Source organism: Hordeum vulgare, chromosome 6H, assembly GCF_904849725.1.
Source record: "Hordeum vulgare subsp. vulgare chromosome 6H, MorexV3_pseudomolecules_assembly, whole genome shotgun sequence".
Lineage (NCBI taxonomy): Eukaryota > Viridiplantae > Streptophyta > Magnoliopsida > Poales > Poaceae > Hordeum > Hordeum vulgare.
This window is the reverse complement of record NC_058523.1, coordinates 506,850,382-506,922,470: the sequence shown is the minus strand read 5'-3', so window position 1 is coordinate 506,922,470 and position 72,089 is coordinate 506,850,382. Positions and strand designations below refer to the sequence as shown.

Below are 72,089 nucleotides of genomic sequence, written 5' to 3'. Positions count from 1 at the left end.
CAGGTGTGGTTGAATCTGACACATTCAGCTGCTAATACTTGAGAGTATCCTTTCACTTCCTCATAGGTGAACCAACAAATTTGGGTTGAATACTCTACCCTCGAAAATTGTCGCGAACCCACTCGCTGGTGGGCCATTGCAAGACAATTGCTAATTGTTGAGCAACTGGGAGCAGTTTTGGCTCCGTTGCCGGGTAGGCATCAAGTCAGGAACAGGTCAACAACATTTGTCTAGTGCCTTTGCCGGGGACTGCTAGCAACCCTTTTCATCACCACCTGCATCAGCTCCAATATCTCCATCAGCACATCCAGTGTCTACACCACCACCTCAGAGGACATCAGCTGAAGCTTTTGTCGATGCTCTCTTATCGTCTCCTTCCATGACTACCGGTGCAGCTTCATTGCCCCATGGAGGAGACCATGCCTAGAGCGACGCTTACCTCTATACCTATGAATTTTTTTGGTAACTTGTTGCCAAAGGTGGAGAAGTGTATAGATCATAGGGCTTCGAGAGAGTGTGTTTCATTTTGGTTGCTCTCTTTGGTTTCTAAAACATTTGGCTTATCATGTGAATGTTCTTAAATTTGTGATGCTTGATCATGCTCTTTGTGATTGTTGGTATTATATCTATGTGATGATCATTCACATATGTTTGGTTTTATTTGCTTTCTGATCCATTCATATCATTTATGCGCACCACCAAGATGTACGTGACATGGAAGAGTACCCCATGATCCTAATCGATTGCGCATTTGCATTCAAATGTAAATTTAAAATATTGCACAAATTTAGGGCAGATACTACTTATCACATACTTCTCAAAACAACGATGCTATTCATTGTTTTTATCCCTATGGAAGCTTTGATCTATATGTTGTCATCAATTACCAAAAAGGGGGAGATTGAAAGCACAACTTCTCCCTAGGTGGTTTTGGTAATTAACAACAACATATATTTCATCCGACTAATGATTCTACTAAGTATATTTCAGGAAAAGTTCAATGGATGGATTGCAAAGGATTGTAAGGAGATCCCCTAAATACAAGGAACATCTATTGTCAACAAGCTTCAAGGCTCTACCTTTTGCTTTTATTTGAGAAATCACAATTGAGTCCATAGGAAAGTCAATACTATTAAAAGGGTATGAGTTGTCTATGATGATCTGGTTGCTCAAGTGCTTACGGTTAGCCACCAAATAGCCTCATGAAATTCTCCCACAAATATTATGTCCAAAGCCTAAACACTCAAATGCGGTGCAACCAATATTTCCAAATAGGCCCTATCGAATTTTACCATAGACAGAATCCAAAGCCAACCCAACAATCTCGGTACCACCAAGGCTTGATCTCAGTGCAACCGAAAACCAATGACCAACTCCCTCGTTACCATTTTCTGAAAATTGGAATTTTCGAGTTTTGCAAATTAGTGCCATCGAGTTTGGATAACTGCCTAGGTCACCTGAATCGGACTCGTCGAGATTTATATGTCGGTCGCATCGAAACGCCAAAAATTGCCACATTTTGCACTAATTGGTGCAACCGAGTTTTCACTTTGGTTTCACCGAGTTAGACAATAATTTTGCAATGGTTGGATTTTTGCAGATGTCTATATATATCCCTCGACCTACCTCATATTTGAAGAGGAAGCACTCAGAACAAACCAACACTTGCCACATCCATTTTCTCAGAGAGAACCACCTACTCATGTGTTGAGATCAAGATATTCCACTCCAACCATATGGATCTTGATTTCTAGCCTCCCTAAGTTGCTTTCCATCCAATCAATCTCTTCTACCTAAACCAAATCTATGAGAGAGTGGTTGAGTGTTCACGAGACTATCTTTTGAAGCACAAGAGCAAGGAGTTCATCATACTTACCACATATACTACCTTTTCGAGAGTGGTGTCTTCTAGATTTATCAGGTGTCGGTTGGGAGCCTTCGACTTCGTGTGGAGTTGAACAAAGAAGTTTGTAAGGGCAAGGAGATCGCCTACTTCATGAAGATCTACCCGAGTGAGGCTAGTCCTTCATGGACGTAAGCCATGATGGAATAGACAAGGTTGCTTCTCTGTGGACCCTTCGTGGGTGGAGCCCTCCAAGGATTCTCGCAATCGTTACTGTTGGAAATATGCCCTATTGGCAATAATAAAATAGTTATTATTATATTTCCTGTTTCAAGATAATCGTTTATTATCCATGCTATAATTGTATTGAATGGAAACATAAATGCATGTGTGGATATATAGACAAAACTATGTCCCTAGTAAGCCTCTAGTTTACTAGCCAGATGATCAAGGATGGTTAAGGTTTCCTGACCATAGACAAGTGTTGTCACTTGATAATGGGATCACATCATTGGTAGAATGATGTGATGGACTAGACCCAAACTATAAACGTAGCATGTGATCACGTCATTTTGTTGCTATTGTTTTCTACATGTCAAGTATTCATTCCTATGACCATGAGATCATGTAACTCACTCACACTGGAGGAATGCCTTGTGTGTATCAAACGTCGCAACGTTGCTGGGTGACTATAAAGGTGCTCTACAGGTATCTCTGAAGGTGTCTGTTGAGTTAGCATGGATCAAAACTGGGATTTGTCACTCCGTGTGACGGAGAGGTATCTCGGGGCCCACTCGGTAATACAACATCACATACAAGCCTTGCAAGCAATGTGACTAAAGAATTAGTCACGGAATCTTGTATTACAGAATGAGTAAAGAGACTTGCCGGTAACGAGATTGAAATAGGTATAGGGATACCAACGATCAAATCTCGGGCAAGTAACATACCGAAGGACAAAGGGAATGATATACGGGATTATATGAATCCTTGGCATTGAGGTTCAACCGATAAGATCTTCATAGAATATGTAGGATCCAATATGTACATCCAGATCCCGCTATTGGATATTGACTGGGGAGTGTCTCAGGTCATGTCTACATAGTTCTCGAACACGCATGGTCTGCACACTTAAGGTTCGGTGACGTTTCTGTATAGTTGAGTTATAAGTGTTGGTGACCGAAGTTTTGTTCGGAGTCCCGGATGAGATCACGGACGTCATGAGGGTTTCCAGAATGGTCCGGAAACGAAGATTGATACATAGGATTGTTGCATTTGGCTTTGGGAAATATTTTGGGCATTGCCGGCAGTGTACCGGGAGTGACGAATTGGTTTCGGGGTTTTACCAGGAGGGGCCACCACCCGGGAGAGAATCTAAAAGGCCCATGGGTGGTATACCAGCCCTTAGTGGGCTGGTGTAGCCATCCCAATAGGGCTACTTCGGCCAAGGAGAAAAAAACAATGCAAAAGGAAAAAAGAGGAGGTGGGAAGGAACGAAGGGACTCCTCCCTCCAAACCGAATTGGAGGAGGATCCCTCCTCCTCCACACTTCGGCCGACGCCTCGGGGGCTCCTTTGAGCCTCAAGGCTAGCCCCTCTCCTCCTCTTATATATACTAGAGGTTGTAGGGTTTTTGAGACACAACTTTTCCACGTGCAACCCTAAACCTCTACTTCGTACTTCTTCCTCTAGATCGGATTTCTGCGGAGCTCGGGTGGAGCCCTACAGGAATAAGATCATCACCATCACCGGCGCGCTGTCACGCTGCTGGAGAACTCATCTACTTCCCAGTCTCTCTTGCTGGATCAAGAAGGCGGAGATCATCATAGAGTTGTACGTGTGCTGAACGCGGAGGTGTCGTCCGTTCGGTGCTAGATCGGGACGGATCATGGGACATCGGTGATTTGAATCACAAAGAAATTCCACTACTTCAACCGCGCTTCTTAACGCTTCCCGCTTAGCTATCTACAAGGGTATGTGGATCCGATCTCTCTCTCGTAGATGAACATCACCATGATAGGTCTTCATGTGCATAGGAAATTTTTTGTTTCCCATGCAACGTTCCCCAACAGTGGCATCATGAGCTAGGTTCATGAGTATATGTAATCTCGAGTAAAACACAAAAGTTTTTGTGGGCGTTGATGTTCGGTTTGCCGCCCTCCTTAGTCTTTTCTCGATTCGGCGGTATTGTTGGATTGAAGCGGCCCGGACCAACCTTACTCGTACGGTTACGAGAGATCGGTTTCATCGACTAACATGCAACTTGTTGCATAAAGATGGCTGGCGGGTGTCTGTTTCTTCAACTTTAGTTGAATCGGATTTGACCGAGGCGGTCCTTGGAGAAAGATTAAATAGCAATTTGCATATCACCGTTGTGGCTTTGTGTAAGTAAGATGTGATCATACTAGATACCCATAGCAGCCATGTAAAACATGCAACAAATAATTAGAGGACGTCTAACTTTTTTTTGTAGGGTATGCATGTGATGTGATATGGCCTAAGACATGATGAGATATATTGGATGTATGAGATGATCATGTTGTAATAGTTCAATATCGACTTGCACGTCGATGGTACGGCAACCGGTAGGAGCCATAGGGTTGTCTTTAAACTAACGTTTGTGCTTGCAGATGCGTTTACTATATTGCTAGGTTGTAGCTTTAGTAGTAATAGCATAGATAGCACGACAACCTTGATGGTGGCACGATGATGAAGATGTTGATGGAGATCATGGTGCGGCTGTTGGAAATATGCCCTAGAGGCAATGATAAAATAGCAATTATTATATTTCCTGTTTCAAGATAATCGTTTATTATCCATGCTATAATTGTATTGAACGAAAGCATAGATACATGTGTGGATATATAGACAAAACAATGTCCCTAGTAATCCTCTAGTTGACTAGCTAGTTGATCAAGGATGGTTAAGGTTTTTTCACCATATGCAAGTGTTATCACTTGACAGCTGGATCACATCATTAGGAGAATGATGTGATGGGCGAGACCCAAACTATGAACGTAGCATGTGATCGCGTCATTTTGTTGCTATGTTTTCTGCGTGTCAAGTATTCATTCCTATAACCATGAGATCATGTAACTCACTGACACCATAGGAATACCTTGTGTGTATCAAACGTCACAACGTTACTGGGTGACTATAAATATGTTCTACAGGTATCTCCGAAGGTGTCCGTTGAGTTAGCTTGGATCAAGACTGGGATTTGTCACTCCGTATGACGGAGAGGTATCTCGAGGCCCACTCGGTAATACAACATCACATATAAGCCTTGCAAGCAATGTGACTCATGTCTTAGTCACGGGATCTTGTGTTACGGAACGAGTAAATAGTCTTGCCGGTAACGAGATTGAAATAGGTATAGAGATACCGACTATCAAATCTCGGGCAAGTAACATACTGAAGGACACAGGGATTTTATCATGTTCCATGTGTGGTCACTGTCAACACTTCCATCCCTAAGTGTAACCTCTTCCGTTTTGAAAACTACTGGGTTGAAATGGAGGGCTTCATGGACTGTGTCCAACAGTCCTGGGTCATTCCTTCTAAGAAGGCCCATATTACTGCTGTCATTATGGATGAGATGAAACATCTCAGGCATGCTCTAAAGAGATGGCAGACAAACTTATCCCAGCTGAAGATTTTCATCTCTAGATGCAATCAAGCTGTGTTATGTTTGGATGAACTTGAGGAAATAAGGCCCCTTTTCAGACCTGAAGCTAACTTCAGGAGCATTATTAAGTTGCACCTGGAGCACCTATTGCATCTTCAGTTCCTGTGCTGGAAAAAAAGAGCCACTATCAAATTTGTCAAAGTTGGTGAGGAAAACACCAAATTTTTCCATGCTATGGCAACTGAGAGATATAGGAGGAACTCCATTGCCTCTCACAAGTTAAATGATGGATCCATCATATCTGACCATGATAAAATTGCTGCATGCTTTTGGGCATCCTTTAAGGATAGAATGGGAACTTCCCTTGGAATTAACATGGCCTTTGACTTACAATCTCTGATTCAGAAGGTGGATGGTCTTGATGTTCTCACACAACCTTTTTCTAAGTCTGAAATGGACAAAACTGTTCAGGAAATGCCCATTGACAAAGCTCCTGGACCTGATGGTTTCAATGGCCTTTTCTTTAAGAAATGTTGGTCTATTATTTGTCCTGAGTTTTATCAACATGCTGCTGCCTTTCATGCTGGTACTGCTAAACTCGAGAACATGAATTCATCTTATATTACTCTGATTCCCAAAAAGAGATCAACTGAGCAAGTGGGAGACTACAGATCCATCTCCCTCACTGGGATGGGCCTCAAGTTTCTGTCTAAAATGATAGACAACAGGTTGCAGTTGCAGATCATGAAGTGTATTCACAAGAATCAGTATGGCTTTATCAAGTCTAGAACCATTCAAGATTGTTGTGGCTGGACTCTGGAATACCTGCATCAATGTCATCAATCCAAGAAACCTATAGTTATTGTCAAGATGGATTTTGAAAAGGCATTTGATTCTGTGGAACATGAGTTCATCTTTCAGATTCTCAAACACAAAGGATTCAATGATTAATGGATATTTTGGGTACAGCAGCTCCTAACTTCTGGCTCTTCTTCTGTCCTGGTCAATGGTGTGCCTGGAAAGAAATTTATGTGCAAGAAAGGGGTCAGGCAGGGAGATCCCATGTCCCCACTGCTTTTTGCAATTGCTGCTGATTTTTTACACACCTTGGTTAACAAGCTGCTGGTGGAGGGACTGATTCAGCTGCCCATCCCTTGCCATGATAAGGATTTCCCTATAGTCCAATATGCTGATGATACCCTTATCATCCTCCCTGCTGATGAAACTCAACTGTTGCAGTTCAGGAAAATGCTCTTGCTCTTCTCCCAATCCACTGGACTACAAGTGAATTATCACAAATCTGCCCTTCTGCCTGTCAACATTTCTCCACAGCATCTCCAAGACCTAGCTGACTCCATTGGACGTAAAGTAGGATCTTTGCCCTTCACATACCTTGGCCTTCCAGTTGGGACAACTAAACCAAGAATCATTGATCTCATGCCACTGGTAGACAACATGGAAAGAAGACTAAGTGCTAGTTCATCTTTCTTGGCCCAGGGGGGAAGGTTACAATATTTAAACTCAGCACTGTCATCTGTTCCTGTTTTCTTTCTATGCAGTTTGGATACCCCACCAGGCATACTGAAACAGCTTGAAAGAATTTGGAGGCAATGCCTCTGGAGGGAAAATGGGCAAGATCATGCACCCTCTCTTGCTGCCTGGAATCTGGTGTGCACACCCAAACATAAAGGGGGTTTATGCATTATGAATCTGGCAATCCAGAATGAAGCCTTGCTGCTCAAGAATGTTGATAAACTCCTGAATCAAGCTGATATCCCATGGGTTCACTTAATCTGGAACACTTACTACCATAACACAGTCCCTCAGGGAACTGCTCTTTGTGGTTCATTTTGGTGGAAGGATATCTGCAAAAGGCTTGACAAGTTCAGATCAGTTCCATATGTTCAGCCTAACAAGGGTGACACTTTCTTGTTTTGGTCTGACTCCTGGTTGGTTGGAAACTCTACTAGGCCTCTGGCTGCTAGATTCCAAAGGCTATTCTCCTTTGTTGCTGACCCTTTCTGCACAGCTGAGGAGGTTTTTAAAGCTTTTCCTGATGAAGGTATGCTCTGCATGTTCCACTTGCCCCTCTCTGATCAAGCTTACCAGGAGCTACTTTCGGTCAACTCCCTGCTTCAAGACCTGGAAATCAATCCCCAGGCCTCTGATAGATGGGTATGGGGTAAGGATGCTAAGGCCTACACAACCAAGAGATATTATACTCATATTCACAGCACTATTACCCCAAACCCCTTGCTGAACTGGATCTGGAAGAGCTGTTGTACAATGAAGATCAAGATGTTTGCCTGGATGCTCATCATGGATAGGCTTAACACCCAAGACATGCTTGAACGGCGCCACTGGAATGTTTCAGACTCTAATCTCTGTGTTCTATGCCATGCCAGAGTTAAAGAAGACAGAGATCACTTATTTTTCAACTGTCTTTTCAGCACCAGGGTTTGGAACTACCTGCAGATCACATGGCAGGGTCAATCCATGTGGAGCTCTCCTTTAGCTGCTAAGGGAGACTTCCACAACCCCTTTTTGCTGAGGTGGTCTTCACTTCATGTTGGAACATCTGGACTGTCAGAAATGCCAAGGTGTTCCACAAGGAGCAGCCAAGGTTCAGAAAATGGAGATCTAGCTTCATCCATGACATTTCCCTGTTAGCTCATAGGATTAAGGCTAGTTTCAGGGATAATCTCCTTAAATGGATTTCCTTTTTGCCTCCTTGAGGTTTGTATCCATAGCTACCCAACCCCTTTGTACATTCTAACCTCTTCTTGTACATATAGCTCTTGCATATGGGAATAAAAGTAAAAAGGCTGTGGGGGGTTTTCCCTACAGTAGCCGGTCAAAAAAAAGGACAAAGGGAATGTTATACGGGATTATATGAATCCTTGACATAGAGGTTCAACCGATAAGATCTTCGTAGAATATGTAGGATCCAATATGGACATCCAGGTCCCGCAATTGGATATTGACCGAGGAGTGTGTCGGGTCATGTCTGCATACTTCTGGAACCCGCAGGCTCTGCACACTTAAGGTTCGATGACGTCTTAGTATAGTTGAGTTATACGTGTTGGTGACCAAAGGTTGTTCGGAGTCCCAGATAAGATCACAGACATCACGAGGGTTTCCGGAATGGTCCGAAAACGAAGATTGATATATATGATTGTTTCATTTGGTCACCGGAAGGATTCGGGCATTACCGGAAGTGTACCGGGAGTGACGAATGGGTTCCGAGTATTCATCGGGAGGGGCCCACCCACCCGGGAGTGAGCCCAATAGTCCTACAGTGGCGCACCAGCCCTTAGTGGCCTGGTGAGGCTAGCCCAAACGGGCTATGGCACCACAAGAAGAAGAAACCAAAAGAAAAGAAAGAGAGGGGGTGGGAAGGAAGGAGTGGACTCCTCCTCCTCCAAACCGAATTGGAGTGGGAGTCCATCTCCTCCTTCGGCCGGCGCCCTTGGGGCTCTCTTGATCCCCAAGGCTAGCCCCTCCCCTCCACTTATATATACTAGTGGTTTTAGGGTTTTTGAGACACAACTTCGCCACGTGCAACTCAAACCTATACCTCGTAGTTCTACCTCTAGATCAGATTTCTGCAGAGCTCGGGCGGAGCCCTGCAGGAATAGATCATCACCATCACCGGCGCGCCGTCACGCTGCCGGAGAACTCATCTACTTCCCTGTCTCTCTTGCTGGATCAAGAAGGCGGAGATCGTCATCGAGATGTACGTGAGCTGAACGCGGAGGTGTCGTCTGTTCAGTGCTAGATCGGAATGGATCGTGGGACGAATCATGGGACGATGGTGATTTGAATCACGAAGCTATACCACTACATCAACCATGTTTCTTAACGCATCCCGCTTAGCGATCTACAAGGGTATGTGGATCTGATCTCCCTCTCATAGATGAACGTCACCACGATAGGTCTTCGTGTGCGTAGGAAATTTTTTGTTTCCCATGCAACGTTCCCCAATAGTGGCATCATGAGCTAGGTTCATGCATAGATGTAATCTCGAGTAGAACACAAAAGTTTTTGTGGCCGTTGATGTTCGATTTGCTGCCCTCCTTAGTCTTTTCTCGATTCGGCGGTATTGTTGGATTGAAGCGGCACGGACCACCATTACTCGTACGCTTACGAGAGACCGGTTTCATCGACCAACATGCAACTCGTTGCATAAGGATGACTGGCGGGTGTCGGTTTCTTCAACTTTAGTTGAATTGGATTTGACCGAGGCGGTCCATGGAGAGAGGTTAAATAGCAATTTGCACATCTCCGTTGTGGTTTTTGCATAAGTAAGATGCGGTCATACTAGATACCCATAGCAGCCACGTAAAACATGCAACAACAAATTAGAGGACGTCTAACTTGTTTTTGTAGGGTATGCTTGTGATGTGATATGGCCAAAGACATGATGTGATATATTGGATGTATGAGATGATCATGTTGTAATAGTTAATATCGACTTGCATGTCGATGCTACGGCAACCGGTTGGAGCCATAAGGTTGTCTTTAAACTAACATTTGTGTTTGCAGATGCGTTTACTATATTGCTAGGTTGTAGCTTTAGTAGTAATAGCATAGATAGCTCGACAACCTATCATGGAGATCATGGTGTGGAGCCGGTGACAAGAAGATCATGTCGGCTCTTTGGTGATGGAGATCAAGAAGCACAAGATCATGGCCATATCATGTCACTTATGAATTGCATGTGATGTTAATCCTTTTATGCACCTTATCTTGTTTAGAACGACGGTAGCATTATAAGGTGATCCCTCACTAAAATTTCAAGATAAAATTGTGTTCTCCCCGAGTGTGCACCGTTGCGACAGTTCATTGTTTCGAGACACCACATGATGATCGGGTGTGACAGACTCAACGTTCACATACAACGGGTGCAAAACAGTTGCACACTTGGAACACTCGGGTTAAACTTGACAAGCCTAGCATGTGCAGACATGTCCTCGGAACACAAGAGACCGAAAGGTCGAGCATGAATCATATAGTTGATATGATTAGCATAGAGATGTTTACCACTGAAACTATACTCAACTCACGTGATGATCGTACTTGAGTTAGTGAATTTGGATCATGCCACACTCAAGTAACTAGAGGGATGTCTATTTGAGTGGGAGTTTTATTAGTAATTTGATTAGTTAAACTCTAATTATCTTGAACATAGTCTAAGTCCACTTTGCAATATTATGTTGTAGATCAATGGCTCACGCAGTAGCAACCCTGAATTTCAATACGTTCCTAGAGAAAGCTAAGTTGAAAGACGATGGTAGCAACTTTATAAACTGGGCTCGTAATCCTAGGCTCATCCTTAAAGATGGGAAAAAGAACTATGTCCTTGATGCTGCGCTAGGAGATGAACCACCCGCTACGTCTGACCAACATGTTTTGAACGCTTGGCAATCGCGTAAGGAGGACTACGAGTAGTTTAATGTACACTCTTGTATGGCTTAGAACCGGGACTTCAACGATGCTTTGAGCGTCATGGAGCATATGAGATGTTCCAGGAGTTGAAGTTTATCTTTCAGAAGAACGCCCGGATCTAGAGGTATGAGACCTCCGATAAATTCTATGCTTGCAAGATGGAGGAGAATTCGTTTCTCAGTGAAAATGTGCTCAAAATGTCTAGGTACTCAAACCGTCTAGCTGAGTTGGGGATTGAACTCACGCAAGAGGCTATCACTGACATAATTCTTCAATCACTGCCACCTGGCTATAAGAGCTTTGTGTTGAACTATAACATGCAAGGGATGAACAAGTCACCCGACAAGTTATTCACGATGCTGAAAGTCACAGAGTCAGAACTTCTGAAAGAGTATCAAGTGTTGATGGCCAATAAGACCAGTGGTTTCAAGAGAAACGGCAAAGGCAAGAAGGCTAACTCCAAGAAGAGCGGTAAAACTGTTGCCAATCCGATGAAGAAACCCAAGGCTGGACCTAAGCGGGAAACAGAGTGCTATTATTGCAAGGGGATGGGTCACTCGAAGCGCAACTGCCCCAAGTATTTGGCTGATAAGAAGGCGGCCAAAGAAAAATCAGGTATATGTGATATACATGTTATTTATGTGTACTAAACCTACTCTTGTAGTACTGCCTGGGTATTTGGTACCGGTTCTGTTGCTCATATTTGCAACTCGAAGCAGGAACTGTGGAATAAACAAAGGCTGGTGAAGGATGAAGTGACGATGCGCGTGGGAAATGGTTCCAAGGTTGATGCAATCGCCGTCGGCACAGTCTCACTTCAATTACCATCAGGATTAGTAATGAACTTAAATAATTGTTATTTAGTGACTCCGTTAAGCATGAACATTATATATGGATCTTGTTTATTGCGAGACGGTAACTCATTTAAGTCAAAGAATAATGGTTGTTCTATTTTTATGAGTAATATCTTGTATGGTCATGCACCCAATGTGAGGGGTTTGTTCATATTGAATCTTGATTGTGATGACACACATAAACATAACATTGGGACCAAAAGATGTAGAGTTAACAATGATAGCGCCACGTTTTTGTGGCACTGCCGCTTAGGTCATATTGGAGTAAAACGCATCAAGAAACTCCATACTGATGGGCTTTTGGAGTCACTTGATTTTGAATCACTTGACACGTGCAAACTATGCCTCATAGGCAAGATGACTAAGACTCCGTTCTCTCGAACAATGGAGCGTGCAAGTGACTTGTTGGAATCATACATATTGATGTGTGCGGTCCAATGAGTGTGGAGGCACACGGTGGATATCGTTATTTTCTCACCTTCACTGATGATTTGAGTAGGTGTGGATATATCTACTTGACGAAGCACAAGTCTGAAACTTTTGAGAAGTTCAAGCAATTTTAGAGTCAAGTTGAAAATCATCATAACAAGAAGATCAAGTTCCTACGTTCTGATCGAGGGGGTGAATATCTGAGTTTTGAGTTTGGTGCTCACTTAAGACAACGTGGAATTGTTTCACAGTTGACACCGCCTGGAACACCACAGCGTAATGGTGTGTCCGAACGTCGTAATTGTACTTTGTTAGATATGGTGCGATCTATAATGTCTCTTACCGATTTGCCGTTATCGTTTTGGGGTTATGCATTAGATACATCTGCATTCACTTTAAATAGGGCGCCGTCAAAATCCGTTGAAGACGACACCATATGAGCTATATTATGGCAAGAGGCCAAAGTTGTCGTTTCTTAAAGTTTGGGGATGCGATACTTATGTCAAAAAGCTTTAGCCTGAAAAGCTGGAACCCAAAGCGGAAAAGTGCATCTTCATAGGTTACCCAAAGGAGACAGTTGGGTACACCTTCTATCTCAGATCCGAGGGCAAATTGTTTGTTGCTAAGAATGGAGCTTTTCTTGAGAAGGAGTTTCTCTCGAAAGAATTGAGTGGGAGGAAGATAGAACTTGATGAGGTTGTAGAACCTTTGCTCCCTCTAGATGGTGGTGTAGGGCAGGGGGAAACCTCTGTTGAGGCGACACCGGTTGAGGAGGAAGCTAATGATGATGATCATAAAGCTTCGGATCAAGTTACTATCGGATCTCACAGGTCGACAAGATCACGTACTGCTCCTGAGTGGTACAGTAATCCTGTCTTATCAATCATGTTGTTAGACAACAATGAACCTGCGAATTATGAAGAAGCAATGGTGGGCCCGAATTCCAACAAATGGTTGGAGGCCATGAAGTCTGAGGTAGGATCTATGTATGAAAACAAAGTGTGGACTTTGGAAGTATTACCTGAAGGTCGCAATGCTATTCAGAACAAATGCATCTTTAAGAAGAAGATGGACGCGGACGGTAATGTGACCGTTTATAAAGCTCGACTTGTGGCAAAGGGTTTTTCACTAGTTCAAGGAGTTGACTACGATGAGACGTTCTCACCGGTAGCGATGCTTAAGTCCGTCCGAATCATGTTAGCAAGAGCTGCATTTTTTGATTATGAAATCTGGCAGATGGATGTCTAAACGGTGTTCCTTAACGGTTTTCTTAAGGAAGAGTTGCATATGATGCAACCCAAAGGTTTTGTCGACCCAAAGAATACTAACAAAGTATGCAAGCTCCAGTGATCCATTTATGGACTGCTGCAAGCATCTCGGAGTTGGAATAAGCGCTTTGATGAGGTGATCAAAGCATTTGGGTTTATACAAGTTGTTGGAGAATCTTGTATTTACAAGAAAGTGAGTGGGAGCTCTGTAGCATTTCTAATATTATATGTGGATGACATATTGTTGATTGGAAACAATGTGGAGTTTTTAGAGAGCGTTAAAGATTACTTGAACAAACGTTTTTCAATGAAAGACCTAGGAGAAGCTGCTTACATATTAGGCATTAAGATCTATAGGGATAGATCAAGGCGCCTAATAGGACTTTCACAAAGCACATACCTTGATAAAGTTTTGAAGAAGTTCAAAATGGAGCAGTCCAAGAAGGGGTTCTTGCCAGTGTTACAAGGTATAAAGTTGAGTAAAACTCAGTGTCCAGTAACTGCGGAAGATAGAGAAAACATGAGTATTGTCCCCTATGCTTCAGCCATAGGGTCTATCATGTATGCAATGTTGTGCACTAGACCGGACGCCAGCGTGGCCATAAGTATGGCAGGCAGGTTTCAAAGTAATCCATGAGTGCATCACTGGACGGCGGTCAAGAATATTTTGAAGCACCTGAAAAGGACTAAGGAAATGTTTCTCGTTTATGGAGGTGACGAAGAGCTCGTCGTAAAGGGTTACGTCGATGCAAGCTTTGACACTGATTCGGATGACTCTAAGTCTCAAACCGGATACGTATTTATTCTTAATGGGGGTACAGTAAGCTGGTGCAGTTCCAACCAAAGCGTCGTAGCTGATTCTACATGTGAAGCGGAGTACATGGCTGCCTCGGAGGCATCTAAGGAGAGTGTGTGGATGAAGCAGTTCATGACGGATCTTGGATTTGTGCCGAGCGCACTAAATCCAATAACTATGTTCTATGACAACACTGGTGCCATTGCTTTAGCAAAGGAACCAAGGTTTCACAAGAAGACCAAACACATCAAACGACGCTTCAACCTCATCCACGACTACGTCGAAGGAGAGGACATAAATATTTGCAAAGTGCACACGGATCTGAATGTAGCAGATCCACTTACTAAACATCTTCCACGAGCGAAGCACGATCAACACCAGAACTGTATGGGTGTTAGATTCATTCCAATGTAAATCGCATAGCGATGTGAGACTAGATTATTGACTCTAGTGAAAGTGGGAGACTGTTGGAAATATGCCCTAGAGGCAATGATAAAATAGTTATTATTATATTTCCTATTCCAAGATAATCGTTTATTATCCATGTTATAATTGCATTGAATGAAAGCATAGATACATGTGTGGATATATAAACAAAACAATGTCCCTAGTAAGCCTATAGTTGAATAGGTAGTTGATCAAGGATAGTTAAGGTTTTCTTACCATATGCAAGTGTTGTCACTTGATAGCTGGATCACGTCATTAGGAGAGTGATGTGATGGACGAGAGCCAAACTATGAACGTACCATGTGATTGTGTCATTTTGTTGCTATTGTTTTCTGCGTGTCAAGTATTCACTCCTATGACCATGAGATCATGTAACTCACTGACACCGGAGGAATACCTTGTGTGTATCAAACGTCACATCGTTACTGGGTGACTATAAAGATGCTCTATAGGTATCTCTAAAGGTGTCCGTTGAGTTAGCATGGATCTAGACTGGGATTTGTCACTCCGTGTGACGGAGAGGTATCTCGGGGCCCACTCGGTAATACAACATCACATATAAGCCTTGCAAGCAATGTGACTCAAGTGTTATTCACGGGATCTTGTATTACGGAACGAGTAAAGAGACTTGCCGGTAACGAGATTGAAATAGGTATAGAGATACCGACGATCAAATCTCGGGCAAGTAACATACCGAAGGACAAAGGGAATGTTATACGGGATTATATGAATCATTGACACAGAGGTTCACCCGATAAGATCTTCGTGGAATATGTAAGATCCAATATGGACATACAGGTCCCTCTATTGGATATTTACTGGGTAGTGTCTCGGGTCATGTCTGCATAGTTCTGGAACCCGCAGGGTCTGCACACTTAAGGTTCAATGACGTTTTAGTATAGTCGAGTTATAGGTGTTGGTCACCAAAGGTTGTTCGGAGTCTCGGATGAGATCACGGACGTCACGAGGGTTTTCAGAATGGTCCGGAAACAAAGATTGATATATAGGATGGTTTCATTTGGTCACCGAAAATATTTCGGGCATTATCGGCAGTGTACCGGGAGTGACGAATGGGTTCTGGGTATTCACCGGGAGGGGCCCACCCACCCGGGAGTGAGCCCAGTAGTCATGGGGTGGCGCACCAGCCCTTAGTGGGCTGGTGAGGCCAGCCCAAGTGGGCTATGGCGCCACAAGAAGAAAAAAACCAAAAGAAAAGACAAAAAGAGAGAGGGAGGTGGGAAGGAAGGAGTGGACTCCTCCTCCTCCAAACCGAATTGGAGTGGGAGTCCATCTCCTCCTTCAGCCGGCGCCCTTGGGGCTCTCTTGAGCCCCAAGGCTAGCCCCTCCCGCCTCCTATATATACTAGAGGTTTTAGGGTTTTTGAGACACAACTTTGCCACGTGCAAGTGAAACCTTTACCTCGTAGTTCTACCTCTAGATCGGATTTCTGCGGAGCTCGAGCGGAGCCCTGCAGGAATAGATCATCACCATCACCGTCGCGCCCTCACGCTACCGGAGAACTCATCTACTTCCCCGTCTCTCTTGCTGGATCAAGAAGGCGGAGATCGTCATCGAGCTGTACGTGTGCTGAACGCGGAGCTGTCGTCCGTTTGGTGCTAGATCGGAATGGATCGTGGGACGACGGTGATTTGAATGACGAAGTTGTACTACTACATCAACCGCATTTCTCAATGCTTCCCGCTTAGCGATCTACAAGGGTATGTGGATCCGATCTTCCTCTCGTAGATGAACATCACCATGATAGGTCTTCGTGTGCATAGGAAAATTTTTGTTTCCCATGGAACATTCCCCAACAGTGGCGCCGGTGACGATGAAGATCATGCCGGTGCTTTGGTGATGGAGATCAAGAAGCACAAGATCATGGCCATATCATGTCACTTATGAATTGCATGTGATGTTAATCCTTTTATGCACCTTATCTTGCTTAGAACGACGGTAGCATTATAAGGTGATCCCTCACTAAAATTTCAAAATAAAATTGTGTTTCTCCCCGACTATGCACCATTGCGACAGTTCGGCGTTTCGAGACACCACGTGATGAACGGGTGTGATAGACTCAACGTTCACATGCAACGGGTGCAAAGCAGTTGCACACGCGGAACACTCGGGTTAAACTTGACGAGCCTAGCATGTACAGACATGGCCTCGGAACACAAGATACCGAAAGGTCGAGCATGAATCGTATGGCAGATATGACTAACATAGAGATGTTTACCACTGAAACTACACTCAACTCACGTGCTGATCGGACTTGAGTTAGTGAATTTGGATCATGTCACACTCAAATAACTAGAGGGATGTCTATTTGCGTGGGAGTTTATTAGTAATTTGATTAGCTAAACTCTAATTGTCTTGAACATAGTCTAACACTACTAGGAAAAACCTTATAGGTAGGAGCCTTTTAGTAGAGCTGGAATGCAGAAAGCGCTGTTGCTATTTAGCAGTAACACTTGAAACAACGCAGCACTATTGCTAATGTCCTTAGCAGTAGCGCAGGCCTCATAATCTACGCTACTGATAAACAGGGACCAACGAGGCCACCCGCAGTAGCTATAGTAGCAGCGTCGTTCCTAAACATGCGCTACTGCTAAGGTCAATATGAGTAGCGCTGCGTAGCATCTAGCGCTACTGCTAAAAGGGGCCCAACAATGTAACCGCAGTAGCTGTAGTAGTAGCGCCGGCGTGGTAAAACGCTACTACTAAGTACAATAGCAGTAGCGCTCCCCTAAGCCCACCACTACTGCTATGTTGAGTTAACACCCGCCGTGCCTAAAAAATTCCTAACTCTCCCCCACTCCCCCACCCCCCTCTCTCCTCGATCTCAAGCCGTCATCGCCTCCCTCGCCGTCGTCGTCGCCGCCGCCTCCCTCGCCATCGCCACCGCCCACTTCCCCTCCCGCTCTGGTAAGCCCCCTTCCCCTCTCCCGCTCCGGTAAGCCCCCTCCCCATCCCGCTCCGATAAGCCCCCAACCCCCCCTCCACGCGCCGCCGCCCCCCCCCCCCCTCCCGTCCCGCTCTAGGCACCCCAAGGCTGCTGCCATTTTGATTTTAGGGCCATCGGTTCAAGATGTCATCTTGAGATGCATGTTAATAAGAAAATCAAGATATGTTTGTTGAAGATCTTTTGATGGGCCAACTAGAAAGAAGGAAAAAATCATGTTTGTAAATTTCATGTAAGTAGGCACATTAGGTTTGAATTAGACAACCAATGGTTTCAAACAACTTATTTAAACTTTGGAGAGGAAAAAGGGCACATACATATTTCACCAACCTACAAATATCATCCTTTTGTTGGTGTTAATGCATAAAAATATCATTCCTTTGGAGAGGAAAAAGGGCACATACATGTTAATGCACATTAGGTGTTAATGCTAAAAATATCATTCCTTTGGAGAGGAATTAGACAACCAATGGTTTCTCACTTTTGCTTGCTAAGCTGTGCTAAGTTTTGCCGGAATGTCCGAGTGGCCTATGTTTTGCTAGAATGTTGATTCATTTCTGTTCCGGTAAATTTCAAGCGCTCCATATGTCCACTATTTAGCAAAGGTGATGCCAAAAAATTTCGTGAATTTCATCATGACTAGTGCTAGAAACTAGGACATATGGAGTGCTTGGCAATTGCCGGAAAGGGTAATGAATCAACATTCCTGCAAAACATAGGTCCCTTTTTATTATTCATGCTTCTGTTTTTATATAGATGTTCAATTCTTTCAATATAGTGTCACGGTTGTTGTTTACACATTTGCCATATTAAAACAGGAAATGCCTGACGATGAATATTGGGAGTGTGAATATTGCGGCGACTGTCGGGGTATGTGCGACACGCCTCACCTGCGAGACGATAGGTTCTTCAGCTTGAAGCTTGACGAGAATGGAGATATGTTCCTCCCTTGCCATGCAAGAAGATATGTGTTGGAGAGGCTCGATTTTGAAGACCATGAGAGAATTGAGACGAGAAGCGCTAACCTGAGGACTATACATGGTCACACATTTGTTAGCAAAGTATTTAATTCAGTTTTTCAAACAGAATTTGGGTGCCCAAATTGGGAACATCTTTACAAGGCATATGCATTTCAGGAGGGTATGGAAATAACCTTTGATCTTCGTCCTGAAGATAATATGCCAGGCAACATCGACATTTGGGTGGTTGTCGGTATGCTTCCTGTTTTACCTCCATGTGAGTTCCTCAACCATATTTGTCAAGTAATTTGCATTCTATATTTAGAAATAGTTGGTGTTCATCCATATACTAATTTTTTAAAATTATAATTTACATCTTATTTCGTTTCTTCGAGTGAATTACGGAAATTAATTGACACGACACACTACACGTGTGGATCACATCTAACTTGGGAGGAGAAGGATGTTCTTCTCTACTTTCTTGTTGGTGTTCTGGTTTCTAGGGATACCTTCCCGTACAATTTTGCAATTGGCCAAAATTATAAATTTTACATGCCACTAGTGCATAGGTTGAGGCCGGATGACATTCGCCGAAATATCTTGGTAAGAGTTTCCTAATTAAGTACGCTCTACTATTTCATAAATGGTGTTGATTACATTGCTAACTAGGTTATTATTATGTTCTTCAACAGCAACTGCCACATGATTTAGTGCCTCTATTGATGCACCCAGAAGGTCAAATGAAAATTAAAAGCCCGCTGAGGGCTGAGTTCGATGCTCCATACTCTAGTAACCTCAAATCAAAATCAAAAAGGCTCCAAATTGAAGCATGGAGAGAAATAAAGGAGCGCAAGCCACAAGTTGGAGACCGTTGGATCTCTGTGCTTCATCATGGAGACATAGGTGTTATTCTGTTTTATGACATAATACCTAAGAGAGACGACTAGGTCTTATGAGAGACAAGTTATTCTGGTTTATATTAACTTGACATGATCGATTAAGTCATATGATGACTATTATGATGTTTCTCTATTTTACTTTATGTGGATCATATGATAAGTTGGTATATGATTAAGATGATGATGAGTTGTTAGATGAGTACGTAAGATGATGATGAGATATATGTCATGATACTCCCTCCTTCCCAAAATTCTTGTCTTAGCTTTGTCTAAAAATGGATGAATCTAAAGACAAGAATTTTGGGACAGAGGGAGTACTTTATGTGTATGATGTGATGCAAATTACGCATGATTATTATGATATGATGAAACCACTGTATAGAGCATGCACAAATATGTAGGGGGGACATAAATACGATGCAAATTAAATATTAAAAGCAGGAATATTAGCAGTAGCGCTCTACTTATTCCAGCGCTACTGCTAACGTAGATACCAGTAGCGCTTTCAAACCAGCGCTACTGCTGAGAGTTAGTTGTAGCACGTTAGCAGTAGCGCTGGCCCCAGTGCTACTACTAAGGGTAAAACCAGCGCTACTACTAGGATTTTCCCTAGTAGTGTAAGTAAACTTTGCAACATTTTTATGTTGTAGATCAATGGCTCGCACAGTAGCAAACCTAAATTTCAATACGTTCCTAGAGAAAGCTAAGCAGAAACATGATGGTAGCAACTTTGTAGACTAGGCTCATAATCTAAGGCTTATCCTACAAGTTGGGCAAAAGAATGATGTCCTTGATGTAGTCCTAGGAGATGAACCACCTGCTACGGCGGAACAAGATGTTTTGAACGCTTGGCAAGCGCGTAAGGAGGACTACTTAGTAGTTCAATGTGCAGTCTTGTATGGCTTAGAACCGGGACTTCAACGACGCTTTGAACGTCATGGAGCATATGAGATGTTCCACGAGTTGAAGTTTATCTTTGAGAAGAATGCCCGGATCGAGAGGTATGAGACCTCCGATAAATTATGTGCTTGCAAAATGGAGGAGAATTCGTCTGTCAGTCAACATGTGCTCAAAATGTCTGGGTACTCAAACCATCTAGCTGAGCTGGGGATTGATCTCCCACAAGAGGCTATCACTGATAGAATTCTTCAATCACTGCCACCTAGCTAAAAGAGCTTTTTGTTGAACTATAACATGCAAGGGATGAATAAGTCACCCGGCGAGTTATTTGCGATGCTGAAAGTCGCGAAGTCGGAAATCCGGAAAGAACATCAAGTGTTGATGGTCACTAAGACCACTAATTTCAAGAAAAGCGGCAAAGGCAAGAAGGGTAACTCCAAGAAGAATGGCAAAACTGTTGCCCCTCCAACAAAGAAACCCAAGGCTGGACCTAAGCCGGAAACCGAGTGCTATTATTGCAACGAGATGGGTCACTAGAAGCGCAACTGCCCCAAGTATTTGGCTGATAAGAAGGCAGCCAACACCAAACAAGGTATATGTGATATACATGTTATTGATATGTACCTAACCAACTCTCGTAGTAGTGCCTATGTATTTGATACCGGTTCTGTTGCTCACATTTGCAACTCGAGGCAGGAACTGCGGAATAAACGAAGGCTGGCGAAGGATGATGTGACGATGCGCGTGGGAAATGGTTCCAAGGTTGATGCAATCACCATCGGCACGGTCTCACTTAAGTTTCCATCGGGATTTGTTATGAACTTAAATAATTGTTATTTACTGCCTGCGTTAAGCATGAACATTATATCTAGATCTTGTTTATTGTGAGAGGTTACTCATTTAAGTCAGAGAATAATGATTGTTCTATTTATATGAGTAATATATTTTATGGTCATGCACCCAACGTGAGGGGTTTAATCATATTGAATCTTGATTGTGATGACACACATATCCATAACATTGAAACCAAAGATGTAGAGTTAACAATGATAGCGCCACCTTATTGTGGCACTGTCCCTTAGGTCATATTGGTGTAAAGCGCATGAAGAAACTCCATGTTGATGGGCTTTTGGAGTCACTTGATTTTGAATCACTTGACACATGCGAACCATGCCTCATGGGCAAGATGACTAAGATTTCGTTCTGTGGAACAATGGAGCATGCAAGTGACTTGTTGGAAATCATACATACTCATGTGCGCGGACCAATGAGTGTGGGGGCGCGCGGCGGATATCGTTATTTTCTCACCTTCACTGATGATTTGAGTAGGTACGGATATATCTACTTGATGAAGCACAAGTCTGAAACATTAGAAAAGTTCAAACAATTTCAGAGTGAAGTTGAAAATCATCATACCAAGAAGATCAAGTTCCTATGATCTGATCGAGGGGGTGAATATCTGAGTTACGAGTTTGGTGCTCACTTAAGACAATGTGGAATCGTTTCACAGTTGACATCGCGTGGAACACCACAGTGTAATGGTGTGTCCGAACGTCGTAATCGTACTTTGTTAGATATGGTGCGATCTATGATGTCTCTTACCGATTTGCCATTATCGTTTTGGGGATATGCATTAGAGACAGCTGCATTCACTTTAAATAGGGCACCATCAAAATCCGTTGAGACGACACCATATGAGCTATGGCATGGCAAGAAGCCAAAGTTATCATTTCTTAAAGTTTGGGGATGCGATACTTATGTCAAAAAGCTTCAGCCTGAAAAGCTGGAACCCAAAGCGGAAAAGTGTGTCTTCATAGGTTACCCAAAAGAGACACTTGGGTACACCTTCTATCTCATATCCGAGGGCAAAGTGTTTGTTGCTAAGAACGGAGCTTTTCTTGAGAAAGACTTTCTCTCGAAAGAATTGAGTGGAAGGAAGATAGAACTTGATGAGGTCGTGGAACCTATGCTCCAACAGGATGGTGGCACAGGGTAGAGGGAAATCTCTATCAAGGCAACACCAGTTGAGGAGGAAGCAAATGATGATGATCATGAAGCTTCGAATCAAGTTACTATCGGACCTCGCAGGTCGATAAGATCACGTACTGGTCCTGAGTGGTACGGGAATCCTGTCTTATCTATTATGTTGTTAGACAACAATGGGCCTGCGAATTATGAAGAAGCAATGGTGGGCCCAGATTCCAACAAATGGTTAGAGGCCATGAAATCCGAGATAGGATATATGTATGAAAACAAAGTGTGGACTTTGGAAGTATTACCTGAAGGTCGCAAGGTTATTCAGAACAAATGGATCTTTAAGAAGAAGACGGATGCAGACGGTAATGTGACCATTCATAAAACTCTACTTGTGGCAAAGGGTTCACAAGTTCAAGGAGTTGACTACGATGAGACATTCTCACCTGTAGTGATGCTTAAATCCGTCCGAATCATGTTAGCAATAGCTGCATTTTTCGATTATGAAATCTGGTAGATGACGTCAAAACGGCGTTCCTTAATGGGTTTCTTAAGGAAGAGTTGTATAGGATGCAACCCTAAGGTTTTTTCGATCCAAAGAATGCTGACAAAGTATGCAAGCTCCAGCGATCCATTTATGGACTGGTGCAAGCATCTGGGAGTTGGAATAAGCACTTTGATGAGGTGATCAAAGCGTTTGGGTTTATACAAGTTGTAGGAGAATCTTGTATATACATGAAAGTGAGTGGGATCTCTGTAGCGTTTCTAATATTATATGTGGATGGCATATTGCTGATTGGAAACAATGTGGCATTTTACGAGAGCGTAAAGGATTACTTGAACAAATGTTTTTCAATGAAAGACCTAGGAGAAGCTGCTTACATATTAGGTATTAAGATCTATAGAGATAGATCGAGACGCGTGATAGGACTTTCACAAAGCACATACCTTGAGAAAGTTTTGAAGTGTTACAAGGTATAAAGTTGAGTAAGACTCAATGTCCAGTAACTACATAAGATAGAGAAAAGATGAGTACGGTCCCCTATGCTTCAGCCATAGGGTCTATCATGTATGCAATGTTGTGCACAAGACTGGACGTCAGCCTGGCCATAAGTATGGCAGGTATATTTCAAAGTGATCCAGGAGTCGAACACTGGGCGGCGGTTAAGAATATTTTGAAGTACCTGAAAAGGACTAAGGAAATGTTTCTCGTTTATGGAGGTGACGAAGAGCTCGTCGTAAAGTGTTACGTCGATGCAAGCTTTGCCACTGATTCAGATGACTCTAAGTCTTAAACCGGATACGTATTTATTCTCTATGGGGGTGCGGTAAGCTGGTGCAGTTCCAAGCAAAGCGTCGTAGCAGATTCTACATCTGAAGCAGAGTACATGGCTGCCTCGGAGGCGGCTAAGGAGGGTGTCTCGATGAAGCAGTTCATGACGGATCTTGGAGTTCTGCCAAGCGCACTAAATCCAATAACTCTTTTCTGTGACAACACTGGTGCCATTGCTCTAGGCAAGGAACAAAGGTTTCACAAGAAGACCAGACACATCAAACGACACTTTAACCTCATTCGCGACTATGTCGAAGGAGAGGACGTAAATATTTTCAAATTGCACACAGATATGAATGTTGCAGATCTGCTGACTAAACCTCTTCCACGAGCGAAGCATGATCAACACTAGAACTGTATGGGTGTTAGATTCATTCCAATGTAAATCACATAGCGATGTGAGACTAGATTATTGACTCTAGTGCAAGTGGGAGACTGTTGGAATATCCCTAGAGGCAATAATAAAATAGTTATTATTATATTTCCTGTTTCAAGATAATTGTTTATTATCCATGTTATAATTGTTTTGAATGGAAACATAAATGCATGTGTGGATATATAGGCAAAACTATGTCCCTAGTAAGCCTCTAGTTTACTAGCCAGTTGATCAAGGATGGTTAAGGTTTCCTAACCATAGACAAGTGTTATCACTTGATAACAGGATCACATCATTGGGAGAATGATGTGATGGACTAGATCCAAACTATAAACATAGCATGTGATCGTGTCATTTTGTTGCTATTGTTTTCTACATGTCAAGTATTCATTCTTATGACCATGAGATCATGTAACTCACTAACACCGGAGGAATGCCTTGTGTGTATCAAACTTCGCAACGTTGTTGGGTGACTATAAAGGTGCTCCACAGGTATCTTCGAAGGTGTCCGTTGAGTTAGCATGGACCAAGACTGGGATTTGTCACTCCGTGTGAGGGAGAGGTATCTCAGGGCCCACTCGGTAATACAACATCACATACAAGCCTTGCAAGCAATGTTACTAAAGAGTCGGTAACGGGATCTTGTATTACAGAACGAGTAAAGAGGCTCGTCGGTAATGATATTGAAATAGGTATAGCGATACCGACGATCAAATCTCGGGCAAGTAACATACGGAAGGACAAAGGGAATGATATACGGGATTATATGAATCATTGGCATAGAGGTTCAACCGATAAGATCTTCGTAGAATATGTAGGATCCAACATGGACATCCAGGTCCTGCTATTTGTTATTGACCGGGGAGTGTCTGAGATCATGTCTACATAGTTCTCGAACCCGCAGGGTCTGCACACTTAACGTTCGGTGACGTTTTGGTATAGTTGAGTTATAAGTGTTGGTGATTGAAGTTTTGTTCGGAGTCCCTGATGCAATCATGAATGTCATGAAGGTTTCCAGAATGGTTCGGAAATGAAGATTGATATATAGGATTGTTGCATTTGGCTTCCGGAAAGATTACGGGCATTACCAACAGTGTACCAGGAGTGACGAATGGGTTCCGGGGTTTTACCGGGAGGGGCCACCCACCCGGGAGAGAACCTAATAGGCCCATGGGTGGTATACCAGCCCTTACTGGGCTGGTGTAGTGATAACCCACAGGTATAGGGGATCGCAACAGATTTCAAGGGTAGAGTATTCAACCCAAATTTATTGATTCGGCTCAAGGGGAAGCCAAAGAATATTCTCAAGTATTAGCAGTTGAGTTGTCAATTCAACCACACCTGAAAGATTTAGTATCTGCAGCAAAGTATCACTAGCAAGGTAGTGTGATAGCAGCATTAGCAACAGTAACCAGTAGCAGCAAAGTAACAGCAGTAGCAACAGAGACAGTAGTAGCGACAAAGTAACGTAGCAAGGACCAGTAGGAAAAACTCGTAGGCATTGGATCGGTGATGGATGATTATGTCGGATGTTATTCATCATGCAATAGTTATAACACGGAGAGATAAGTAACTAGCTCCAGTTCGTCAATCTAATGTAGGCATGTATTTCGTATGTAGTCATACGTGCTTAGGGAAAAGAACTTGCATGACATCTATTATCCATCCTTCCCGTGGCAGCAGGGTCCTAATGGAAACTACGGGATATTAAGGTTCTCCTTTTAATAAAGAACCGGACCAATGCATTAACACTTGGTGAATACATGAGCTCCTCATACTATGGTCATCTCCGGGAGTGGTTCCGGCTATTGTCACTCCGGGGTTGTCGGGTCATAACACATAGTAGGTGACTACAACTTGCAAGGTAGGATCAAGAACACACATATATTGGCGACAACATAATAGGTTCACATCTCAAATCATGGCACTCGGGCCCTAGTGACAAGTATTAAGCATGGCAAAGTAGTAGCAACATCAATCTCAAAACATAGTGGATACTACGGATCAATCCGCGTCAAAACTAACTCGATTACATGATAGATCTCATCCAACCCATCACCGTCCAGCAAGCCTACGATGAGATTACTCACGAACGGTGAAGAGCATCATGGAATTGGCGATGAAGGAAGGTTGATGAGGATGATGGCGATGATCTCCCCTCTCCGGAGCCCAGAACGGACTCCAAATCTGCCCTCCAGATGAAGAACGGGAGGTGGCGGCGCCTCCGTATCGTAAAACGCGATGAACTCTTCTCCTTGATTTTTTTTCGGGCGAGACGGACTAAATAGAGCTGAGATTGGAGGCGGTGGAGCAACGTGGGCCCCACAAGCCTTTCAGACGCGGCCAGGGGGGCCGCGCCTGGTGGGCTTGTGGGCTCCACGCTCCACTTCCTCCGCTGATTATTGCGCCAGTATTTTTTATATATTCCACAAAATTCTCCGTAAATTTTCAGGTCATTCCGAGAACTTTTATTTCTGCGCAAAAACAACACCATGGCAATTCTGCTGAAAACAGCGTTAGTCCGGGTTAGTTCCATTCAAATCATGCAAATTAGAGTCCAAAACAAGGGCAAAAGAGTTCGAAAAAGTAGATACGACGGAGACGTATCACCTCCCCCAGTCTTAAAGCCTTGCTTGTCCGCAAGCAATTCAGTTGACAAACTGAAAGAGACAAAAGAAAAACTTTTACGAACTCTGTTTGATCTTGTTGTTGCAACTATGTCTAACTCATAACCAGAATTTCAGCAAGATCACAAGCTAACCACATAAGCAAATGACATCTAGGTCTCACGGTAAACTCATATCAATGGCACAATCAACTAGCGAGCAAATAATAATAAGTCTCAAACATCAACACTTCAATCAAAACAATAATGAAGCAGTACGAACAGATGGTATCTCGCTAGCTCTTTCTGAGACCGCAAAACATAAATGCAGAGCACCTTCAAAGACCAAGGGCTGACTAAACATTGTAATTCATGGCAAAGAAGATCCAGTCACAGTCAAACTCAATCACAGTTAAAAGCAAAGCATAAAAATGACAGAGGTGCTCTCTAATTGGTGCTTTTATAAGAAGAGGATGACTCAATAGGAACATAAATAGGCAGACCCTTCACAGAGGGAAGCACTGATTTGCAGAGGTGCCAGAGCTCAAGCTTTGAAAACAGAGATAATAATTTTGGGTGGCATGCTTTCATTGTCAACGCAATGACTAAGATTTTTCACCATCTTCCACGCTACACATGCTATAGGCGGTTCCCAAACAGAAAAGTAAGTTTTGACTCCCCCACCACCAATCAATCACACTCCATGACTAGCCGAATCCTCGGGTGCCGTCCATACCAACATCAATCCACGGGGAGTTTTGTTTGCAATTATCTTTTCGATTTGAGCATGGAAGTGGGAATTCCAATTACCGGCCCCTTTCTTGTGAATGATAGTGAATAAACACATATCAAGGATAACATGATTAGCATGGAAGATACTGATAGCCCCCTGTCACCACATGAGCGGTTCGGGCATGCAAAACAGATTATTTCTTGAAGGTTTAGAGAGTGGCACATGCAAATTTACTTGGAACGGCAGGTATATACCGCATATAGGTAGGTATGGTGGACTCGTATGGAACAACTTTGGGTTTATGGAAGTGGATGCACAAGCAGTATTCCCGCTTAGTACAAGTGAAGGCTAGCAAAAGACTAGGAGGCGACCAACTAGAGAGCGACAACAGTCATCAAAATGCATTGAGATTAACCAACAATGAGTGCAACCATGAGTAGGACATAAATCACCATGAACACGAATATCATAGAGGCAATGTTGATTTTGTTTCAACTACATGCGTGAACATGCGCCAAGTCAAGCCACTTGAAACATTCAAAGGAGGATATCATCCTATCATACTACATCATAGTCATCTCAAAATTCATGTTGGCATCCAAGACAAACCATTATAAGATCCTAGCTAATTAAGCATGGCATCAGAAACTATGATCTCTAAGTTGTCATTGCAAACATGTTTCTCTCACAACAAAGCTGAATCTGGAACGATGAGCTAGTCATATTTACAAAAACAAAATAGATCGAGTTCATACCAGCTTTTCGAGGCTCGGTCACTTCATCATATATCATCATTATTGCCTTTCACTTGCACGACCGAATGATGTGAACAATAATAAGAGTGCTCGTGCATTGGACTAAGATGGAATCAGCAAGCAAACACAAAGGAGAAGACAAGTAATATGGCTCTTTGACAGATAAACAAATATGCATGCGAGAGCCACTAAACATTGTAACCATGGTCTTCTACCTTGACCTAAAGAAAAAGAAAAACTATTTACATGGGAAAGCTGCCAACAAGAAAAGGAAGAAAAAGAAAATCTTTTTGAGTTTTCTCAAACTGGACAGACACACGAAAAAAAGAGAAAAATAAAATAAACTAGCATGGATGATACAGTGGCAACGTGTGAACACCGACGAACAAAGTGAAAGCATAAGCAAGAACGTAAAGTCGGTGAGAAACACGTACTCCCCCAGGCTTAGGCTTTTGGCCTAAGTTGGTCTACTCCCATGGATGGTCCAGGCGATACCCAAAATCATAATGGGGGTTATACGGGAGCGCTGCAGCCACTGCCTAAATAGCTGCCTCATGGAGACGAGCAGCCTTTGCCTCCCTCTCATACTCCTCTGCCTCTCCTTTGGTTATGTAGTATCTCCGTTTTACCTGAAAGTCAAAGAAGGCAGGAGCAGGAAGGGTAATATGGAAAACACGTTGCCGGTTAAATATCAAACGGTATAGGAGGGGTTCATCATCCCTCTCAAGGAACTGATAGCGTGTCAAAGCGGTGCGATCAAGGAAAGTTGTATGGAGCTCGGGATCTCCTTCGCGGATGGGTACTCCAAGAAAATTTTCTATGCGAGTGGCATAGATACCACCAAAGAAATCCCCTTCATTAGCATTATTATTCAGCCTCCTTGCTATTGTAGCTCCCATGTTGAAACATCTATCACCCATTATTGCGCTCTTAAGAATACTAAGGTCGGGTGCGCAGAGGTGACAATACTCAATCTTGCCATTAATGCGTCTGCCTATGAAGCGGGAAAAATAATGCAAGGCAGGAAAATGAATGCTCCCTATGGTAGCCTGCGTAATGCCTCTAGTTTCTCCAACAATTATACAAGAGAAAAAAATCTCTAACCGAAGATTTAGGAGGATCATTGTGACTACCCCAAATAGGTATCTTGCAAATTCTATTGAAATCCTCTAAATCCATGGTATACGATTTTTCATAGAGATCAAACAATACAGATGTATCACGGCCAACTGAAAATTTGAATCTACGAACAAAAGAGGCAGTGAGAGCAACATATTGTTCACACTTATCGGAGATGAATTCTTCGAGTCCGACGTTGTGAACAAGTGTATCAAACTCATCTTTGAAACCTGCCTCAATCATGAATTCATCAGAAGGCCATTCACATGGTTGTACCTGTGCGTTCCTCGGTTGGTAAGGATCGGGCTCCCGAATCGCAAGACGGGGACCTCTCTTGCTTGAGGAACCACCATGATAGTTTCTCCTGAACATCTTCCTTTTCTGAAATTTTCAGTGACCCAAAGGAAAAGTGAACAAGGCTCAACTAAACTCGTAGCAACTACTCCCACAAGTGCCTAGAGGCCATATTACGCATCAAAACTACTTGGGACCAGCTAAAATTAGCATGCAAAGCTCAAGAACAGGGTCACCAAGGGAGCAAAAATACGCGAAGTATAAGGCACTAGAGCAAAAACTAATTGGACCAATGGAGGAGTCACTTACCAAGGAGTAATTTCCCCAAAACAGTTCGGAGAATGGTGCTTTGAGCAAGGAGATCGAAAATCCCAGCAAGAAGAGCAAGAACATGGGTTTGAGCTGCGAAACGATTTTTCTGGAGGTAGGAGAAGCAGATGAGAGCTAGAATAAGTGGAGGGGGTGCACGTGGGCCCCACAAGCGAGGTAGGCGCGGCCAGGGGGGTGCCCGCACCTCCAAGGCTTGTGGCCCACTAGTGCAGCTCCCAGACTAGCTCTTCGTCTCAGTATTTTTCAAAAATTCCAGAAAAAATCATACTTGATTTTCAGGACGTTCGGAGAACTTTATTTTCGGGGTACTTTTCCAAGGGACGCTAAAACAGAAAACAGGGATAACTAAACTAAATCTATCATTTTTCTTCTAAGCAACCGAAGGTGAAAGCTTGGAATAGAGGTTTGTGACTCCTCGATTCATCCATCTCATGGTCATCGAAAGAAATCCGTCAATGAGGTTGATCAAGTCTCCTTGACAAACTTTTTAGAATCGCAAAAGAGAACGGAGAATTTTTCGAATAGTCACTAGGTTACCTCAATGGGGATGTGAATCTCCCCAACAAGCAAATCATACTTCATCTTGACAGGAGGAATAGGGCATTCAAAGCTCCCAATAAGAATCGATGAAGTTTTTTTGATAGCATTGATGCAATGTACTCGATATTGTTTCTTTAGAAAGTGCACCGTATGCTCATTACTGTTGACATGGAAAGTGACATTGCCTTTGTTGCAATCTATAACAGCCCCTGCAGTGTTTAGAAAGGGTCTTCCGAGGATGACCGCCATGGCATCGTCCTCGGGAATGTCCAGAATAACAAAGTCTGTTAAGATAGTGACGTTTGCAACCACAACAGGCACATCCTCGCAAATGCCGATGGGGAAAGCAGTTGATTTGTCGGCCATTTGCAGAGAGAGTTCAGTGGGTGTCAACTTATCCAGTTGAAGTCTACGATAAAGAGAGAGAGGCATAACACTAACACCAGCTCCAAGGTCGCATAAAGCAGTTCTAACTTAGTTGCCTTTAATGGAGCAAGGTATAGTGGGCATACCAGGATCACCTAGTTCTTAGGAGTTCCACCCTTGAAGGTATAATTAGCAAGCATGGTGGAAATCTCAACCTCAGGTATCCTCCTCTTATTAGTCACAATATCTTTCATGTACTTAGCATACGGAGACATTTTGAGCATATTTTTCAAACGCATTTGCAGAAAGACAGGTTTAATCATTTCAACGAATCGCTCAAAATCCTCATCATCCTTTTTCTTGGATGGTTTGGGAGGAAAGGGCATGGGTTTCTGAACCCATAGTTCCCTTTCTTTACCATGATTCCTAGCAGCGAAGTCATTCTTATCATATCTCTTATTCTTAGGTTGTGGGTTATGAAGATCAATAGGTTCAATCTCCACATCCTTATCATTGCTAGCTTGAGCATCATCATGAACATCACTATCGATATTATCATTAGGCTCATGTTCATCACCAGATTGCGTTTCAGCATCAGAGAAAGAGACATCGTTTGGACTCTCAGGCGTAGCAGCAACAGGGTTGCTAGCATGCAAGTTCCTACCATCTTTCTTCTTCTTTCTAGGATGACTAGGTGCATAAGTGCTAACTCCTTGAGAATCTTGTTCAATCCTCTTAGGATGACCCTCAGGATACAAAGGTTCCTGGGTCATTCTACCGCCTCTAGTGACGACTCTGATAGAATTGTCATTCAACTCATTGAGCAAGTCATTGTGAGCTTTAAGTACTTTTTCTACTTGAGTAGTAACCATAGAGGCATGTTTACTCACAAGCTTAAGATCATTGACATTTCTGTCCAACAAGCACTTAAATGACTAAGCATACAAGCATTTTGTTCCAATTGTCTGCTAACATAATCATTGAAGCTTTGATGATTCACAACAAAGTTATCAAATTCATCCAGGCATAAGCTAGCAGGTTTATCAAAAGGAATATCACTCTCATCAAATCTACGCAGAGAATTTACTTCTACTACCTGTATCGGGTTATCAAGACCATGGATCTCTTCGATAGGTGGTAGATTTTTGACATCTTCAGATTTAATGCCTTTCTCTTCCATAGATTTCTTAGCTTCTTGCATATCTTCGGACTGAGGAATAGAATACCTCTTTTCTTCGGAGTTGGCTTAGGAGGTGTTTCGGGAATAGTCCAAGCATTCTCATTGCACAAGATATTATTCAATAGGATCTCAGCTTGTTCTACGGTTCGTTCCCTAAAAACACAACCCGCACAACTATCTAGGTGGTCTCTAGAGGCATCGGTAAGTCCATTATAGAAGATATCAAGTATTTCATTCTTCTGAAGAGGGTGATCAGGAAAAGCATTCAGTAGCTGGATGAGCCTCCCCCAAGCTTGTGGGAGACTCTCTTCTTCAGCTTGCACAAAGTTGTATATTTCCTGCAAGGCAGCTTGCTTCTTATGGGCAGGGAAATATTGTTCAGAGAAGTAGTAGACCATATCCTGGGGGCTACACACACAACCAGGAGCAAGAGAAGTGAACCAGGTCTTGGCATCATCCTTTAGCGAGAAAGGAAACAGCTTGAGGATATAGTAGTGGCGGATCTTTTCCTCACTCGTGAATAGGGTGTCTATATCGTGAAGTTTGGTAAGATGTGCTACAACCGTTTCAGACTCATAACCGTGAAAAGGATCAGATTCGACCAGAGTGATTAACTCAGGGTCGACAGAGAATTCATAATCCTTATCGGTCACAAAGATAGGCGAAGTAGCAAACTTCGGGTCGTATTTCATCCTAGCGTTCAGAGATTTTTCTTTCCACTTGCGCAGTAAATTCTCAACATCATAGCTATCCTTCCACGCAAGAAAATCCTCAGCTATCTCTCCCTCCATAACATAACACTCAGGCATATCAGGCAATTCATGTCTAGGAGAGCTAGTTCTAGCAGGCAAAATAGCAGGTTCTACTTCAATAGTATCAGCAGTTTCAGAAGTATCATCACATCTAGCAGCAACTCTAGCAATCTGTGCATCAAGGAATGCACCAAGTGGCAAAGCAGTATCAAGCATAGCATCATCAGGCAAAGCAGTATCAAGCATAGCATCATCATAAGCATCATGGGCAGCAAAAGTAGCATCATCAAGAACACGCGACATATCAAGATTTCTAGCAGGAGGTGGTGTCGCAAACTTACTCATAACGGAAGGTGAATCAAGTGCACAGCTAGATGGCAGTTCCTTACATGTCCTCGTAGTTGAGGGCAAGACTTTAGTTCTTGGATCTTTCGAATTCCTCATAGTGACCATCAGACGTAAATACCAAGTGACTCAGAGAATATAGTTGTGCTTCCCCAGCAACGGCGCCAGAAAATAGTCTTGATAACCCTCAAGTATAGGGGATCGCAACAGTTTTCGAGGGTAGAGTATTCAACCCAAATTTATTGATTCAACTCAAGGGGAAGCCAAAGAATATTCTCAAGTATTAGCAGTTGAGTTGTCAATTCAACCACACCTGAAAGATTTAGTATCTTCAGCAAAGTATCAGTAGCAAGGTAGTGTGATAGCAGCAGTAGCAACAGTAACCAGTAGCAGCAAAGTAACAGCAATAGCAACAGAGACAGCAGTAGCGACAAAGTAATGTAGCAAGGACCAGTAGGAAAAACTCGTAGGCATTGGATCAGTGATGGATGATTATGCCGGATTCTATTCATCATGCAACAGTTATAACACGCATTAACACTTGGTGAATACATGTAACTAGCTCCAGTTCGTCAATCTAATGTAGGCATGTATTCCGTATGTAGTCATACGTGCTTAGGGAAAAGAACTTGCATGACATCTATTGTCCATCCCTCCCGTGGCAGCGGGGTCCTAATGGAAACTACGGGATATTAAAGTTCTCCTTTTAATAAAGAACAGGACCAACGCATTAACACTTGGTGAATACATGAACTCCTCATACTATGGTCATCTCCGGGAGTTGTTCCGGCTATTGTCACTCCGGGGTTGCCGGGTCATAACACATAGTAGGTGACTACAACTTGCAAGATAGGATCAAGAACACACATATATTGGCGACAACATAATAGGTTCACATCTGAAATCATGGCACTCGGGCCCTAGTGACAAGCATTAAGCATGGCAAAGTAGTAGCAACATCAATCTCAGAACATAGTGGATACTAGGGATCAATCCGCGTCAAAACTAACTCGATTACATGATAGATCTCATCCAACCCATCACCGTCTAGCAAGCCTACGATGAGATTACTCACGAACGGTGAAGAGCATCATGGAATTGGCGATGAAGGAAGGTTGATGATGACGATGGCGACAATCTCCCCTCTTCGGAGCCCCAAACAGACTCTAGATCTGCCCTCCAGATGAAGAACACGAGGTGGCGGCGCCTCCGTATCGTAAAACGCGATGAACTCTTCTCCTTGATTTTTTTTCCGGGTGAGACGGACTAAATAGAGCTGAGATTGGAGGCGGTGGAGCAACATGTGCCCCGCAAGCCTGCCAGGCACGGCCAGGGGGGGCGCGCGTGGTGGGCTTGTGGGCTCCACGCTCCACTTCCTCCGCTGATTATTGCGCCAGTATTTTTTATATATTCCACAAAAATTCTCCGTATATTTTCAGGTCATTCCGAGAACTTTTATTTCTGTGCACAAACAACACCATGGCAATTCTGCTGAAAACAACGTTAGTCCGGGTTAGTTCCATTCAAATCATGCAAATTAGAGTCCAAAACAAGGGCAAAAGAGTTCGGAAAAGTAGATACAACGGAGATGTATCATTTAGCCAGCCCAATAGGGCTATTTTGGCCAAGGAGAAAAAACAATGCAAAAAAAAAGAGGAGGTGGGAAGGAAGGAAGGGACTCCTCCCTCCAAACCGAATTGGAGGAGGATCCATCCTCCTCCCCACTTCGGCCGGCGCCTTGGGGGATCCCTTGAGACTCAAGGCTAGCCCCTCCCCTCCTCCTATATATACTAGAGGTTTTAGGGTTTTTGAGACACAGCTTTGCCAAGTGCAACCCTAAACCTCTACTTCGTAGTTCTTCCTCTAGATCGGATTTCTGCATAGCTCGGGCGGAGCCCTGCAGGAATAATATCATCACCATCACCGGCGCGCCATCACGCTGCCGGAGAACTCATCTACTTCCCCGTCTCTCTTGCTGGATCAAGAAGGCAGAGATCGTCATCGAGTTGTACGTGTGCTGAACGCGGAGGTGTCGTCCGTTCGGTGCTAGGTCGGGCCGAATTGTGGGACGACGGTCATTTGAATCACGAAGCAGTTCCACTACATCAATCGCGTTTCTTAATGCTTCCCGCTTAGCGATCTACAAGGGTATGTGGATCTGATCTCCCTCTCGTAGATGAACATCACCATGATAGGTCTTCGTGTGCGTAGGAAAAGTTTTGTTTCCCATGCAACGTTGCCCAACAGTTACCCTTTGTAGGTTGAAGTCTCCATCAATGTGGACGTACGATAGCACCACTATCGGAACCACGCCAAAAATCTCCATGTCAATCTTTATGTTTGATCTTCCTATACCTAACATCTACTTACATATGCATGTCTTTAATTTCTGTTATTATACTCTTACACTTGCATGTGGAGGGTGTGCTTCACTTCATATAATTGCTAAAACTTGCCAATTATTAAAATTGGGAAAATGCTAAGTTTTTATTTGTCCAACTAGTCTAATCACCCCTCCTCCCCCTTTAGACATACTTCGGATCCTACAAAACTTAAAATGAACCTATAAATCTTTAGATCAAAATTTCTCCATAGAAATCGAATTACTTCCATAGAACTAGTAGCGTTCATAATTACTTGATCATCATACATAATTCATATATAGTCTATATGTTCAAAGTAGATCGGAGGAGCGAATGGCCACGGTAAACCCTACTGCCAACATTTGGCTCACTGGAGTCGTCCGGGTGCGACGGCGATGCTGCGGCGGTGAACATCCTCAGTCGTCGTCATCGTCGGAGCTGAGGCCGATGTAGATGTCGTCGTGCGCCTTGGCTTCGTGGTGCTGATAACCCACAAGTATAGGGGATCACAACAGTTTTCGAGGGTAGAGTATTCAACCCAAATTTGTTGATTCGACACAAGGGGAAGCAAAAGAATATTCTCGAGTATTAGCAGTGGAGTTGTCAATTCAACCACACCTGAAAGACTTAGTATCTGCAGCAAAGTATCAGTAGCAAAGTAGTGTGATAGCAACAGTAGCAATGGTAACAGTAGAAGCAGTGACAACAGTAGCAGTAACAGTAGCAGCAGTGACAGCAGTAGCGGTAGCAGTAGCAGCACTGATAGCAGTAGCGGCAAAAGTAACGTAGCAAGGACCAGTAGGAAAAACTCGTAGGCATTGGATCGGTGATGGATAATTATGCCGGATGACATTCATCATGCAACAGTTATAACATGGGGAGATATGTAACTAGCTCCATTTCGTCAATGTAATGTAGGCATGCATTCCGTATATAGTCATACGTGCTTAAGGAAAAGAACTTGCATGACATCTATTGTGCATCCCTCCCGTGGCAGCGGGGTCCTAATGGAAACTATGGGATATTAAGGTTCTCCTTTTAATAGAGAACCGGAACAAAGCATTAGCACTTAGTGAATACATAAACTCCTCATACTATGGTCATCTCCGGGAGTGGTTCCGGCAATTGTCACTCCGGGGTTGCCGGGTCATAACACATAGTAGGTGACTACAACTTGCAAGATAGGATCAAGAACACACATATATTGACGAGAACATGATAGGTTCAGATCTAAAATCATGGTACTCGGGCCCTAGTGACAAGCATTAAGCATGGCAAAGTAGTAGCAACATCAATCTCAGAACATAGTGGATACTATGGATCAATCCCCATCAAAACTAACTCGATTACATGATAGATCTCATCCAACCCATCACCGTCCAGCAATCCTACGATGAGATTACTCACGAACGATGAAGAGCATCATGGAATTGGCGATGAAGGAAGGTTGATGATGACGACGGTGACGATCTCCCCTCTCCGGAGCCCAGAACGGACTCCAGATCTGCCCTCGAGAGGAAGAACAGGTGGTGGCGGCGCCTCCGTATCGTAAAACGCGATGAACTCTTCTCCTTGATTTTTTTCCAGACGAAAGGGACTAAATAGAGCTGGAGTTGGAGGCACGGCCAGGGGGGATCGCGCCTCCTGGGCTTGTGGGCTCCTCGCTCCACGCCTCTGGTTTATTCTTGCGCCAGTATTTTTTTATATATTCCACAAAAAATCCTCGTAAATGGCCCGCTTCCTTGTGTTGTGAGGGGCGATGCACCGCCTCCGCTCGGGGTCGTCGTCACCGTTGTCGCAGCGGCCCGAGCTCCACATCCGGCGCCACATGGTGAAGTGCAGCGGTGGATTGGAGTCACCAACGGCGAGAAATCGAGACGGGTGGAGGGATAGCAGCGATGCGGGGATAGGGTTTGGCCGTGTATACCGACCTTGAATCCGTAGTTATACTATACGAGTTTTTTTACGGTTCATTGTAAAAGATTTATGGCTGGGACGACTATACGGGTTGTGGTTTGGTACAAAAAATGGACCAAACTGGATTTTTATGGGTCGCGCATTAAAAAGTTTAACCGCGTGAGAGCGGAGACCTGATTTACGGCAAAATTGATAAAAATGACCTCTGTAGCGAAAGAACTCATGAAGTGAACCCGAACACAAAAAAAATCACCCGTCTGACCCTTTCGTATGGCGCCCGACACCTAGGCGCCACACTACACTGTGTGACGCCTAAGTCGTCGGCGCCATACGCCCGGCCACCTGGCAATGCGGGCCCACCCCCCAGGCAATGCGACGCCTAAGCCTCTGGCGTCGTACCATGTAAAGTGTGCCGCCAAAGGCTTAGGCACCACACTGCGACTTATCCAGCCACAGGCCAGCCCCCTCCCCCACCCCCTCCTCATTCCCCTCCCTTCACTTCACTTCACAGCTTTCTGTTCAAGTTGCCCCTTCGTCAAATCCCTCTCCAAATCACCGAATCTAAAGGTTTGGATCGGGCATTTGTTGTCCAATCCCTTCCCTAAGGTAATCCCCCCTATCTCCTCATTCTCATCCAAACAAAAATCTCTTTTGGTCATTTTGTTGCAAATTTGAGGAAACCCTAGTTTTTCATGAAATGTGGGATGTATATGATATTGTTGTATTTGTTTGTATGTTAGGATAAGGGGTATGATGGGGTTAGGATTAGGGTTGTTTGGATGTTTGCATTATGGTTGTTTTAGGGTTAGGCTAGGGTTAGGATTAGGGTTGTTTGGATGTTTGCATTATGGTTGTGTTAGGGTTAGGATAGGGTTAGGGTTAGTGTTATGGATGTTTGGAAGTTAGGAATAGGGTTTATTTTTATTAACTAGATATTGTAGTATTTTGATGATTGCATATAGAAAATATTGTATGTTGTGTTGTTAGGGATGGGAAGAACATGTGTTTATGTTCATCACGTGGACAAGGATGCCTTTTTAAAAGGCAATATTGATCCGGACCCGGATGAGCTTGACATGGTGTTCGATTTCTGTCCTAGCTATGCTGAATTGTTGGAACAAGTCCGAAAGGATTTGAATTGGATGGACCCTAGTGACGTAGTTGAGTTTGATGGTAGGCATAATGTGGGATTCGGAATGCACATTTGTTGGAATACCATGCGTGTCAACTCCGAGCAACGTTGGCTTGCATACAAGGATACGGTGGCCGAATCACTAGACAAGGCTCTAGAGTTATTTGCCATCAAAACAAATGTTCCTAACTTACAGTTGGATTTGAACCGGGCTGCCTCTCCGATTGTTGAAGGTAGTCCTCCACGCATCAACGAAAAGGCCAACATTGAACCTCTTTCAGCACAGCAATCTTGTATCCAACATGAACCATTGCTAGAGGATAATGATGAGCACGATGATGATGAGAATGATGGTACTGTTCTTCATGACAACAGCCTTGGTGATTTGGACAAATATAATTTGCAAGAGACAATGGACCATTCTATTCCGTAATCACGTGGCTATGCATCCGAGTAGGACGATGAGGATCCCGATGAAGAAGTTGATGAGGAAGGGTTCACGGCAAAGGAGGCTGAAGCTTTCACGAAGGTATTAGGGTGGGATCACCGGACACAATTGTTCGAGGATCTTAGCCTTGCGGATGAAGCCGTGGTTGACGGAGGTGAAGGCATATTGTTTGGAGTTAGGCCACCTTCTCACCAGGACAAACATGGGAAGAATATTATTTTGTCGGGGTCAAAGTTCCAAACATTCCTTGAATTGAAGATGCGGTTGGATGAATATTCTGTTACGGATTATAGGCCACACAAAGTTGTTCATTCAAACATGAAGTTGCGTTACACGGTTGCATGTGAGGATACAGGGTGTCCTTGGATTGTCCGTGCAAGACCATGGAAAGGAGGGCCAGGATGGAACATTGTCAGTTGTATGTCTCACACGTGTCGAGGCAAGAGGGTTGATGGCAAGCTTTCGTTGCAAAGCCATAGACAACTCACCTCCGAGTTCATCGCTTATAGGCTTTCCAACTCCATCTCCTCTCTTCCTACAATGAGCATAAAAAGTGTACAAGACCTTGTGAAATCCCTCTTTCACTACGAGGTGAAATACGGGAAGGCATGGAAAGCAAAGCAAGCCGCATTCAAGGTGTTGTATGGTGATTGGGAGAAAGCATACAACCGACTACCTAGGTTGTTGGGAGCTATTGCCGCCACTAACCCGGGCATGGTTCATGTGGTCGAGCTGTATGGGGAGAAAACAAGGATTCTTAATGGAAATAGGGTTCGCGTATTTGGCCGTGCATTTTGAGCATTTGAGCAATGTGTGAGGGCTTTTCAGCACTGTCAGCCGGTCATCTCCATCGATGGCACGTTTTTGACCGGACAATTCAAGGGCACTTTGTTGGTTGCAATAGCAAGTGATGCCAATAACCGGTTGATGCCTTTGGCTTTTGCTTTGGTCGAGGTAGAGAACAATGTTAACTGGAAATGGTTCTTGCATATTTTGAGAACCAAAGTATTACCGTTTGAAAGGGAAATCTGTGTCATATCAGATCGCCATCAAGGCATACTTAACGCGGTTGACATTGTCATTCCCGGCCATGCTCCTTTGCATCATCGATGGTGCATGAGGCATTTTTGTGCAAACTTATACCGGGCATGTGGTAGCAAGGAGTTGGCGGATGATCTTCAAGATTGTTGTCAAGCATTTTCGACAAACGATTTGCAAGATTGTACAACGCTTTGCTTGCAAACAAAAAACTTGATGCACGTGGGCTTGAGTTTATCAACAGGCACATTCAACTTCGGCCCAAGTGGGCACAAGCTTATGACGAATATGGCCGAAGATATGGTCAAATGACAAGTAACATGGCAGAATGCTTCAACCGGGTGTTGAAGGGTGTCGTGCGTTGCCGGTGACGGAAATAGTTCAATACACATAAGACAAGTTGAGAGCATACTTTCTAAAGTACTCGCAAGAAACGGATGATCAGATTGCGGGAGAGAACAAGAAAAAGTGCAAGTACCAGTTCCCACCAAAGGTTGACAAATTGATGGTATTTCAATCACGGAAGGCTGACTCCCAAACGGCTACGTTGTACAACAACAAGGATTGGACATACCAAGTGAATGAGCCCGGAGGAACGACAAACGATGGCCAGCAACACGGAAACAGGGCGTTCAAGGTATCTTTATCGTTGTGTGATTGCTCTTGTGGGAGGCCAAGGTTGCTTCATCTCGCATTCTCGCATTTGTACACGGCAGCTTGCACTAGGAATGTGGACGTCAACCATCCACTAACCGTGAGGGAGTCCGAGTTCTCGATCATGACCAAGAAGCATACAAGGGCTCCTAGATTTGAACCATACTTTGACCAATCACAATGGTCGGAGTATCATGGAGTACAACTATGTACCGACCTGGAGTGGAAGGTTGTGAAATGGGGAAGACGAAAGACAAAGCATTTTAGAGGAGACATGGATGGATGGGGCCATGGTGGTGGCAGAGAAATGGGGAACAACCAATTCCAAGAGCCTACTGAGATATCACATTGTGGAGAGTGCGGTGTAACAGGGCACAACACAAGAAGGTGTACAAAGCCAAGGAAGAAGTCCAATAACAATGATTCAAAGTCAAGCCAACCAAGTCCTAGCCAACATGGTCGTAGCCAAGCAAGTTCAAGCCAACAAGGTCCTAGTCAAGCAAGTACAAGCCAACAAGTTCCTACTCAACATGTTCCTAACCGACTTGGGCTTACTAGAGGACGTGGTGGTGGTGGTGCTAGAGGCAGGGGTGGGATAGGTCGTGGTGGTGTTAGAGGCAGGGGTGGGATAGGTGGTGGTGGTGCTAGAGGCAGGGGTGGGATAGGTGGTGGACTTAGTAGGATTGGTATGCTTGGATACCTACGAGGACCATTTCCATATGTCACATATTTGACTTATCTTCATAATGTTGTTTTTCATGCTCCTTTGTATGTTATTGTACTAACTCTGAGCCTTGATGTTTTTATGTAGGTATGGCAGCGTCTCAACCCAACAAGGCAACAACGGAGTGGGGGGAGAAGGATGCAGCCGGTGAGGACCAGGGGTTGAGGGAGAGGGCTGCAAAGAAGTTGAGAGAGGAGGACGCAGACGAAGCGCGGAAGAAGAAGGAAGAGGAGTATAACGCAAGGATGGAGGATGAGCTGAAAATACACCTTGACCACTGGAGATATGAGAAAAGGATGAAGGAGCAGCACAAGAAGATGATGGAGAAACGTTAAAAAGAATTTGCAGCTAGCTTTAACAAGATGCTGGCAGAGAGCGCAACAAAGAGAGAGCGGGAGCGTCAACGCTTTGAGGAGAGGGTGATGGAAGAGGCTTCAAAAATGCGCAAAAGGGAAGAGGAAGAGGAAGAAGAGAGGAATAAGAAGAAGGGAAAGGGGCCTTGCTCGACCCAATAGAGCCGGAGGCTTCTATTCTCATGCACGCTTTCATCTTCGAACCCTATGTGTTGTTGAACCCTATGTGTTGTTGAACCTTGTTCGCTTGCGCGCTTTCTTACTATGAAACTCCACTATTATGTACTTTTGGACGTATGTGCTTTAAGAACCCTATGTATGTTATATGTTTGAACTCCACTATTATTGTGATGTATGTTTGAACTCCACTAGTATGTGATACATGTTTGAACTCCACTACTATGTGCTGCAGTTTTCAGCATGCCAGAAGGTGTGGCACGTGAGCCTTAGGCGCCACACATGTGGCGTCTGAAGTGTGGACTCTCTGTTACTCTCTGTTTTGCATGTGTGGCGCCTAAGGCTCAGATGCCACACATGTGAAACAGAGAGTAACACAGACTCCACACTTCAGATGCCACATGTCTGGCGCCTTAGGTTAGGCGCCACACATGTTCAACCTACTGGCATCTGAAGTGTGGACTCTCTGTTACTCTCTGTTTCGCATGTGTGGCGCCTAAGGCTCAGGCGCCACACATGTGAAACAGAGAGTAATAGAGAGTCCACACTTCAGATGCCACATGTCTGGCGCCTAAGGCTTAGGAGCCACACATGTACAACCTACTGGCATCTGAAGTGTGGACTCTGTGTTACTCTCTGTTTCGCATGTGTGACGCCTAAGGCTCAGGCGCCACACATGAGAAACAGAGAGTAATAGAGAGTCCACACTTCAGATGCCACATGTGTGGCGCCTAAGGCTTAGGCGCCACACATGTTCAACCTACTGGCATCTGAAGTGTGGACTCTCTGTTACTCTCTGTTTCGCATGTGTGGCGCCTAAGGCTCATGCGCCACACATGTGAAACAGAGAGTAAGAGAGAGTCCACACTTAAGATGCCAGTAGGTTGAACACCTGTTTTTACACGGCCGAGTCGGCCATTCTTGGTTGTCCGCTATTTTTACAACTGTGGTCCTGGGTACACAGTATGACCATGTTTTCGACTCCTCCACCATGGCCCACACAAGATACACGGTATGAACAGGGTGGATCCGAGATTACTCCTCGTAACATTAGGACCCCCACAGGTGGGGATGGAGTACGCCTCCCACACCCCCAGAGCGCCAACCGAGACGTCGTGAGTGAAGCACACTCTTGCCCTTCTATGTATCACTACAGACTTATGTGTATTTTATGTATGAGACTTATGTGTATTTTATGTACGAGACTTATGTGTATTTTATGTATGAGACTTATGTGTATTCTAAGAGACATATTCATATCTATTTCTATGCTCAGTTGGTTCATCGTGGATAACACATATACTACCAAGAACTTGAGATTACAAACAAAGTAAGATACTCCTTGCCGGAATTAAAATACAACTTGCTAAAATTAAGATACAATGTGCTGATACAACTTGCTGAAATTAATATACAACTTGCTGAATTTAAGATTCCACAATTTTAGGATACAATAAAACAAATCTACTGAGTCCAACGTGGACATTTTCCTTTTCCATCACCGGCTTCTTCTGCTGCCTTGGCCGCATGAGCCCTTTCTCTCTTTCTCTCCCTCTCAGCTTCACGGGCCTCCTCCCGCTGTATGTAAACCTCCTCCAGCTGAAATTTCTCTTCTTGGTTTTTCCTTTTCATCTCATCAATAAAAGCCCTCTGCTCCACATAGTACTCTTCCCACTCTTTCTTCTCCTCTGCTTCAGCCTTCGCGCGGCGCTCTTCCAAGTCCAAGCTAGCCCATGCTCGGCGACCTCTTTCATGAATCTCGATCACCGCCCAATCCGTCATTTCCGTGTCAATCCAATGATAGTACATGCAGAGAGGAGGAGGAGACTACAAAAAAAATATCAAGTAAAGAATAATATCAACAACATATTTATTCTGGATGACTTGAGCATACCGGAGGCCTGATGTACGCAGAAATAGATTCGGGTGGATCAGATTCATAATTAGCGCACATGAAAAACTTCATGCCCAACCAATCTGAAAAATCCGTCACCTCCTTCACCTTGCAGAGATCACCGCACCAACATCAAACTGCTTCCACCCCCGGAGGCAAACTCGCACTCTTCATTTTCTTAGGCCTGATGATTTGATCCGAGCAAGGCAAACTCATATTGACTAAAGCAGTGGTAGTGTTCTCAAGTGAGGTTGGATGATGGAGGAAGGTAGTCCAATGCCTCCTTTTATAGACTTAGATGACCAGGAAGATGGTGGGAAAACGAGGAGGGAAATGAGGTGGGAAAATTTTGGCGGGAAAGAAGAGGGTCAAAATTTGGCGGGAAAGGTGGCGTGAAAAGAAATGGGGAAAATTTGGCGGGAAACGTGGTGCGAAAAAATTGGCAGGAATGGAGACGTGGAAATATTGGCGGGAACGGAGGAGGGAACGAAATGGCGGGAAAATTTGGGGGAATATGGGCGGGAAATGGAGCATGGAAAATAGCTAAGATGAAAAAAAATCCCATACACCTATTGGCTTAGCCAAGACCAATTAGTCCTTATTGGCCTAAGGCATGTGTGGCGCCTAAGCCTTGGGAGTTGCACATGTGTAGTCTTTAGGCGCCACACATGTGAAAACCTACTGCCATCTCTACTGCCAGCATCTCTTGTATTCCACAACACTTCTGCACACTTGTTTCACAGCATTTTCCACAACACTTCTGCACACTTGTTTTCCACAGCACATTGATGCAGAGCAATTAACACAACTTAACACACTCATATAGAGGCGCACAATTCATAGCATTAAAACACAAATAGTGCAAATGGTTCACAACACCCACAAATAGTGCAAATGGTTCACAACACCCACAAGTGCAACACCCAGAAGTGCAAATGGTTCACAACATCCACAAGTGCAAATGGCTCCGGTTCACATCTTGGGGCCTCGTCCCCTCTTAGAAGCTAGCTTCTTTCTTCTCACAAGAGGCTCCGGTTCATCCAACTCATCGTCATCGTCATCGTCATCCTCATCGTCCATGCTCCTCATCCTTGACAAACGAGAGCCCCCGGCGACCGGGTTCTTTCCTTTGTGCACATAATCATCCGGTGAGTACCGCTTAAATTCCTTCCTAGGCTTCAACATGTAAGCGGAGCGTTGGAAAGCCTTCAACATCATTTTGTCCTCAACCTATGATGCGAAAACGATATCGTCATACATATGAAGGTTGAAAGTGCACAGTGTATGATGGCTATGTCATACCTCTGGAGTGTCAACATCATCCTCTAAATGAGCTGTCGAGGTAATGTCACCATCGTCCATACGAGCTCCCGAAGAAGTTGAATCGTCTAGAGTATTTCTTTGGGATGAACCGGATCTCGAAGGTGAAACATGTTCGGGGTCACGGCAACCTAAAATGTTGGATAGGCGCCGCAACTTCTTGCCCTGTTTCTGTTAGATTGAAAGATAAATGACATATATAAGGTATTGTATGTTGCATTCGTCGACAAAATCTGAATAATGACACAACACCTTTATGAAAAGTTGAAGTGCAGATTCTCCCTTTTTCCTCCAGGTGTCTTCTCTAGAATAGCTTCGGTTTCATCAGCTTGTTTCTTGACCTCTTTGCTCTATGATCACAGGAAAATGACATGTAAGGCAAGTGCATATGTGTACTAGCGTTCATACTTAACATAGGGGAGCACACTTACCACAAAATTCAGGACAGGGGCGAAAGAAGTTTGGTACCCTTCGCAAATTAGCTTGTTGTATTCGCCATGGGCAAGTGCGCCGTACTCAATGGGTTCTTCCAATATGTCCTCCTCATAAGCCGACGGACAAATCTCGACACGAGTACTCTCCTGAAACCATCTTACGTAGTTGTTGAATGCAAGCGGACAATGCTCGCGGGGGTGGGTTCCTTGCGTACTCGTAGCTGCCTGCACACTTTGCTCGAACATGATGACATAGTTCTTATGATTCTTGTGCCAATCTTTGATCTTTCGCTGCCTCCTCCTATCCAACCTACTTTTTACAAAACCCATCAATAGCTCGCTCAACATTAAACTCAAACATAGTTCTTTATTGTGCATGCTTTGTTACCTGTGAAGCTGTGTGTCGGTGTCCACTCACTCCGGCGGGTGTGGCTGAAACAACCCAAATTGATGCATCACACGATGCGGGAAATGAAACTCAACCGCCCAATTGCATATAAGGGGACAACGCATTAGCCAAAGATGTTTTTCCTGGAGGCATATTGGATTGAGCTGGAATGTGTATGCATCACCAAAGCTTGGCCCGGCACCATATGGCTGCCATTCCACCTATAGCACAACATAAAAGGCACAATTCATTTTCCTCACAACAAAAGTTGGGAGTCAACTCTGAGATGTTTACCTGCTCGGCGGTAAGCGAATCCATCTCGTTGGTGTATTGCTTGTACAATAGATTCACATCGCTCGCCACCTCCGATACCACGTCCCACTTTTAAGCCCAGGTAGGAAGCCGTACAGGGTTGCCGTGGTCATCCCAGGTCTTCCACGTTACGGCTTTAGGGCATCCAACAGGAAGGCGTTCCCAACTCCATACTGAAAGTAGGAGCATACAACCACCAACTCCACCGTCCTTTGTGGACCTGCAACAAGCATCGTCCAACTACAAGTAACAACAAACATGGATCAGTTTAGCAGAAAAGTATAAAACTGAACTTACTATTAACAATTTATTACCTGCTGGTACAAGTAGGCCAGTGCGGCCGAGCCCTAACTGAACTTGTTGTCGAAAATAGTCAATGCCTTCAGCCACATCCATGGAGTATTCTTGCCAGTGCCATCGGCGAATATAGTCCTACAAATCACATACCACATGTACACGCGAGCATACGTCTGGATCACCTCGTCATTTGCGTCCTCGGGATAATGAGCAAAGTTGGCAGCAATTCAAGTGAAAGGACTGCCAGTCGGGACTCTATCTTTCTCCCTCCATCTTCTACCTCCGGCTCTGGAGGTGACATACCAATAAGGGCATCCATTTGGTGCCGCCATCCCTCAGAATCAGTGCTCATACAAAGAGGCTTCCCCTCGATTGAAAGTCCGATGATCATGGAAACATCTTGAAGAGTCATTGTCATCTCTCCGGTTCGGAGGTGAAAACTATGGGTCTTCGGCCTCCACCAATCAATAAGTGCAGTGATTGCCGCAGCGTTCAGGTTGGGTGTTGACCGACTCACAAGCTGAATGAATGGAAGGAGTCATGTCATCTCGATATATGGTGTGTACCGCTCATCGTACTACATTATAGTCGATGCTCCGTGAGACCGAATCTTCAAGGGCATAAGCTCCTGCAAACAGATAGGAGTGATATCGTTACAGTTTCCTCTTATTAAATAAATACATGATTTTTTAACATATTATCTACTTACCATTTCCTTCCCGACATCAAATAGGCCCGGTGTTCAACGTCATAGACATCATTCAAAAGCCACACCATCCTACATATCACAAGAAAAATAAACTTATGAATGTACTAATCTTCAAAACAATACTCATATGAATCTACTCATCTACTAATCGACTCATCTACTCATCCACTCATCTACTAATCCACTCATCTACATATTACTAAAAAAATACTCATATGAATCTACTCATCTTAAAAAAAAAACTCATATTACTCATATCCTCATAAAATCCACGCCATCTACTCATAGGAATAGTCATAGAACACAACTACTCATGTAGGATTAATAAAATAGGACTAACTCCTCATCTACATTTCAAATCCAATCAAAATATGACTCTCAACCTAACTAACCCAAATCTAAAAAATAAGCAATACTATTTGGATAGATAGATGAAAAATGGAAGAGATTACCTCGTAGACAAGTTTGGGGGACCAATCCACGAAAGAAATCACCACATCTGAAGCATTTAGAAGAGGGGATTCAGATGAGGAGAAGAGTCAGCCGCCCGTTTGAAAAACGAATGGGAGGGGAATGAGGAGGGGGTGGGGGAGGGGGAGGAGGGGCTTAGGCGTCGCACTACCTCGGGGTGGGCCCGCTCTGCCAGGTGGCCGGGAGTGTGGCGCCGACGACTTAGACGTCACACGATGTAGTGTGGCGTCTAGGTGTCGGGCGTCACACAAAAAGGTCAAACGAGTGAATTTTTTTGCTTTCGGGTTCACTTCGTTAGTTCTTTCGCTCCACGGATCATTTTTTTTCAATTTTGACCTGATTTACCCCTTCCAGTTCCAGGTCGATTTACCTACACATCTCCCCGTTTCCCGACATCCCCGACATGCGGTGCCTCGTCGCGCTCCCGGCGGTCGCCGTCCCCGGCCGCCGCTCACAGCCCAACCTCAAACCCCGATGCAGAAGCACTCACGTAGCTATCCTCGGAAGCTGCCGCTGCGGCCGCCGCCATCTCCTCGGTGCATCATCTACCGCCGGCCTCCTCCATCTCGTCAACCCTCCGTGCCTCGCCGCCCCAGCCATCGACCCGGACGTAAGCTCCTTCAACGCCCAATCTTACTCCATTCGCTACCCGTGATGTGAATTGCATGGTTTCCGGACCATCTTATCTTTTATTTGGTGTTTCTATGTGCAGGTGATGCTTCAGCGGGTGCACCCAGCGAGGCCGGGCTGGTACGAGAAGCTCTACGCGACGGCCATGGACAAGGGCATGGTGTCATATGAAGCCGAGGTATAGATTTTTAGCCTAATTTTAGTTCCAAGAGGCAACGCATCATAGGACTGCGTGTGTGTCAGCAATATGACAGCTAACTGAACCCACCGAACCCAAATTCCCGGATGTTTCAATCTGCGGCATGATATTATCGGTCTGGTTTCCTATCTGAACGAATTGCACAATATGACATCGTGAACTCCTGACTTATCTTGTGTATGATGTTATGAACACGTGATTCGTGAAGCGTCTCAAGTGATGCACACCTTTGTTTTGATCCGATGAGGAGATAAATATCAGAAGTGGGCACTTGGAGTACTTATTTGTTATATCCATGATCACCTGATCAGTAGTTATAGCTTTCCTATAAAAAGTACAGTCATATGTTTTTAGGAACAGAGATGTTATATTTACAAGGTGTTGTTTTCTGACTAAACATTTCATTTGGTGAAGCTTGCAGATTGCGCAGTATAAATCGAATCTCTTCTCCCAATTGTCAGTTGAGGGGAAGAACATTCTGGAGCTTGGTGTTGGAACAGGCCCCAACTTAAAGTACTACGCAAGTGCTGATGGGGTAAATGTAATTGGGGTGGATCCTAACATGTACATGGAGGAGTATTCTAGAGCAGCAGCAACTTCTGCTGGGCTTCCGTCCTCAAATTTCACTTTCAGAAGAGGGGTATGGAAGTATCGTGCCTTATGATCTTGGACTAGGTATCTATGCATATGTTTCCTGTCAGCATGAGAACTGTTTTGTATGCATGGTTTTACTTAGGTTGGCGAAGCTTTGCCAGCAGAAGACGGTTCCATGGATGCAGTTATTGGTACATTGGTGTTGTGTTCTGTAAAAGACACTGATATGGCATTAAGAGGTAATAATTCATCTTTGCAGCAGTGATTTCTAAGTTCGGTATCATATAAGAACTAGATTTATTTGTAAGGCAATTAGATGGGCTAAGAACATACCAAATTTTTGACACATTCTCTCTACTGTCAGTTCGTCATTCAGCAAACAATTTAGTCTTGGTACACAGTAGTTTGGAAGTCGAAATATATTATATATGGTTGAAAACTTAAAATTGTAATTGGATTATCCTGTGTTGATGCACTAAGGCTAAGATATTTAACAGGATATAATGCTCAACACAGGGCATTCATTTACCGATAACTCCCTACATACAAAACGTTGAATTCCAGAGCAGTGGCGAAATCTTAGTGAAAAGATGATTCAACGGTAAAATAACGAATATGCTATGTCATCAGTTCTTGTCTAGTTAAAAGTCACTATCATTTCAACAACAAAAAAATTATTGTCATTTCATTAGGAGTACCGTTTGCATGACTGAATTATGATGCATGGCATATCGACACTGCATGTGGCTATAAATAAAGACTACAGAACACATTCCGTGCTTCCATTTTTACGCATCACACTGACCATGAGTTGTGGTTACTGACCTAAGTTTCATCTTTTACTTTGGTACTTCCTTTCCTTTTAAGGCAAATTTGTTTTCTCATCTCCATTTTTTCCGTTCTTTCCACCTCACGTTGAGAAGACATCTGAGCAATCTTTCCCTTCATTTCCCCCTAACCTGGAGAACACACTTCCGTATCAAATTAGAAACAACACTTTGTCAAAAAAAAAATAGAACCGCCATTTTCTATTTGAATGACTCGGGGCATTAACTTCTGCAGAAATAAAGAGAGTCCTAAAGCCCGGTGGTCTCTACCTATTCATTGAGCATGTTGCTGCAGCAGGTACTGCCAGTTACTAACATACATAACCTCTGGTGATTGCTTGTTAATTGTTATTCTATGTTGAAGGCGTATATCCCAGTGCTGCTGTGCATTCCTTGATCTCCTGCTCATTTTGTCCGCCCGTAGATGGTTCCTTCCTCCAGTTCGTGCAAGGTGCCCTAGATCCTCTGCAGCAATTTGTCGCGGACGGGTGCCACCTCACCAGGAAAACAGCTGAAAACATCGAGCAAGCCGGGTTCTCAAGCTTGAGCCTGAATGCGGTGCACCTGTCGTCCGCGTATATCATTAGCCCCCATGTTTATGGTGTAGCCTGTAAATGACATGTTCTGCCTGTTTGGAATGGAGACATGTGTGGTTTATTCTGAGATGGTGCTGGTACTGGCACATTTCTGCTCACTCATTGATTTTGGAGGCCTTTCCTTTTCTATCTTGGAGTAATAAATCCTGCAGGCCTTGCTGAGCAGGCACTTCGAATATTATTGTTGGTTGCATTTCTATGAAATGGACAGTTTCTCCTTTTAGGAAAACAAAAAAAACCTGCAGGCCATTCCACGGTGCTTCTCTGGACATAACATTGTAAAAGGGCTGTCTACTCCTGATGAAGGGCTAGAAAACATTACATTTATGTCTGTTAGGTTTTGGCCAGGCTGCGCTTTGTTTGAACTGATGCGAGACAGGAGCTCCTAATCGCCCAAGCGCGCACCCCGCATGATCCCATTTGCGGGGCGGTGCCCCTATTTTCCTTTCTTGTTTCTATCTTTTTTTTCTTCTTCATATTTTCTATTTTTTTGCTACTATAAGATAATTTTGGGATTTCAATACATGTTCACAAATTTAAAAACAAATTATGAATTAACAAATTGTTCGGGAAAAAATGTTCTAGAATAAATTCAAAAAAGCTCCCAAATTTGAAAATGCTTTTGAATTAAAAATATTATTCCTGAATTTTAAAATATGTTCAGGATTTAAAAAAAATGTTCATTTACTTTCAAAATGTTCATCAATTTAAATGTTTTTCTCAAATTCTAAAAAAAAATCGTTGACTCAAATAATGTTGGAGAATTTCAAAAATGTTCGTTCATTCAAAAAATATTGAGTGATTCCAAATATGTTTGTGAACTAAAAAAGTTGTTCCTAGAATACAAAACTGTTCACGAAATTGAAGTTTTTTCATGTATTTAATACTTTTTCCCAAATTTCCAAAATTGTTCTCAATCGTCATAAGGAAAAACTGAAAAACAAAAGGAAAATTCACAGAAGAAAAACTTGGTTCAGAAAACCGGTCGGAAACAGAAAAGCAAAAAAGAGGAAATAGAGGAAATGGAACCGCCAATTAGCGCGGCCAGGGGTGTGTGTTTGGTCACTATGTGCCGGTTGCCTCGCCTATAATACGCTGGTGGCGGGACGGCTCAGTAGCACAGGGTCATCAGGCTGATATCATACTGTCCACGCTCAAATTTTGTTTTCTCTCTCTTATTTTACTTTTATTTATATTTTAAATCTATATATTTCAATATTTTAATTCACTTAAGAAGTTTAAAACCGCAAATCTGAAAAAAAAGTTGACATAGTATAAAAAGCTGTTAGCACAGTCTTAAAATTGTTGATAACTTTGAAAAACAAAATTGGCTACAAACAATAATATTCCCACGTTTCAAATAAATGTATGCAATTTTTTTTTAAATGTGTATACAATGAAAAAAGTGTCTTGTGTCTTTCCAAAATGTACCTTGTATTTTATGGAAATATTCTGTGTCTAAAAAAAACATTCACAGCATTCCAAAAAATAGTATTTACAATGTAAAAAAATATTTGTGTGGGTTAAAGAACATGTTTATTTCCATTAAAAATGTATGTGACATTGTATCTTCGTACATTTCAAAAAATATATCCGTGAAATTTATAAATTGTTCTTACTATGTAAAAAATGTTCACGTAGTTTACAAAAAATATTATTTGTAAAACAATATTTTATTCGAATTGTTCAGGAAATGTTGCCGTGTAATCAAAAAAGTTTTGAAAAACATATATTTTAAAAAGCAGTGCATCATGTATCTGTAAAATGTTCATCGAGTATCAGAAACATGTGTCACGTCTGCTATATAATATGTACTTGGGAAATGTGACCGCATATTCAAAAAACTGTTCAAATTCTGTATTTTTGAAAATATACACATGTATTTGAAAAATGTCAAACATGTAAGTAAAATATATTTCACTTGTGCTCTGAAATGCACATCGTTCACTAAGAAAAACTAGACATGTGTTGAAAAATGGAAAATAAAGAAAGAACATAAAAGAAAGAAACCTAAGAAAGAAAAAAAACGAAATATAACAAAGAAAAGAGAAAGAAAAACTGAAGAAATGTTGAGAGGACAAAGAAAACCAGAATAAATTGAAGGAAAAAAAGAAAACTAAAAAATAGTGAACAAGGAGAAAAACCATGGAAAATACAAATGAAAATGAAAAATATAGAAATTCAAAGAAAACCAAAGTAGAGTGAACCTACAGGGCGATACAAGCAGCACCGAGCAACCACGCAAATAGACTACCTGCTAATCTGCAAACCAACCCATGGTTGAATGGTTAGGAGGACTGTGATATCCCCTGACCATCAGAGTTCAAGTCGCAGACTTGACGTTGGTGATTGCATTTTTCTGGATTTATTCCAGGTCTTTCGACGATGTGCTTTCAGTGAAAGGAGACGTTCCCGTCGACAACTAAGACGTCAGTGGTGAACATAACCTATCTGTGCTTACCAAACAATTATCATAACAGATTTGAATGATGATATCCACAGGAGGCCCAAAGACAAGACAAAACTTATGGTAAGTGTGGGACCCATGCCTTTGATTCTATTACCATGAATCGCCTCAAAGGTTTACACGCACTAGCTCCCGCTAAGAAGAATTCGGCAGTTCAACATTGATCATGTCAAAAACCTAAGATCTATGAACAAAGTGATACTTATAAGCTCCCGGAAACTGCTATGTGGACAGGGACGGGACCGGGGGGCGAGCTCGGGCCTGCCCCCCATCCCTTTCTAACGATCGACGAAACATGAAGTATATATTGTATATTTGACTGATATGAGCAAGTGCATATGTATTTGACCCCCCCCCCCCTATCAACGGTCATATCCCAATCTTGGCTCCGCCACTCTATGTGGAGTTACAGTGTTGGCCCATCCTGCTAACCTCACGCGAGAGGTGGATAGATTTGCGGGTTTGGCGAAATATAGCTTGGGTAGTTTTGGCCTCCTTGCGGGTTGGATACGGCATAGAGGTTTTGAGTGTGATAACATCTCAACATATGTTGTTGTTGTTGTTGTTGTTCTGGTTGTTGTTTTGATTATTGTTGTTGTTGTTGGTCTAGGCCTACAAACAAGGGGGGCAATCCCCTTTGCCCCGCACCACACCATGGATGAAAAAAGAAGAAAAAAAAAAAGACATAAGGACGAAGTGTAAAAAAATGGACCGGCTGCTCCACGCGCACTAGCTAGGCATTAAAGATGACGTCGATAGAGTGGTTATGTGGGTGACATAGGTCCGATGGAAGATGGTTGACCAGTTGACATGCGGGCTCAAGGGTACACAACAAGAGAACGCGCACGCGTCTTCTATTTTTCGCCTGGATGCAAATCCGGCTCAAATTTGTGCTAGAAACACGTCCATATGGACACAAGCGGATTTTACGATTGAGGCCATGCATTGGACCGTGAAATTTGTTCGCCTGAACCCAAACTCACAAAGACAGACTAAATGTGTCTATGCATTGGAGTTGTCCTAAAATATCCTCTATTCTTAAAAAATAACAACTCATTATTCGAAAAAACCATTTATGAGCCAAGGTTCATCTGCACCCTGCTGAGTAAAAAAATCAAAACAAATTCTAAAATATAAAAAAAAAATCCAAATTTTGTTTAGGTGATAGATAGTTTGATGCATAAGGTTCGCTATATTTTTTTGTATAATTCGAATATCTGATCAGCTCTCGGCCAAAAATATAAGTTCAGGGTCACTAAAAAAGTTAACAATACATGCATTGTTTTGACCCGATTTGTCCATTTTCCGAGAACTGATCGGATGTTCAAATGATACAAAAATTGAAGCTGATCTCATGCATCAAATTATCTATCACCTAAAAACAATTTGATATTTTTTGAATTTTTTTAGTATTTTTTTTGATTTTTGTACTAAACGGATGTAGTTGAGCCTCGACACCGAAACGCTGCGCTCTTTGTTATCTATTTTTCATCTTCATTCAACTATGCAACATCATTGAATAACGTGTGTGGTCATAAGTCACAATTGATGCACTAGTCTATGACCACACCACCTCAACAATCATACATTGATTTGTTTCACTATTTTTTTGCGCCAGCAAAGACTGTCACGTTGCACATCTTCTAGCAAGGCCTACATATATTTGTAGGGTGGACGCTTTGAGCAAATATATTTACCCCATTTGACTTAACATCTTATGACATGCTTCATATACTTCATCGTTTTCAAAATATAATCCAAGAGGGTTCTCAAATTTGTTTTCACAATAGTTTTATTTTGTGCATAACGCATCTGTTTCACGAAGGTTCGTCTGCGCGCATCATGTGGATTATGACAGGAGTCGTGTGCATATAATTATCACAGGTGTAGCGGGGCACCATCTAGCACAGCACATGTATACATATAATTAGGGGCATAGATCACAGAAGCCACAGGCTGACAGCCACAGCATTCAGTTCACTCCACCCACCGGGCGTGCCAAGAGGTGGCGTAGGGTACGCCTAGCCGTGTATGTGACCACTGACCTGACGCGGTGACGGGGCAGGGCCCCTCCTCGTGCTGTGCTCCAGCAAGGCTAGGCCACATGCGAGACCTCTCCTCCCGCGGCGTCGTCGGTCGGACGCTTGCACGTTCCTCTGCGCCCGGTACGCGACGCGTGCCGAATCCTTTGCCCTCGGCGGCACTGCATGTGCGTCAAGATACACAGCGACGCGACGGCCTTTGCTCTCCCTGCCTGCCTGCACGACTGCACCGGCACCGGCACCGGTGTGATCTGATCGCTGATCACGACGACGCCGCATTCAATTCGCTCGAGATTTCGCCGTGGGGGGCCACGGCCGTCGGTCCCGGTCGCTCACGGGCCCCTTCCCTCCCCGGCCGCTGCTTCCAAAAATCACACGACAGCTCACATGGAGAGAGAGATTTATGGGACGCGCGTCCGGGCCGTTTATTTTAAGATACTTCAGGCTCATGGGCCACGCGGTGAGAACGAGAACGAGAACGAGAAACGTTGGGGCGCTGCGTCTTCAGGCTCCAGATTCCGGTTGGAGCAACGCGCAGAAGCAGCCGCGCGCGGTGCCGGGCCGGGCAGGGCGAGCATGTGCTGCTCCTTCATGGCCGCTGCGCCAGACAAGATAGCACAAACGTAGGACCAGAAGTCCGCCGCTCGCCATGCGACACCTCTGCGTTTCGGGGCACGAGCCCGTTTGGGGGCAGTTGGAGCCACAGCCACTCGTACATACATACGTGGTTAAAACACAATGACCGGGAGTTCAAGAAGAAAGAAAGGTTAACGCACGAACCCGGTTTGGGTGTCATTTGAGTAGTATAGTGCAAAACTGAATTACCAGGGGATACTGTATGGAGAGGGAGAGGCAAAAGGAAAGGAAAAGAGGCGCTCGCAAAACTGGTCCTGGCAACCTGAGTCTCAAGTTGAAGTATCTGCGCATGGGCACAACGGCAATAAAGGAGGCACCAACCGGTCTGCAGTGGGTACACGATTCCGGGCAACCAGCCAACAATGGAGGCCGCCCACAGCCCACGGTCCCTTGGCCCCGTGCAGCCTCTCTTGGATTCTCGTACAGTGCGTGGGCACATGACCTGTTTGTTTGTTGGGCAACTCAGTCAATCAGACGGGAGTGTGAATCTTCAGAAACCAGTAGTCCGGTAGCAATTTCGCTTAGCGCATGATTCAGGTTGGTGTGGCCTGAGTCACACGCGAAGGCGGCGATACTAGTCCGTGTGCCCTAGAGTGGTCTCTCGCAGCCTTACTGTCAAAAGTGTCAAACATTAGTCCCTGGTTTAGCCCCGTAGGCTCATTTAGTCCAAGTGGAATGCGGATACTGAAACTTTATAAATTAGCACAAGTCATGATTGTTGTGTGCGATTGGGCAGCCTAACGATGTGATTTTCTAAAATTGACATATGATGCATAGGGGTTTTCTTTCGATAGTTGTTGTCGGAGAGCTCGCGCAATCTGCCGAGGTACGCCCCTGACAACAACACGCGGTGGACGGCGTACTTCGAACGTCGTCACGTCGACCGACTCGCCGCCACCAACGGCGTCGAACCAAGCGGCCGCCACAACTTCGAGGGACGCCGCCAATGGTGAGGCGTCCCCGGCTGCACATTGGAGGTCGTGCTCGAGCACATCGAGGGCGGCAACTCGTCGCGGTACGACTACCCACCGACACCCGCCTTCTCCCGCTGTCGCGACAACACTTGGACGCCGTGGCGGATGGAGACGGCGTCGTCCTCGTCGCCCGGCTCCCGCTCCCGCTCCTCCGGGTCGCCGACGTTTCTCCCCGTCAAGCCGGAGCCGCAGGAGACGCCGCTGGGGTGGTGCATGCGCAACGTCGACCTCGTCATCAACGAGCCCAACGCTTCCTACTGCCTCGTCAAGCCGAAGACAGAGCCGAGACTCCTCCCCGTCAAGCAGGAGCACCTGGCCATGGCCGCAGCCGACGAGACCGCCCTCAACGGAGTGGCGGAGGCTATCGCTGTTGTGGCCAACCGTCACGGTCTGGGCGACACGGGCCGCTCGACGCTCGGCACGCACGCGACGGGCGTTAGCCATTGAGTTGGCGGAGCTGGAGTCAAGATGAAGCTAAAGAACTGCAGCGCACCCCTACCTCGCGTGCCAAATGTCGAAATCGGGGTTGCGTGGACCCAAAGAGGTTCGAACTCTTGGGTGCGCAGTTCTTCTGCCCTACTCAACAGCACCACCTCATGACGACACTCCGGCGTGATCGAGCTAAGGAATAAGAACTATGGATGCGACCCATTACCCAGGTTTCGGGTCGATCTCCTTCTACAGTGGTATCCTATCCTCTTTTATACTCGCCTTGGCCCTCCTCCATTGAAAAACAAGGCGGGAAGGGTTGCCACAATAGCCAGTTTGAAGGGGGATAGGACTGCAGCCTATCCTCGCAAAAGTGGTCTTCCTGTGCAAAAGCTTCCTGCCATGACGCGGTGGCGGGCTCGGGGGTGACCTCCGCCCTCGTGATCTCCCCATCCTAGTCTTCTTGCATCAAAGAAGAAAACTTTAGGGATGGCTTTGCAAACTGGCGGTGGCCCCGCTCCCTTAGGAAAAAAAGGGAAAGCCTCCCCATATGTGTGTGCTCGCACACCTCCTCATGCGGCTTGGTGGAGTGCGCGTCAACCACACGACGGTGCAGGACTATCCGACCCCGATGAGCCACCTTTGGTTAGTATGCCCCACGATAGTCTTGAGGCTAGCCTCATGAGGTGCCCTCGTGAGGGGGCTTAGCGTGGCTCCCGATGACGTTTGTTGACATCCTCCTCGCGAGGCGGGGGAGGGCGAGGGCCTTGGCGGTGAAGTCCAAAGAAGGATCATGGTCGCCCCCCCCCCCCCCGGCATTTGTCCCGTCTGGGCCTCGAGGCAGACGGGCCTCGATGCCCCGAGTTCCATGGGCCCGAGAGTTTACTAGTTTGCTTGCTATTATGTCTAGTTCCCCTCGTGATATGCCTTTTCCCCCTTACTTTGGAGAAGGTTTAAAAGTTTTAAATTTCAAATAGTTAGGTGGTGAGTCACTGAAACAACCTTGTGATAGATTATTAGAAATATAAATCGGAGCTAATCCCAAGAGTCATATTAAATTTCGCCTTGTAAGTTTTCATGTTGGCCTATATCTTTCTTATATACGTGTCTTGGATTCTATATTTGAAAAAGACTTCCTCGAAAATAATGATTTTGGCACCTATGAAAAGATGAAAAGTATATATTTGGACAGCCAAAGATAGAAACCATTGAATCTACCATACTAGTAAGCTACCGTCAAACTGGGCTAATAAAAGAAACTAATGCTAGTATGGAATGTAACTTTGGAGGGTTATTCAATTCTTTTACTAAAATTAAGGACAACATGGTGTCACAAAATAGGTGAATTGATATATAGAACAAAAGATTGATGCTCTTTGTGTTTTGAAAGGTGAAATCAAAATTCTCAATGCCAAACTTGACAAAAAAAATCATATCATTGAATGTAAAAGAGATAAAAAGTTTGAAAGGAATTAGATCCCTTGCAACCAAAGATGATATCAATTGATACTATGCATCATGCCTAGCTTGGGGCATAAAACGATAACGCTTCTAGGGAGCCAACCCAATAGTTATCCTAAATTTCTGTTCAACTTTCTATTAGTTTTTGTTGACGTGATTATTGCTACTGTAATAATTGTATCATTATGTTTTAATTAGTCTTTGTGCAAAATAAAGCCTTTGGGGTTGATTTGGATGATAGTAGATTTGATACAGTGTAAAAGTAGGTTCTTTTACTTCAAGTAGAGAAAATATTTGATTTTAGTGGAATATTTTTTATCTGAATTTTTTACATAGTATTTCTATAGAAATTTCTTAGGTTTTCCTAGTGTTTCAGAATTTTCGTAGTTACGGACGTATGGTTTTAGTGCTCATCATTACAAATTGTTCTGTTTTAGGCAGATTCTATTTTTGCTTGCATAGTTTGCTTATATTAATGATGCTATGGATTATATTGGGGGTATAAGTCATGGAGAAGTTAGAATACAATATCTTATGCAATATATAAATATAAATCAATTATAACAGTGCATAAAGTTTTTGATTTGCCTATTATACTAATGGATCTCATGAGGTTTGTGTTGAGTTTTGTGTGCTCAAGTTTTCAAGTTCTGGGTGTGATCACGATGGATGAAGGAATAAGTAGCGGCAAGACCCTACGCTTGGGGATGACCAAGGTACCTCAAGGTAATATTCTAGGCAGACTCAAGCATCCAAGCTTGGGAATGCCCCGGAAGGCATCCCCTCTTTCGTCTCCATCATCGATATGTCACTTGGAGCTATATTTTTATTTGTCACATGATATGTGTTTTGCTTGGAGCATCATGTATTATAGTTTGCATTGCTTTTAGTTAGACACGATCATTGTTTGTTGGACACGACTATTAGAGAGAGACAAATGTTCGTCATTATTTGTTAGAATACTCTACGTGATTCACACATATCTTTTAAGCTAAGCAGTTGCTCTAGTACTTCACTTATATCTTTTAGAGCACGGTGGTATATAGATTTTATAGAAATAATTGCACTCTAATTTTTTGATTATATTTTTTTGAGAGTCCAATAATTATCAATGGTAATTTGCATGGGTTATAGTACTACTCCAAACAGATATGTATTCAAGGAGGATATAATAAAAACCTTCATGTAGCACATTTATGAGAAGTGTGGTTTAATGATATTGTTGTAGTAATATGAAAGGACATGAACACATGATTGTTTGTTAGTAGAAATATTGTTATTAAAGAATGATATTAATTACTCATCTAAATATTGGTTATGGCATGATGATGATGTGTGAGTGTTTTTATGTGTGAATGAAATCCTATGTGTTGTTTGGGTTGGAGGCGCGTGATGGTTAACTCCTACAAACCTTCTCTTCACGGGTATGTGGTAGTACTTTGCTTCGAGAGAGCTAATAGTCTTTTCAATAAGTATACAAGTACTTTATGACTAATGTAAATCCATGTATATGCGCACTCTCACCTTTCCATATTTGTTAGCCTCTTCAGTATAGTGCAATGCCCATTCTCACCTCGAGGATCGGTGCAACCTTCGCCGGTGCATCCAAACCCCGTGATATGATACACTCTATTACACATAATACACATTATATCTTTATCAAAAAATCTACCATACCTACCTATCATGGCATTTCAATACCCATTTCGATATATATTGTCATGCTACTTGCACCGTTGCGTCTCATGACTTGTTTGTTCATCATCATATTGCTTTGCATGATCATGTAGCTGACATAGTATTCGTGACAAGGCCACCGTTCATCATTATTTACATGTTACGCTAGATCATTGCACATCCTGGTACACTGCCAGAGGCATTCATATAGAGTCATCTTGTATAGTAGTTTTTCATGTAGAGTTGTAGGTAGATAAAAGGCGATGCTCATTATTATTAGAGCACTGCTTCAGTGAGGAAAGGATGATCGAGACTATGATTCCCCCACAAGTCAGTATGATACTCTGGACAAAAAATAAAAAAAATAAAAAAGAGAAAGAAAAAAGGAAAAATAATGAGAGAAAAGAGAGAAGGGGAAGTGCTACTATATTCTTTTTACACACTTGTGCATAAAGGGAGCACCATATTTTCCATATAGAGAGTCTCTTGATTTGCCAATTTCATATCCTAGTGGAAGTTTTCATTATAGAACATGGCTTGTATATTCCAATGACGAGCTTCCTCAAATGCATGTGGTCTTCATGAGCAAGAAAGTTGGATGCGCACCCACTTAACTTTCGTTGAGCTTTCATACACTTATAGCTCTAGTGCATACTTTGCATGGGAATCTCTACTCCTCACATTGATATCGATTGATGGGCATCTCCATGGCCCGTTGGTCCGCCTAGTTGATGTGAGACTTTATTTACACTTTGACTCCTTTGATCCCTACCACCATACTCTATTGCACCATATGCCATATCCATGGTTCACACTCATGTATTGAGCAAGGTTGAAAATGTTGAAGTGCGTTAGACGTACGATCCAATTACTTGACTTGACACCAAGGTGCTCATGATTTATACTTACACAGTGAGGATGGAGTCATGCCATGCTTATCTGATAACATGAACAGGGAATACCATTCTTTTAGTTTTAGGATTATATATTTTGAATATGAATAATTATACTATTTATATTTATGGATATTATTATGCTCATGTTTATTAGTTTGTTGTTTCTCAAAGATCATACCTTAAAGAGATTACATGTTGGGTATCATGTCGCATCAAAAATTCTGATTTTATCATTTACCTTCTCGAGGACGACCAAGAACTAAGCTTGGGGATTGATGACTCACAAGTATAGGGGATTAATCGTAGTCCTTTCGATAAGTAAGAGTATCAATCCCAACAAGGTGCGGAACAAAATGATAAGAACTTTTCAACAAGGTATTCTATGCAAGTATTGTGAGTAATAGTGATAGATAGTTTGGTAGCGAGATAATTAGTAGCAAGTAACAAGTAAAAAAAGTAACGAGGGTGTAGCAAGCTGGCCCAATCCTTTATGTAGCAAAGGACAACCCTATAAGTTCTCTTATATAAAGGAAAACGCTCTCGAGGACAGATGGGTATTTCCATGGAGTCATGTTCATCATGTTGAGTTGACATGCATTCGTTACTTTGATAATTCGATATGTGGGTGGACCGGTGCTAAGGTTCTGTTCTTACATGAACAAGCAACCCGCTTATAATTACCCCCTCTCACAAGCATCCGCAACTATGGAAGAAGAATTAAGATAAATCTAACCATAGCATGAAATATGTGGATCCAAATCAGCCCCTTATGAAATAATGCATAAACTAAGGTTTAAGCTTCTGTCCCTATATCAACCCATCATCTACTTGTTAATCCATAATGCCTTTCCTTAGGCCCAAGCATGGTGAAGTGTCATGTAGTCGACGTTCACATGACACCACTAAAGGAAGCAACAACATACACATCATCAAAATATCAAACGAATACCAACTTCACACGATTAGTTATAACAAGACTCCTCCTATGTCCTCGAGAAAAAAGAAACTACTCACAAATCATCACCACTTTAAAGATCAGAGGTATAATAAATATTATAAAAGATCTGAACATATTATCTTCCACCAAACAAACTAACTAGAATCAACTACAAGACGTAATCAACACGACTAGTAACCCACGGGTACTAATGTGAGGTTTTCAAACAAAGATTGAATACAAGAGATGAACTAGGGTTTGAGATGAGATGGTGTTGGTAAATATTTTGATGAAGATTGGTCCTTGTTGGGGAACATAGTAATTTCAAAAAAATTCCTACGCTTCACAAGGATCTATCTATGGAGAAACCAGCAAGGGGCAAAAGGGTAGAGCATCTTCATACCTTTGAAGATCGCTAAGCGTAAGCGTTGCTAGAACGTGGTTGATGGAGTCATACTCACAACGATTCAAATCGCGGTGGATTCCGATCTATGCGCCGAACAACGACGCCTCCGCGTTCAACACACGTGCAACCCAGTGACGTCTCCAACGCCTTGATCCAGTAAGGAGGGAGGAGAGGTTGAGGGAGAGCTCCGGCAGCACGACGACGTGGTGATGGTGGAGCTACATGGGACTCCGACAGGGCTTCGCCAAGCACTATGGAGGACGAGGACGAGGAGGAGTAGGGTTGCCCCGTGGGGAGAGGCAATTGTGTCTCAAAAGAGCCCCAAAACCCTCACTATATATAGGAGGAGAGGGAGGAGGGTGCCCACCCTTAGTGTTTCCCACCCTAAGGGGTGCGACATCCCTAGATGGCCCTTGGGGCGGCGGCCAAGGGTAGAGGCGCCCTAGGGTGGGCCTTAAGGCCCAAGGTGGCCTCTCCACGCCTAGGGTTTGCCCCCCTCCACCCCTTGTTGCGCCTTGGGCCCTTAGTGGTGGAGCACCAGCCCACCTAGGGGCTGGTTCCCATCCACTTTTGGCCCAAGTAGCACTTTGGGGCTGGTGGCACTTCCCGGTGGACCCCCACAACCCTTCCAGTGGTCCCGGTACATAACCGATGTTGCCAGAAACACTTCTGGTGACCAAATCCTCACTTCCTATATATGAATATTTACCTCCGGACCATTCTGGAACTCCTCGTGACGTCCAGGATCTCATCCAGGACTCCGAACAACCTTCGGTAACCACGTACACTATTCCCAATAACCCTAGCATCATCGAACCTTAAGTGTGTAGACCCTATGGGTTCGGGAAGCATGCACACATGACCGAGACACCTCTTCGGTGAATAACCAATATCGGGGTCTGGATATCCATGTTAGTTCCCACATGTTCCACGATGATCTCATCGGATGAACCACGATGTCGGGGATTCGATCAATCCCGCATACAATTCCCTTTGTCTACCAGTATGATACTTGCCCGAGATTCGATGGTCGGTATCCCTATACGTGCTTGTTCAATCTCATTACCGGCAAGTCTGTTACTCGTCCCGTAACTCATCATCCCGTCGCTAACTCCTTAGTCACACTGAGCTCAATATGATGATGGATTACCAAGTGGGCCCAGAGATACCTCTCCGTCACACGGAGTGACAAATCCCAGTCTCGATTCGTACAACACAACAAATACTTTCGGAGATACGTGTAGTGCACCTTTATAATCACCCAGTTACGTTGTGACGTTTGATACACCCAAAGAACTCCTACGGTATCCGGGAGTTGCACAATCTTATGGTCTAAGGAAATGATACTTGACATTAGAAAAGCTTTAGCACACGAACAACACGATCTAGTGCTATGCTTAGGATTGGGTCTTGTCTATCACATCATTCCCCAATGATGTGATCCCGTTGTCAATGACATCCAATGTCCATGATCAGGAAACCATGATCATCTATTGATCAACGAGCTAGCCAACTAGAGGCTCACTAGGGACACATTGTGATCTATATATTTACACATGTATTACTATTTCCGGTTAATACAATTACAACATGAATAATAGACAATTATCATGAACTAGGAAATATAATAATACCCACTTTATTATTTCCTCTAGGACATATTTCCAACAGTCTCCCACTTGCACTAGAGTCAATAATCTAGTTACATTGTGATAAATCGAACACCCATAGAGTTTTGGTGTTGATCATGTTTTGCCCGTGGAAGAGGTTTAGTCAAGGGGTCTGCGACATTCAGATCCGTATGTACTTGACAAATATATATATATATATATATATATATATATATATATATATATATATATATATATATCCATCCTGGATGTATCCACGTATAGAGTTGAATCGGCGCTTTATGTGCTTGGTCTTCTTGTGAAACCTGGGCTCCTTTGCAATGGCAATAGCTCTAGTGTTGTCACAGAACCGAGTCATTGGACCCGACGCACTAGGAATCACTCCTAGGTCGGTGATGACCACCTTCATCCAGACTCCTTCGTGTGCTGCTTCCAAAGCAGCTATGTACTCCGCTTCACATGTAGATACCGCCACGACACTTTTCTTGCAACTGCAGCAGCTAAGTGCCCTATTATTCAAAATATACACGTATCCGGTTTGTGACTTGGAGTCATCTGGATTTGTGTCGAAGCTAGCATCGATGTAACCCTTTATGACGAGCTCTTCGGCACCTCCATAGACTGTTGGGGAACGTCGCATGGGAAACAAAAAATTTCCTACACACACGAAGACCTATCATGGTGATGATCATCTACGAGAGGGAGATCGGATCCACATACCCTTGTAGATCGCTAAGCGGAAGCGCTAATAAGTTCCCACTAAGGCCCATAAGGTTTGAGAAGGAAAAAACAAAAGGTGGAAAGAGTTTCCAAGTGGGAAGGTGGAATCCTACTCCAAGTAGGATTGGAGTTGGACTCCTCCACCTCCAATTTCGGACAAACCTTGAGGGTTTGAGGCTGCCTCCTCCCCTCCCTCCCTCCTATATATACTAGAGGTATTGAGGGTTTTTGAGACACAACTTTGCCATGTGCTGCTCGACCCTATACCATGCAGTTTTTCCTCTAGATCGTATTTCTGCGGAGCTTAGGCGAAGCTCTGCCGGAGTAGATCATCACCACCACCGGCGCGCCGTCACGCTCCCGGAGAACACTTCTACCTCTCCGCCCCCTCTTGCTGGATCAAGAAGGTGGAGATCGTCATCGAGCTGTACGTGTGCTGAACGCGGAGGTGCCGTCCGTTCGACACTAGATCGGAACGGATCATGAGACGGACCGCAAGATGGTTCGTGCAACGGATCGCGAGACGGTTCGTAGGACGGATCGCGGGACGGATCGTGGGACGGATCGCGGGACGGATCGTGGGGCGGTTCGAGGGACGTGAAGACGTTATACTACATCAACCACGTTTCTTAACGCTTCCTGCTGTGCGATCTACAAGGGTACATAGATCCAAATCTCCTCTCGTAGATGGACATCACCATGATAGGTCTTCGTGCGCGTAGGAAATTTTTTGTTTCCCATGTGACGTTCCCGATCAGTCTTCATGATCCGTCTCACGAACCGTCCCACGAACCGTCTCACGATCCGTCCCGATCAAGTGCCGAACGGACGACACCTCCGCGTTGCGCACACATACAACTCGATGACGATCTCCGCCTTCTTGATCCAGCAAGAGAGACGAGGATGTAGATGAGTTCCCTGACAGAGTGACGGCACTCCGATGGTGGTGGTGATCTATTCCTGCAGGGCTTCGCCCGAGCTCCGCAGAAAACCGATCTAGAGGAAGACCTATGATCTAGAGGAGAGGGCAACACGTGGCAAAGTTGTGTCTCAAAAAGCCCTAAACCTCTAGTATATATAGGAGGAGGGAGGGCAGGCCTTGCACCACAAGGGAGGAGCCCTTGGGTCGGCCGAAGTGAAGGAGGGAGGAGTCCTCCTCCAATCCCACATGGATTAGGACTCTTTCCTTAATTTCCCACCTCTTTTGGATTTTCCACTTTTTTTCTCATGGGCTTCCCTTGGATGACTTTGTCAACCCATTATGCCTTATTGCGCATCCAATGAACCCATGTGGACCCCTTGGGGCGTGGTGGGCCCACCCGGTGGGCCCCCAGAACCCATTCGTCACTCCCGGTACACTGTTGGCAATGCCCGAAAACCTTCCGGAATCCAAATACCAACTTCCTATATATCAATCTTCATTTCTGGACCATTCCGGAACTCCTAGTGACGTCCGGGATCTCATCCGGGACTCTGAAAAAAACTTCGGTCACCAACACATATAACTCGACTATACCGAAACGTCACCGAACCTTAAGTGTGCAGACCCTGCGGGTTCGAAAACTATGCAGACATGACCTGAGACACTCCCCGGTCAATAACCAACAACGGGACCTGGATGTACATATTGGCTCCTACATATTCTACGAAGATCTCTATCGGTTGAACCTCTATGTCAAGGATTCATATAATCCCGTATACTATTCCCTTTGTCCTTCGGTATGTTACTTGCCCGAGATTCGATCCTCGGTATCTCCATACCTAGTTCAATCTCGTTACCGGCAAGTCTCTTTACTCGTTCCGTAATAAAATATCCCGTAACTAACTCCTTAGTCACATTGCTTGCAAGGCTTATTGTGATGTTGTATTCCCGAGTGGGCCCCGAGATACCTCTCCGTCACATGGAGTGACAAATTCGAGTCTTGATTCATGCCAACCCAACACACACATTTGGAGATACCTGTAGAGCACCTTTATAGTCACCCAGTTACGTTGCGATGTTTGATACACACAAGGTATTCCTCCGGTGTCCGGGAATTGCATGATCCCATGGTCATAGGAACAGATACATTGACATGCAGAAAACAGTAGCAATAAACTGACACGATCATATGCTACGTTTATAGTTTGGCTCTTGTCCATCAGATCATTCTCCCAATGATGTGATCCCGTTATCAAGTGACAACACTTGCCTATGGTCAGGAAACCTTGAGCATCTTTGATCAACGAGCTAGTCAACTAGAGGCTCACTAGGGACAGTGTGTTGTCTATGTATACACACATGTATTTGAGTTTCCAATCAATACAATTCTAGCATGGATAACAAACGATTATCATGAATAAGGAAATATAATAATAACCAATTTATTATTGTCTCTAGGGCATATTTCCAACAGTCTCCCACTTGCACAGAGTCAATAATCCAATTCACATCACTATGTGATTGTAATGAACCTAACACCCATACAGTTATGGGGTTTGATCATATCTTGCTTGTGAGAGAGGTTTTTAGTCAATGGGTCTGAACCTTCCAGATCTGTGTGTACTTTACATATCTCTATGTCATCCTATAGGTGATGCTACTATGCACCATTTGGAACTATTCCAAATGACTGCTCCACTATATGAATCCGGTTTACTACTCATAGTTATTCAGATTAGTTTCAAAGCTTGCATCGACGTAACTCTTTCGACGAACTCTTTAATCACCTCCATAACTAAGAAAAATTCCTTAGTCCATTAGTTACTAAGGATAGCTTTTGACCGCTGTCCAGTAATCCTTTCCTGGATCACTTCTGTACCCATTGACAGATTCACGACAAGGCACGCATCAGGTGCGGTACACAACATATCATACTATAGAGCCTACGGCTAATGCATAGGGGATGACATTCGTCCTTTCTCTTTTTTCTGTCGTGGTCGGGCCTTGAGTCTTACTCAAATTCACACCTTACAAATAGCCAAGAACTCCTTCTTTTGCCGATCTATTTTGAACTCCTTCAAAAACTTGTCAAGGCATGCATTTCATTGCAAGTTTCAACAAGCGTCTTGATCTATCTCTATAGATCTTAATGATCAATGTTCAAGTAGTTCAATCCAGGTTTTCCTTTGAAAAAACTCCTTTCAAACGACCCTTTATGCTTTCCAGAAATTCTACATTACTTCCGATCAAGAATATGTCAACCACATATACTTATCAGAAATTCTATAGTGCTCCCACTCACTTATTTGGAAATACAAGTTTCTCATAAACCTTGTATAAACCCAAAAGCTTTGATCATCACATAAAAGCACATATCCAACTCCGAGATGCTTACTCCAGTCCTTTAGAAGGATCGCTAGAACTTGCATACTTGTTAGCATCCTTAGGATCGACAAAACCTTCTGGTTGTATCACATACAACCTTTTCTCAAGGAAACCGTCGAGGAAACAATGTTTTGACATCCATCTGCAAGATGCAGCAACTGCTAACATAATTCCAACAGACTTTTAGCATCCCTACGAGTGAGAAAGTCTCATCGCAGTCAACTCCTTGAACTTGCCGGAAACCTCTTTGCAACAAGTTGAGCTTTCTTAAATGGTGACTTTCACCATCATTGTGTGTCTTCTTTTAAAGATTCGTTTGTACTTAATAGTCTTACGATCATTGATACGTCTCAAACCTATCTATAATTTTTGATGGTTTCACGCTGTTATCTTGTCATCTTTGGATGTTTTGTTTACCTTTTATATCTTTTTTGGGACTAACTTATTAATCCAGTGCCAAGTGCCAGTTCCTGTTTTTTCTGTGTTTTTGACTCTTTTTAGATCTAATTTTGGAACGGAGTCCAAACGGAATAAAATCCCCGAAATGAAGTTTTTCGAAACGTAAGAACATCGGGAGGCTTGAGGGCCAAGCAAGTGGGCCCACAGGGGGCCCACAAGCCCTGTTGCCACGGCCAGGGGGGAGGCCGCGACAACCAAGCTTGTGGCCCCCCTGGCGCTCCCAAGCCCTAGGTCTTTGGCCTATAAATTCCCTAAAAATCCAGAAAAAATCAGGGGATCCACGAAAACACTTCTCCGCCGCCGCAAGCTTCCATTTCTGCAAGATCTCATCTGGAGACCCTTCCCGGTGCCCTGCCGGAGGGGATTTTGGAGTTGGAGGGCTTCTTCATCAACATCATCGCCCCTCCAATGACTCGTGAGTAGTTCACTTCAGACTTACGGGTCCGTAGTTAGTAGCTAGATGGCTTCTTCTCTCTCTTGGATCTTCAATACAAAGTTCTCCATGATCTTCATGGAGATCTATCCGATGTAATCCTCTTTGGCGGTGTGTTTGTTGAGATCCGATGAATTGTGAATTTGTGATCAGATTATCTATGATATATATTTGAGTCTTTGCTGATTTCTGATATGCATGATTTGATATCCTTGTAAGTCTCTCCGAGTCTTGGGTTTTCTTTGGCCAACTAGATCTATGATTCTTGCAATGGGATAAGTGCTTGGTTTTGGGTTCATACCGTGTGGTGACCTTTCCCAGTGACAGAAGGGGCGGCAAGGCACGCATCGTGTTGTTGCCATCAAGGGTAACAAGATGGGCTTTTATCGTAGATAGAGATTGTTCATCTACATCATGTCATCTTGGTTAAGGCGTTACTTTGTTCTGATGAACTTAATACACTAGATGCATGATGGATAGCGGTCGACGTGTGGAGTAATAGTAGTAGATGCAGGAAGTATCGGTCTACTTGTTTTGGACGGGATGCATATAGATATAATCACGACTATAGATAACGTCACGACTTTGCGCGGTTCTATCAATTGCTCGACAGTAATTCGTTCACCCACCGTCTACTTGCTTTCATGAGAGAAGCCACTAGTGAACACTACGGCCCCCGGGTCTATTCACACCTATCGTTTCCACTTTCGCTTTTACTTTGCTTTGTTTCTTTTTGCTTTCAGTTCTCACTTGGCAAACAATCTATAAGGGATTGACAACCCCTTCATAGCGTCGGGAGCAAGCTCTTTGTCTTTGTGCAGGTACTTGTGATATTCCTTCACTGGATCGATACCTTGGTTCTCAAAACCGAGGAAAATACTTACCGCCGCTGTGCTACATCACCCTTTCCGCTTCGACACCAACGCAAGGCTCCAAGGCCACGGGGGAATCCTTTGCATATTTGCCAAGGAAGTCCCTGAAGGCATAGCCGTAGCAGAAGGATTCCTGGTGCCGTTGCTGAGGAGTATCAAGACAAGAATAGTCTCCCGTCAGCATGCTTGTTTCTAGCGTCGTTGGAAGGTCTTTTGTTGCAGTAGCAGAAGTATTTCTGGCACCGTTGCCGGGGAAGGAGAGATCTATCCAAGTAGGTCTCACAAACTCATCTCTTGCATTTACTTTTTCGCCAATTGCCTCTCGTTTTCCTCTCCCCCACTTCACATTTGCCGTTTTCATTTGCCTTTCTCCTTTGCCGTTTTCTTTTGCCTTTCTCCTTTGCCGTTTTCTTTTGCCTTTTGCCTTTTTGCCATTTTCCTTTGCCGGTTTTCTTGCTTGCTTGTGTGCTTGTTTGTTTGTTGAAGTCATCATGGCTGAAAACACCAAACTTTGCGACTTCTCGAGTACCAATAATAATGATTTTATTAGTACTCCGATTGCTCCCGCCACTAGCGCGGAATCATATGAAATAAACGCAGCTTTGTTGAATCTTGTTATGAAAGAGCAATTCTCTAGCCTTCCTAGTGAAGATGCCGCATCCCATCTCAATACCTTCATTGAGCTTTGCGATATGCAAAAGAGAAGAGATGTGGATAATGACGTGATTAAATTAAAGCTTTTTCCTTTCTCGTTGCAAGATCGCGCAAAAACTTGCTTTTCTTCTTTGCCTAAAAATAGTATCAATTCTTGGGATAAGTGCAAAGATGCTTACATATCCAAGTATTTTCCGCCGGCTAAGATTATCTCCTTACGTAACGATATCATGAATTTCAAGAAACTTTATCATGAACACGTTGCACAATCTTGGGAGAGGATGAAGTTAATGATTAGAAATTGTCCCGCTCATGGCTTGAGTTTGTGGATGATTATACAAATCTTTTACGCTGGTTTGAATTTTGCCTCTCGCAATATCTTGGACTCCGCCTCAGGTGGAACATTCATGGAAATCACGTTAGGAGACGCTACAAAACTCCTAGACAATATCATGACCAACTACTCTCAATGGCACACTGAAAGGTCACCTGCTAGCAAAAAGGTACACGCTATAGAAGAAATTAACTCGCTTAGTGCTAAGATGGACAAGTTGATGAATTTGGTTGCTAGTAGAAATGCTCCTTTAGATCCTAATGAAATGCCACTATCTTCTTTGATTCAGAGTAGCAACGCTAGTTTGTACGTTAACTTTGTTGGTAGGAACAATTTTGGCAACAACAATTCTTTTAGAGGGAACTATGTTCCTAGGCCTTTTCCTAGTAACTCCTCTAACAATTATGGCAATTCCTACAACAACACTTATGGAAATCACAACAAATTACCCTCTGATTTAGAGAGTAATATCAAAGAGTTCATCAACTCTCAAAAGATTTTCAATGCATCCATAGAGGAAAAACTACTCAAAATTGACGATTTGGCTAAGAGCGTTGATAGGATATCTTGTGATATTGATGCTTTGAAAGTTAGATGTGCTCCTCCCAAGGTCAACTTGGATGAAACTTTGAAAGCTATGCGTGTCTCCATGAATGAGAGCAAAGAAAGAACCGCCCAAATTCGCGCTAGGCATGAATGGTTTAAAAGGGTGCGTTCTAGTGATGCAAATCACGAAGATCTTAAAGTGCTTGGTGTGACTCCTCTTGAATCTTTGTTTTCGCGTGTCAAACCTATTGATGAAGGGGCTGGATATGAATCCACTTTGGTTGAAAAACGCCCCAGTAATTCAGAGTCCACCTATCTTGATGATAAAGGTGTGGAGAGTGGAGTAGAAGAAATCAAAAATTTGGGTAGTAATGAAACTCCCACTTTGGTTTTCAAGGAATTCAATTATGATAGTTGATCCTTGTTTGAATGCATTTCTTTGATGCAATCCATTGCAAACTCTCCACATGCTTATAGCCAAAGCAAAGCCTTTACCGTGCATATCGTAGATGCTATGATGAAATCTCTTGAAGAGAAGCTCGAACTAGAAGTCTCTATACCTAGAAAACTTCGTGATGAGTGGGAACCTACTATCAA

At 43.7% G+C, this 72,089-nt stretch overlaps 1 protein-coding gene across 2 annotated transcripts; it reads left to right on the top strand.

The window, feature by feature from the left end:
* The first annotated feature begins 48,125 nt into the window (after positions 1-48,125).
* Positions 48,126-50,792, top strand: LOC123404426 (methyltransferase-like protein 7A). Of its 2 annotated transcripts, none has more exons than XM_045098348.1 (6): positions 48,126-48,375; positions 48,478-48,573; positions 49,016-49,234; positions 49,331-49,427; positions 50,251-50,313; positions 50,380-50,792. In XM_045098348.1, the coding sequence occupies exons 1-6, from the start codon at positions 48,169-48,171 to the stop codon at positions 50,631-50,633; spliced, it is 936 nt and encodes a 311-aa protein (XP_044954283.1). In that variant the 5' UTR covers positions 48,126-48,168; the 3' UTR covers positions 50,634-50,792. The 2 variants fall into 2 exon arrangements, with proteins under 2 accessions (XP_044954283.1, XP_044954284.1); XM_045098349.1 differs by having other exon boundaries at positions 48,130-48,375; positions 50,440-50,792.
* The last annotated feature ends 21,297 nt before the right edge of the window (positions 50,793-72,089 follow it).

Coding starts and splice junctions, on each gene's coding strand:
- LOC123404426 (XM_045098348.1), top strand. CDS start 48,169: ATGCGGTGCCTCGTCGCGCTCCCGGCGGTCGCCGTCCCCGGCCGCCGC. Junction 48,574..49,015: donor TGGTGTCATATGAAGCCGAG/GTATAGATTTTT, acceptor TGAAGCTTGCAG/ATTGCGCAGTATAAATCGAA. Junction 49,235..49,330: donor ATTTCACTTTCAGAAGAGGG/GTATGGAAGTAT, acceptor GGTTTTACTTAG/GTTGGCGAAGCTTTGCCAGC.